Source organism: Eptatretus burgeri, chromosome 13 (assembly GCF_056783735.1).
Source record: "Eptatretus burgeri isolate ZD-2024b chromosome 13, Ebu_testis_v1, whole genome shotgun sequence".
Taxonomy (NCBI): domain Eukaryota; kingdom Metazoa; phylum Chordata; class Myxini; order Myxiniformes; family Myxinidae; genus Eptatretus; species Eptatretus burgeri.
In genome coordinates, this window is record NC_140973.1 from 57600438 (window position 1) to 57672526 (window position 72089).

At 40.4% G+C, this 72089-nt stretch overlaps 2 protein-coding genes across 2 annotated transcripts; one reads left to right on the forward strand and one right to left on the reverse strand.

The window, feature by feature from the left end:
* Nucleotides 1–687: 687 nt before the first annotated feature.
* On the reverse strand, nucleotides 688–32819 carry LOC147014560 (N-acetylgalactosaminyltransferase 7-like). The gene is made up of 12 exons (XM_085852607.1): nucleotides 32517–32819; nucleotides 30977–31419; nucleotides 24228–24394; nucleotides 23943–24073; nucleotides 20561–20640; nucleotides 19028–19210; nucleotides 18647–18764; nucleotides 11676–11798; nucleotides 10338–10556; nucleotides 9939–10037; nucleotides 7986–8108; nucleotides 688–3349 (listed from the first exon to the last, which is right to left on the reverse strand). Exons 1-12 carry the CDS (start codon nucleotides 32631–32633, stop codon nucleotides 3212–3214), a joined length of 1941 nt encoding a protein of 646 aa, XP_085708733.1. The 5' UTR covers nucleotides 32634–32819; the 3' UTR covers nucleotides 688–3211.
* Nucleotides 32820–48256: 15437 nt separating this feature from the next.
* LOC147014561 (uncharacterized) lies at nucleotides 48257–51326 on the forward strand. The gene is made up of 3 exons (XM_085852608.1): nucleotides 48257–48814; nucleotides 48912–49088; nucleotides 49186–51326. The coding sequence occupies exons 1-3, from the start codon at nucleotides 48722–48724 to the stop codon at nucleotides 50539–50541; spliced, it is 1626 nt and encodes a 541-aa protein (XP_085708734.1). The 5' UTR covers nucleotides 48257–48721; the 3' UTR covers nucleotides 50542–51326.
* Nucleotides 51327–72089: the final 20763 nt, after the last annotated feature.

Genomic DNA, 72089 nt, shown 5'->3' on the forward strand with positions numbered 1-72089 from the left:
AAGTAAGCAGAGTTCATAAGACACCTTTCCCAGTAGTCTTGAGAAAAAAAAAAAAGGAACATGGGGTGGGGGCTGCGAGCAGCAATTTGATCGCTTAAGATGATGTACAATATTTTGCCCAAGTCCTGCTAAACGAAAGGTTTTTGAAAGTGCTAAAAACACGTTATATTAGTTATTCGTCCCTGTTGTTTGTGTCCTTTGAAACGTCCCGAAGAACAGTAAGTGTCCTGTTTGGAATGATTTAAAATTTTGTTTGACTGCCAGGCAGGCAGATGGAAAAAAAACAATTATCTCACTCCTCTGCACATGTGCGGCCGGGTCAAATTCAGATCCAAAATACTGCTAAACTACAGGTTCGTTTTCCGATTCGTGTTCAAAATAAAACATTCAATAAAAGTTACGTTCCGTGATCATGAACTGATGTTTGTGGACAGTCAAAGAAAGTGAACCAATTGCTTAACCCCACTTTTCGTTTTGTCCGTGTCGGGTAAAAAGGCCACAACCGTGACCACTATTGAACAAGACCATTTGGCGGCAAAAACTACAACAACAGATGCAGTAGTGATTTGGGGCTCCAGATTGAACGTAAAGGTAAACTGGCTGCAGAAAAGGCCTATAATAATAATAAATCGCTCCTATAGGGAACGGGTGCTTGTCATTTTCAATGAAGAGACACTCACAGAGGGAAGCAGAACAATTTGGTTTAAATCACAAACATGTGCATGAAATAATATCAACATTTTTCTTCTCCACAAAGAGTACATTCGCATCGTTTACCTTTAAATCCTGAAAACTACAACTCCTATCGAGTACATACAAAGCAACCTGAGGCGTTTAACCACAAACCATGACAAGTCACAAACAAATCCCATAAAACATCTGGACGTCATGACAACTGGACTCTATGAGAGCCAACCATTGGGTTAAATGGAGTGATCGATTGTGAAATAATGGGTTTCAAAACAACAAGTTAAAGTTACCTTGATGATTCGGCTTCATTCAGTTCATCACATTATAACCTTCATCAACATCACACCACAATGCCGTTAAAGTGCTCACACACTTTTTCACCCCGTTTGTATTACATTGGCTCATGATGAATACAAAATGCAAATAAAGCCCTTTGCTCACAAACAACCATGATCAGTCTTAGTGCAAACCATCACACAAGTGAACCAAAAAACCTCAAGAATGATACGATTGACAAAATAATTTTGATTAAGCAGGACAAAAAAAATATAACTAAATTATCAAGTGTCACCTCATTCACATGACGGAATCACAAACATAGTTTCACAGGAAGACAGAAGAATGAGGGGGAGTGAGAGAGTTGACCTCGTGGACCATTGAAGAAAGTTAAAAATGTTGCATTTGTTCTTGTGTTCCTATTTTGTTCTCGGTTTACAAATCCATTTGCCAGCGGGATAGCGTGGAGTTACGCACACTCGACTCGAGCTATCTCGTCTGGGTACGAATCTCAAACCAGCTAGAAACTGCCATCCTATTGTTTCACAGGCAGGCCGAGGCATGAGTGTATGCACAGTCAGTCTGAATGACGTTAAACTTGGTATCTTCTCTGTCAACATTACCTGGCGGATATTAAAGATCTCTGTGTCCTCTATGAGGAGTAGACAAGTTATCACCGGCACTATGAAAAAAATTACAAGTTCCTACCCTGACTGTTAGAGGCAACGCCAAACCAAACCGTCGACAGACGACGCAGCATAATGCTTCGGGAAGACGAGGAAACTGATAATGATGGATCCATAACAAACAGTTCAAAACTATTCACACATGGACATGTTATGTGGGAGTTTAAACTTTGGAGATTACTCGGTTTAAGTTGATGATTTCACAAGTATTTCCTCATTTATTTCCCACCTTACACTGCTACCATGGTATTGTACAGTCACTTTTGCCTGCCATTAATTACAAACCCGTAGTGCCTAGTTAGATATGGTCGACTGCTGGTTAAGTGGTAATTTGATATGACAAAAATAATAATAAAAAACTAAAAAAAAAACATGATGCTTAATAAATTTATATCATGTGGGGAACTGAGGAAGCTCAAACAACACTGATGATCAGAATGAGTGTGTGCAATGAGTGCTGAGGTCAAAGAGGAAATAATGGAATGGTTGGTGTATAAATGTTTTTGTTATTGTCAGATGAAAGGAGGGGGAAAGAAAAGAGGAGGAGATGCAACAAAACTCTCATCCTAGCTTGTACAACAAAACAAGCGAAACTAGAAAGTATTTTTCAACTTTGAATCCAGGACGAACAGCCGCGTCATCGCGAGGCAAACCCATCGCTTGTCAAACGATCAAGAGATACCAAATTATCCAAGAACAAATAAACACAATTTCCAATTAAAAAATAAATCCTTCAGCTCCATTCTCTACATTCACAAACACAAACATCTGTTTTTACTCCCTCATCTTATCGGGGATTATCATAACCAGAGGAAGAAACGTCAAAGCAATTATTTATATCCAAAACCCTTGGCCAGAATAGGATGTGCTTACAAAATAAAAATAAAAATAAAAATCTTGACTGCAAAGAATTGTGGGTGCAGGTGTTTGTTCATGCATCTCGGTTGCCCATGATGTACGATTGTGTGGTAGAGATGGACCACCAGCATGGGAGAGATCGTCATGACAGCTGTGGATCAGTGTCAAGGGTTCCAAGAACATCAACGGGCAATCATGCGGCGAAGGCACATTAATTCCATGGGGATCGAGATTTCGCCCCCCCCCCCCAAAAAAAACCCAGTTCTCCTTTAGAAATATCAATGCCAACAATCCATAAGCATTTGATTATAAAAATGCAAAAAACAACTGCAATCAGAGGGCAAAGATTGTACGCACAATAAATATGCGATAAAACTCCCTTGGCTTATCTCAACCTCTTGGAGTCCATTTATCGAGTTCCTCAGCCATGAAGTGGTGTGCATACATCCTGTACTCTCTTTACACCTGGGAACGGTTAAGGAAGTAAATCAGAGTGGTTAAAAGGTCAGCGAGGTTAAGAAGGTTGACTATTGTGGCCCATAATCACAGTGCGCATGGGGTAGCAGCCCGACACCATGGTAATTCGATGACGATGGAGTTGTCAGATCCCGGAGTGCTTTGCTGTTCGGTTGACACCGGCAATACCGAGGTCTTCAGAGAGTCTGTTGGCAATACCGATGCTGCATAGAACCGCTCGCCTTTCATAGCGCGCCCACGTTATTCATCTCCCAGAGTTGCGTCTTCTTGCCGTCCACGCATGGTGCCATTTGCACCTTATGGAGAAGCTCGTCACGGTCGAGGCACGATAACGTAGGAGTGTGCATTAACACGTGATCTTCCTGTAATGGCAGTGAAGATGATTGCTTTACTTTCAAATCAAGAAATAAGAAGAGAGAAAAACAAGTGCCTTGGGATGTAAAGAGTTCATAAATCCTTTTATCAACAGCTATCTCTCTTTGATCAAAACTCGACTTTCCAACTTGGAAGGCAAACGTGACCAAGGAGACCTACGGTCACTCCTTGGAGCATGGTTTCAGCAAGTTGGGGCCCTTGGGGCCATACATGTAATTAAAAAGAACTTTATGATTTGTTGGAACCAATGATCCCTCTGGAACCACAGATCAGGAAAGAATTTTAACAAATGTCCAGCATCAGGGAAAATGAAAAGATGTAGGAAGTTGGCAAGATGGGGTTCATCAGATTTTACAAAACAAACAAACAAAAAAACATTAGCAACATTACCGTGGGAATGTGAAGTGATAATAGTTGAGCAGGCATTACATACATGAGCAAGAATTGCTTTGCAATACACGTCCCTAACGATGTGATACTTTCTAAGTCTGAAAAGGGCATAACTGTGAAAAATTGACAAAAAGCCCTAAAACTCGAACTTGTTCTGCAACCTATCCTAATAAAGTCATGCACCAAGTTTCAGTTGAATATGTTTAAGGGTATTGGGGGGAGGCTGAAAAACCACAGGTGGGACGGATGGAAAACCTATAATCCTCTCCGGTGAAACCAGTAGTGGACAAATAACTAGAATGGCACTCCGTAGAGCACATACCTCCACCAGGGTGAACAGTTTATGTTTTGTATCCTACTGAATCTGCATCCAGACCTGAACCAAAATCGAATAGGCTCGTTCTCATCACCTACCAAACTTATCCACCTAGCTTCGTCCGAATCCGTCCGTAACTGTTTGAAATATCATGCTACTTATCATTGGTGAAGAATAACTTTTTTAAATTTTTAATTTCTCATATCCAGATCTGGATCTTCACCAAAATCCAGTCAATTGGGCCTTGTCACACACTCAACCTCAGCTTTCCTGTCGTGATGTGGCGATTCATTACTTCATAACTGAAAAGATTGTTACTCGTTGTGATCATATAATTTATTTTGACTTCCTGCAGTACCTCCGGTATCGAACCGTGGTATCGCCACTGAAACTTGAAGAATCACCGTTGGGTTCTGTGTTGGACTTCGGGTTCTGGTTCTTGAGTTATGGTGGTCTCTCTGCCGACCTTCTCAAAGATAATTTTCCTGGTCGTTTTTTTGCTCTTAATTTGTTGTCTCCATAGTTCGGTTTTGTTTTTAAAACTTGTGCCAATTGGTGAGTATCCGTTGGTCTTTTTATATCGGGTTTCCTTGATGCCAACCCTGTCCTTTGTGTGCACTGTCGTGTTAGTCTATTTTCTGCTTATTGCCTTCAGAATTTTTCACAACAATCCCTCCAATCCTTCAATATCCTCAATTTCATGTCTTAAATAAAAAAGTTATTTATACATTTTCCCTTCTCACCTTATACCTCCCATAACCACGTTGCTCTACCCCTCTTCCTCTTACTTTTGCTGATTCACAATCTTCCTTCTATCTCAGCCAAACCACATCACGATATATTCTTCAACCTTTCCTTTACCTAACCTTTGTATAAATTACTAAAACAAAAAAAAACACTTTAAATGTTTCAACTTCCTCTTTCCCACGTGTGGTTCTCAGTATTGCATCATAATTCACTACTCTTCTTCTTTTTCTTCTTCTTCAAAAGGCTGTTTTCAATTCAACCTTTCACCTCCACTTTGCTCACAGCTTCCCCTCCATGCCCACCTCATGTTTATATGCGCGTTGTTCCGTCCACCAAACAGTGATGACTCCATTTACATCTCGCTCGCCAAAAACACGGACCAACTTCTATCCTCTCATCCCAACTCTCTCTTCCTCATATGTGATGTCTTCAACTGTCATCATGCTAGTTGGCTGGAACTTCTCTCACCTGCCATGGCACTTCAGCAAAAGACTTCTGTGACTCATTGGGAATGACGCAATCTGCCAACGTCCCGACCCAGATCTCAACCAACGGTACTCCATCTCTTTTGGACCAAAACCTGATTTTGACCAATTTCCCTGAAAATATCTTCTGTTCTTCCTTCGATCCAATCGGTTCTTCTGACCACATGCTTGTCAAAGTAAACATCTCTCTGGCTGTTATTAGAGAACCACCTCAGCGCCGTCAAGTCTGGAATTTCACTTCGGCCGACTGGCAGGGTCTCCAAGCAGCCATCAAACTTCTAGACTGGTCTCCCATCTCTACTTCCTCCAACATTAACTAGTCCTGAGAATCCTTTCAAAGAAACTTGCTCTCCCTCATGCACAGATTTATCCCATCTTATCTTCAGTTGGCCTACCCTACCTTCCCTTCCACCGATGGTACACTGAAGCTTATGGTGAGGTAGTTGTCTTGAAACAACTTGCCTTTGCCTCATGGAAGGCTAATCCAACCGAAGGCAATCTCAGTTCCTTCCACAAAGCTCGTAACTAGTGTGCGTCTACCCTCAGGTGAGCCAGCCTCTTTCAAATCTCAAGTCTGAACTCTCAAACCTCTCCCTCCTCCAAATCCTGGTGGCATCTAATCATGTCTGTGTCTGGTGTATGTTCCCCTCCATCCCCTCCCTTACCTCAAATGGCTGCACAGCTGACATGGCACGTGAAAAGGCTGAATGCTTAAAGTCCGAGTTTGCTTCTAAATCTTGTGTCCCAAACCCATCACTTTCTCTACCCACCTTACCCAGTCGCACCCAACTGTCCCTGGACTCTGTGTCCTTTTCTCCTGATAAGGTGGAGAGTTTGCTGTCAAACCTCAACTTAGATTCTGCAACCGGTCCACACAGCATCACCCCACGTATCCTAAAAACCTGCTCTGCGGCTCTTGCTCACTCTCTCAAGGTCATCTGCCATCTGCTTGGAAATGAGCAAACATCACTGCCCTGTATAAAAAGGTGCAAAAACAGATCCCTGCAACTACAGACCAATCAGCCTTCTCCCAACCATTAGCAAGGTTATGGAATCCATCATCGCTTCAGACATTAAATCCTTCCTCATCTTCAATGGCTTGATCTCTGATCTTCAATTTGGTTTCAGACCAGGTCACTCTACCCTGGATATGCTGCTTCTGCTCTCCCAACATTGGATGGAAGCCCTTAATGCTAGACATTAGATCAGAGTCATATCCCGTGACATATCACGTGCTTTTGACACGGTCTGGCACCCGGCCCTGCTTATCAAACTCTCTTCCAATGGTATCCAAGGCAATTTCCACTCATGGCTCGCAGACTTCCTCTGCTGTTGCAGCTGACGTGTGGCCATAAATGGAGTTCTCTCATCCCCCCTTCCTGTCCAGGCTGGAGTTCCTCAAGGTAACGTTCTGGACCCTGTTCTTTTTCTGGTTTTCATCAATGATCTCTCAGACTCTCTGGAAAATCCTCTTTATCTTTTTGCTGATGACTCCACCCTCGGCCTTATCCTTTGTCATCCCTCAGACCGGCATGCAGCAGCTTCTTCACTCCCAGCAGATCTAAAAACCTGGATCTGTAGATCCGTTTCACTACCAAACAGGCAGACAGAGTTAAAATAAATAAATAAATAAAATCGCACTACTCTCTGAGCATGTACGATGGAGACAAATTCAGAGCCAAAGTACGGCGAAACTACAGGTTAGTTTTCCGATCCACGTTCAAAATATAACATTCAATCGAAATGAAATTGTTCCTCAATCATAAACTGACGTTTGTAGACAGAAGGACAGACAGATGTGAACCTATCCCTTAACCCACTATTCACTTTGCATGAATCCATCCATCCATCCATCCATTGGGACCACACTCTGTGCAGAGCTTTGGTGCTGCCTAAGCAGTCTCTTTGGCTATTGGACACAATCCTGGACAGGACAGACAGAAACCACTCTGACACAGCATACTAGCATGGTGGCACTCATTTTACCGACCTCAGAAGGATGACCGGTATAGTCAACCCCACCTGGTATTAATTCAACAGTGAGTGGGATTTCAACTCAGGATCCTAGGATCCCAAGCCCACCATCCTAACCATTAAGCCACCACCAGGCATATTAATATACAAGTGGGGTCATAAAGCACAAAACCCCAAAAACGGATTGAGGGATAAATGTGAAATCAACTGTTGCTGTGTCTATGGTGCATAATGCAAGTAGCGATGGAGGCCGTAGGCCTAAGGTAATAACACAAGTTCCTTCACAAGGAACTTCAACACTGCAGGAGGCTATTACACCCATCAACCATGTGCAAAGGTTGCCAACCTATGGTTGTTTGTCCGTGCTCTATCCTTTTAAAATGCTGACCATCAAGCAAGGAAGCAGCACGTACCATCTTAAAAGTCTTTGTTATGACTTGGCCGGATTTTGAACCACCAACCTCCCAGACGCAGAGTGGACACACCAACTATTACACCACTGAGTCTGGTAAGTCCTCATTCTACCTTTAAACAGGAAACTCGACATTACTGTGAATCTGCACGCATGCATCAGTTCAACCTCATGACCACATGTTAAATCACATCTCCCTCAAAAAGATCGTTTCGATCTCCCTCATGAGATCGAAACGAAGACCACTCTTCTTGCGGCCCTAAACTCTTCACTTCACTGAACTTCAAGCAGTCCCTTACCTTATTGTATTTCCACTCTTCATATTCATGGAGATTGCAATGAGTGATCGCAACATCCAATTGCCTTGCCGTCAGGCACTGGTCGTATTGCATCATCTGCTGAGCTTCATTGATCCTAAAGAGCTGGTGGGTTGAGTGAAATGAGCAGAGAGGGGAGGAATATGAGGACAATTTTGATAAACAAGATCACCAATATTTCATCGGAGGAATTCTCCAGTAAACTAAACTGAAAACAATGACGATTAGAGGTCACACTGGTCAAGAAGGGGCTATTGTTACGGATTTGGAAACCTTGTGCACACAAACAGCCAGAGTCCCCGTAGTTCAGTTATTTCGATAAGTTTGTGTATAGTTAGAATCCATCCCCTATGTGTAATGGGAATTTCGTGTGTGTGCTGCGAGTTATTTTTTTAGTTTGGTTTTTTTTACATCAACAACAGTGACACCATCCCGCACTCAACCGGGACGCCATTGCCCACGTGTTTTTGGCTGAGGGTGTGGGCGGAGCCTCCGTCGCTTCGGATGGAGGCTCCGCTACAAGGAGGGGCATAGAGCATTTCCTCCAGCCAATGAGTGAAGGGCAAGCATCACACGTGCACCCCAGCCAATCAGGGGGGCTGACCACCTTAGGGGCGGCCTCACCTAGCCAGATGGAGTGTTCGGCCCGACCAATGAAGGGCGGCCACGAGTCACCCGACAACCCCTCGTCCAATCCGGAGGAGAGTCCCTCAGAGCAGGGCCCTCGACTCGCGGGGAAGGGGAAGGGGGAGGGTAAGAGGAGGTGGCGAGCGGTCGAGAAAAAGCAAGAAAGGTTCGCCTCGTCGAAAAGGAAAAAGAGAGGAAGCCTCGTCTTGCCTGCTGGTGTTCTCATCTGGTCCGTTCCCATGCTGGCTGGCGTCCGTGGCATCAATCTTGGTCCATGGTGCTTGGTGCTGCGTTGTTGGTGGCGGGTCCAAGTCCCGCCACCAGACAAGCTCGAGCAGGCCGCACAAGGCGAACAAGTGCAAATACAGGCCGCGGCCATCATTTCTGTGTGTGTGTGTGTGTGTGTGTGGCGCCAGTCTGTTAAGTAGAATTGTTAAGTGCTTCTCGCTCACTGTAAATTGCCTGCATATTCGGATAACTCTGCTCTGTGTATCCCTCCCGATTAATGTAAAATAAAACCCGTTAAATGTACCAGCTCGTTTTCTGTGCTTTCTCCCATTGGCCTAGCATGGTGTGTATTGAGAATTAGTGAGGCCGTTCATGCCGTAAATTGTTCATTTGGTCCGGCATGGCTTTGGTAGTTTCCGCTCGGTTGCGCCGGATCTGAGTCAGTGATAGCGACTCGGTTCGGACAAAGTCGGTGGAGGGTGTGGTTTTCCCCGGTAGTTGGATGACGTGGGTACTTAGGTATATTGAAATTAGGCAATTAACCCTACCCCACACCGTCAAAATATTGGCGACCACGGTCCGCGAAGGGACCCGTGACCTTTTGGACTTATCCGAGTGTCACGACCTAAATTCCGGTTGGTCGGTGGGAGATGACTCCACCGCTCCACCTTGTGGTCGTTTATCGCCACCAAACCCTGGCCCACAACACTATAACTGAACCAACACAACCATCAGTGCAGCCGTAGCAGATCTGCAGTGGATTGCACCACCAATGTGGTTGCAATGCCATCTGTTATTTCCCAACGATATAACATTCATTTACCCAATAAATCAAAAACAAAAGTTGTGAAATGAGTTCACATGCTGCTCCCTTAAAATTCACATATATTAATGAAGATTCTGCCTGGAGACCGAAGATCAAACAAACCGACTCGCCCAGCAAGATCTTTTATCCTTTGCATGTGACCAGTATGGTTCCACCTGCATGCAGTCTCTCTAGCCGTACAACAAGCATAACGTACTCAAAATGACAATCATACACGCTTTGTACTCATGCACAAGTACACAGCTCAGGCTCACCTGGTTTCCTCCCATCCGGTGACACGGGCCCAACTCCAAAATACCCCCCTCCTTGTGACCCATACTATCAATACAGTAGTTTGTGCCCAAACCACGGATCTGAGAAACAAAAGGCGATTGATCATCCATAACATATTTTGAGAAAAAAAAAAGACAAGCGACATATTTTGATGCCGAAAATATTTGAAACAACAAAAATAATAAAGAATCATCTCGGAGTGTGTGTGCCACACACAGTGTTCACAATCAAATATATTACGCACCTACTCGTACAAGAAAAGTGAGAGAAAGTGAAAGGCAATGCTGCCGATCCCACCTGTGTCAAATTCACCTGTCACATGCTCCCAGTCACCCTCTTTATTCACACTACTACCTCGCAATCCCACAAAGCTCAAGTACCTCTCCCCACTCAGCGTTCTTCGGAGGTAGCGGGTAGAAGTCTGGGATATCGTAGGCAATGTTTTCCATGAACCATTTGAAGTCCTTACAGTTGTGATCTTTGCGGAAATTCTGAAGTGCTGAGATGTCTCCATACGCGATGTTCTTGGACTCAGGGCGGCTTGCGTAGAAGTAATCCCGGTATTCGTCCCACCAGACCTCCACCACTCGGACGTAGTTCTAAATCCGATTCGACAACAAAACATCCTTTGGATACACCTCCTCACATTTAGGGGAAATTTTTGGAAAAAGTAAAAGCAAAAGTTTTTGTGAGACTGAATGTAGAATCAAAGGGTCCACAACCAAGGGGTATTCACCCCCATATCTGTTACCACCCCCAGATCCGTCTCCTGTGTCACATGGTCCAAGATTGCCCATTGCATCACACAATCTCTATTTTCATTATTCTTACCCATCCCAATCACCTGACATTTCTTTATGTTAAACTGCATCTGGCTGAATCGGTTAGCTACTCGAGCAGCCGCTCCACAAGCCCTCACACCTGAGTTAGCAACCTCCGATGTGGGACCTTATCGAATACCTTCTGAAAGTGTAGATATACTACATGTCCACTGCCATTCATCCACCCAATCAAAAACTGCTTTATAGACTTTTATGAATTTCATAAACATGATCTCCCTTTTTTAAATCCATGCCGACTACCTTTAATTAGTTTGAACATATTTAAATGGCTCCCCATCTAGACAATAATGACCATCTCAAACACCTTCCCCACAACTGAAGTCAAAATATCAGGTCGATAGTTCCCCAATTCTTCTCTGGCTACTTTCTTAAATAATGGTGTTACATTTGTTATTCTGAAATCTTCTGGTACCTGTCCTGAAGAGCTGTTAAAGGCATCTGCGAACATCACGCTTCGCTTCTCTGTTAACATCTCACTTATCTGCTCTGCCACCTCCCTCAATACTCTTGGATGCATAGTATCTGCCCCAGAATGTTATCTTCCCGAAGCTTTCCTAGCTGCTTCTATATTTCCTCCACTCCTATTGAGAACTCTTCTAAAAACCCTTCATCAACACCCAGATAGATTATTTCATCGAATGGTAAATCCCCTGACTGTTCTTGTGTAAATGTTGAAGCAAAATAACTATTACGTAAGCGTGCCATCTCACTTTCATCACAAATCAATCTCCCTTTGCTATTCCTCAATGGGCCTACACTTGTCGTAATGTATTCTTTACCCCTTATTCACTTAAAGAACGCCTGGCTATTATATTCAATATCCTGGTATTGGTCAAACACAACGGTCCAGTCCATCGCACAGCTTCGGGCACACACCTTGAGGGTCGGAGAGGAGCCCACTTGTGGGGGAGCAGGGTTTCCATCCCAGCCTTTCATACGATAAATGTGGCCAGCACGGGAACAAGGGACAAACAATACTTCACCTCCACATTGCCAGATCTGGGAAAGACACGTACACAGACGGAGGCATAGCAGGTAGGGGAGCACCCATTAAGAAGGTCTGTGAAGGTCTCAATTTAATGTGCACACATTTGTGTCGAAGCTAAGACAATTCTTCTTCATAACAGAGGATATGGAATTGTACCCGGATAGATTGTTCAACCTTCACCTCACGCTGAACTACATCGGCACTCGGTGCAGTACATACCTCTGCCAGGCTGAACAGTTTATATTTTGTATCCCAATGATGGGCTGGATCTGCATCTGGATATTACACAAAAACCTAATCTGCTTGTTCTTGTCACAATTTTTATTGTTTAACTAGAGTAATTTGACCGCGCGCAGTTGACGGGTATGCCTCCGCTCTCCCGCACAAACACTTGAGTATTGACATATTTGACCCTTGACCTTTATCATATCTGGCCCAAAATCTAATCGGTTAATTGCCCTGTCTAACTTTACCTTTGTACCAAGTTTGATGAAATTCTGTCCAATATTTGAGTTTGGGCATAAACAGTAAAATTTCAGAGTTTGACCTTGACGTTTGACCCTCGACAGACAGACGGACAACCCGGAAACATAATGCCTCCGGCACCCTTGGTGCGGAGGCATAAAAATTATCCTATCCGGATCTTCAAATCATTCATCCCATCTACAACCTGTCCACCAAGTTTTGTCCGAATCCGTCCACAATTTTTTGAAATATCATGCCAGATATCGTTTTTTGCCTCATCTCTCAACGATGAAGAATCACTTTAAAAATTCTCGTATCCACATCTGGATTTTCACCAAAATCTAATCGTAACACACCCAACCTGTGTTGTAACACACCCAACTTCGTCCGAATCCATCCACAACTTTTTGAGATATCCTGCTCACAGGCAGATAAACAAGACAGACAGAGACAGAGACAGAGACAGAGACAGAGAGACAGGAGTGGAAACATAACCTCTGTCCACCTCCGGTGGTGGAGGTAATAACGAGAACATGAGAGAACATCAATGTAATTATTTTCGTCGAGTTTCCTCGTGATTAAACCCCAAGCCACAATAATTATCTCAAACATTGGGAAACTCAATCGCCAAAAAAAAAAAGTAATTTTTACACCATTACATGCACCTCCGCAGGATTGTGCGTGACCATGTTAACTCGCTTCTGGTTTCATTTCCGACAGAATGGCAACTCTGTTAACTGAAATGCCTTCACAGCCCATTGCATCAAAGCCACGCACTATTCATTTGATATATGGTAACAGGTGTGTTTCTTAAATGTAAACTAAAAAGAAGGCAGAAAACATAAGCAACTGTTTACGAGAGACAAGATCTCCAAATGATATTGAATCAGCAATGTTATCTTTGAAAAGCAGGGTAACTTCACAATCATCGACATGGAAAATATCAGAGCATCATAGAATTTGGAAACCTCAAGGGCATTCAATGCAAAACACTTTTAATTCACCTGCATATCAAGTGAGACCTGAAAGTCTCTTGCCACCGAAATGCAGCTTACCAGGCCAAAATCGACCTGGTGATAAAAAAAATAAACCAATGTCACCTGCAGGGTGACCCGTATCTTGCCAAAAGGTGACCACGTGTGACGTCTTTAAGGTCACACTGAGGTGAACAGAGCTGCTATCCACCAGGAGCGACTCCTTGAGGAATATCTGCCTACGAGAGATTCCGATGAGAATCGTTCTACGGAGTAACCATGAAAAATATGCGTTTGCCTCATAACGTCACCAAATGACGTCATAATGTCTCAAGCTTGACATATCTAGAAAGCACTCCTCGAGGTGTTCAATTTAAGGTACTACACGATATGGTTTCTAAAACTTGAAAATTTGACCTTGGGGTCAAATATGTTTGACCTTAGGCGCTAACCATGAAGGTCAAGGCCAATCGCCACCAAAAATTAATCAGCTGAGCGCCAGACCATGAACTATATTCCCATGAAGTTTGAAGACGATCCGATCAAAATTACTCAAAAAATAAGGGTTTTGTCGACTTTCCCTGATTTGCGACAAAGTGACCTTGACCTTCAAAATTTTATGCGCTGAAAGGGACCTCTATAGGCCTCTGATATACGAAGTTACAAAAATTTCCGATGATAACTGTGCTCTGCAGAATTTTTATACGTGATTAGACAAACAAACAAACAAAAAAAACAAAAACATACAAGCTGACTAACATATCTTGCAAAAACTTCATTTTGGCAAGATAAAACAACCTACAGCATTCTCTGCGAGACAATACAAGGAAATCCAACAAAGGTGGAGGAAATTCAGCCCATCATGCCTGCGTGAGCACCGCACTAATTTATCAACACAAGATTCAAGGAAGAAAATGCTCCCAAAATTTTAATTAATTATTATTATTACATATTTTTAAATTTATATAGTTTTCATAGGTTTTTTTGGTAATTTTTTTTTCTTTTTCTCCTTCCCCCTCAAGGGAGGGGGCATAGGCTTGGTTAAAAACACACATCAACCACACAACACCCCTTGACAAGACCCCCACCAACAGCACTCTGAACACATGCACGTAATCACCCATCAATGCTCAAACTACCCAAAAGTCCTGTCAACATCCCTATACCCCTCCATCTCCATACCTTCCAGGTTCCTATCCAATTCCAATTTAAACTTATCTACTTTTTCTGCTGCAACTACCTTTCCAGGGAGGCCATTCTATGCATTCACTACTCTGAGTGAAAGTCCCCTGCATAACTACCGTCTTCACTCTCCTCTTCTTTACTTTCAAGCTATGGCCCCTGGTTCTATCACTGTCTATTCTGTTGAATAATTCATCTTCACTTATTTTGTCTTTACCTTTCATTATCTTGAAGATCTCTATCATATCTCCTCGTAACCGCCTCCTTTCTAGTGAATAAAGCCTCGTCTCCTTCAGCCGCTCATCGCTGAGTCCAGCTTGGCCCGGAATCAATGTCGAAGCCCGACGCTGAACCCTCTCGATGGCATCTATGTCCTTCCGCAACTGTGGTGACCAAAACTGCACCTAATATTCTAGATGTGGCCCTCACTAAATTCATATACAATGCCAACACCACCTCTTTTGATTTATAATTGATCCCCCTCCGAATACAGCCTAAAACCCGATTTGCTTTACCTGAAGCTGCCTGGCACTGTGCTGCCTGCTTACCTCCCATTTCAATTACCACCCCCAGATCCTTCTCCTGTGTGACATGCTCCAAAGTTACCCCTTACATCCTGTAATCTCTATTTTCATTGTTCTTTCCCATCCCCAACACCTTAAACTTGTTCAGGTTAAATTCCATCTGCCAATCTTTTGCCCAATCAATGCAAGTATCAATACTCTCTTGCATCTGTTCACCACCCCCTCTGCTATCCACCTAACCTCCAAGCTTTGTGCCATATGCAACTTTGGAAAGCTTACACTTTACCCCATTATCCAAATCATTGATGTAAATAAGGAAAAGTAATGGTCCGAGTACTGAACCCCGAGGTACTCCACAACCTACATCCTCCAAGCAAGACATCCTCCCACTCACAGCCGCTCTTTGCTTCCTACCACTAAGCCAGTTTGCAGTCCAATTACCGACCTGACCAACCACTCCACAAGTCCTCACTTTGGCTAACAACCTCCGATGTGGTACCTTATCAAATGCCTTCTTAAAGTCTAGATATACTATGTTCACTTCCTTTCCCTCATCCACCCAATCACAATGCTTCATAGAACTCGAAAAGATTTGTTAAACAGGAACTACCTTTGGTAAACCCATGCTGACTACCTGTAATTAGTTTATATTTGTTTAAATGGTTCCACATCTGGTCCTTAATTAATATCTCCAACACCTTCCTCACAAGTGAAGTCAAACTGACAGGTCTATAGTTTCCCAATTCTTCTCTGGATCCTTTCTTAAATCATGGTGTTAGATTTACTACTCTCCAATCCTCCGGTACCTGTCCTGACTCCAGTGAACTATTGAAAATATCTGTTAACATCTCACTTACCTGCTCAGCCACCTCAATACTCAATACTCTCAATACCCTCAATACTCTCGGTTGTATATTATCTGGACCCGGAGCCTTAACTTATCTTAGATTTCCTCGCTGTTCCTTTACTTCCTCCACTCCAACCTGGACCTTCTGTAAAAGCCCTTCCTCACCTCATCAATAGATACTCTCAGCTACTGGCAATTCTCCTGACTGTTCTTGTGTAAAAGGTGAAGAAAAATACCTGTTTAATAAGCCTGCCATCTCACTTTCATCACTCACCACTCTCCCTGGGCTGTTCCTCAATGGACCCACACTGGTCCTGACCTGTTCTTCTCCCCTGATATACTTTAAAAAAAGCCTTGCCATTATGTTTAATATTCTTAGCCGAACAATAATATTCAATACGAGCAGAAAAGTTCGTCAAAATGACAGGTGACCCTTGTACGTTTTCACATCATTCAGCATTGAAAACTTGGGCTGAAACCAAAATTACGGACAAAAACCTTCATTTATTATACAAAATAGTAAATTACTAATCCCATTATTTTGGCGGTGTATACGCCACAGACCGGTGCTGCGATCACTCCCGAGATAATAAAAATAATCAAGGGTACATACATGAAGCAAAAAGATGCGTACTGCTAATGTGTATATACAATACATTGTGGTCATTATAGCTGAGATAATATAATTAAAATTGCACTGGTTATGGGCAGACACCAGAGGCATGAGGCCTATGCACCTTCACAAAATGGTGGATGCATGATGGGGGTTTTTGTTTTTTTTGTTTGTTTTCAGATTATACTTGTGGGTGGAGTAGAGCTAGCTGTCCAACCAATGGGGCAATGACAGTCTGTCCACACGTATATACTGTACATATAGTCCAAAAACAAACTGGCTTTTATATTGACTGTCAGACCCAAACGGAAGACCAAGAAGGAACCTGAAAAAGTAAAGAGCAAATATGGAGTCTTCAAGAGAAGCAACAAGGTACAAGGAAGAACTTTATCAGTCTTTTCAGTCAACTGAAAATGCTCGAGAATAAAAAGTATGGCTTTTAAAACGATGCAAGTGCGATTCAAGATGATGAATATCGAGAAGTGCTATTGATAACATGACGATGTATTTTGGAAACGACGTGAAATGGGGCGGTGTAAAAACCGGGGTATTACTGTATTAGATTCCAATAAAATCAGCATCCACACTTGGACATTGGAACTTAAAATGTGTTCGTTTTTGTACCCAATTTCCGTGATTCACTTTCAACCTGAAACAAGTAAAAAAACAAACAAACAAACAAAAAAAAAAACACATAAAATGTCATATCCCCTGTTGTTCTAGTAATTTTGCTACACGGAGTTAAAGTGCTAGCTCATATTTATATACAACTAAAATGGCCACCCAGTCTATCAGTCGGCCATCTTTGATCAGATAGCAAAATAAAGTGATGGGCACATGTATGCCGTCATGTACTGTCCTTGTACTAAGTTTGAACAAAATCGGACCATGCACGCTTGAGAAACGGTTGGGGACACATTTAAGTAACAAAATGGCCACTGTCGGCCATGTTGGATCTGATGTCGAAAAAAAACTTGATGTGCAAATGTAAGCAGTCATTCGTTATCTGTGTGCCAAGTTTGAACAAGATTGGTGAATGCATGTCTGAGAAATGGTCGAGGACGTGTTCAACATCGGGGTTTTACAACTAAAATGGCCTCCAGTCAGCCATCACTGATCGCATCGAGAAACTTGCTGATTTTATTCAAACTTGGTACAAGCACAATACATGACGGCATACACGTGCACCTCACTTTATTTTGCAATCTGATCAAAGATGGCTGACTGATAGACTGGGTGGCCATTTTAGTTGTATATAAATATGGACTAGCCTTTTAATTCCATACAGCAAAGTTACGAAAACAATGGGGGCTGACATTTTATGTCTTTTTACTTATTACTTCTGGGAGGTGTCGTCTTCTCTCGTTTTCAAGCCTCACAAAATGCCACTATAAGCTATTAATGTACGGTAACACGGCGTTTGTTCAAGGAGAAAAAACAACAAAAAAAAAAAAACAAAAAAAAACACCCCCTTGGAGAGAGGGAATTTTATTAGTATTAACATGGTTTTGTAATAATATTACTATTAGGCCATTATCATTCGTAGTGTTATTTGTTTTGGCATTAGACGCAGCCTTGGAAAAACGCCATGATTAGCTATCTTAACACGGATATACACCTTCGCATGGACTTCACCCAAGGCAGAACAACCCCTTGTGGAGGGTGTCAAATGAAGTCGCTACAACTTCCATCATGTGACTCTTAGTCCTTCTGTCAAGTTTGGTTGAGATTGGTAATATAACGACCAAATGTATTGCAGTCAAAAAACCGTCAGACAGACAGACATACCAAATGGAATATTTTAGTATGACTATTGTTCTCTATGTTCGCATAATAATGTGTTTGTTGAAAATTTTATGACAAAATCTGCAATGGTAAAAAATGTTATGGCCTGGACATACACATTTAAGCTAAAATGGTAAATTGAAAGAAAGAAAGAAAAGGTAAATTAAAGAAACACTGAAGGGATTAAAATGATCCGGTTATCTCGCAGCAGTGACTGGGCTAATAAGGGCTATTTATGCTTACTTTGGCTTTGCCCTTTGACTTATTAATCCAATGAATTGGTTAGTCTTCTCCATATTCTCAAAATAAAGGTTTGTTGAAAATTTGATGACAAAAGCTCAAATGGTAAATAAGTTATGGCCTGGACAGACAGACAGACACGACTGCAAAACCCCATCTCCTGCTGCACGGGGGAAAGGCTAAAAGAAAATGAAATAAATAAAATAAACAAAACCTCTCGTATTTGTACCTTAAAAGATATTTCAAAGTTCTCCCCGCCCCAAATCTGGAGACCTGGATCGTAAAGACCCAGTTCGAAGAAGAACTCTCGCTCAATGGCAAACAGGCCGCCTGCCATTGCTGGTGATCTGTGAGGATCAAAGTGGAAACGACATTCATGTCAGAAAAAAAATGACAGCTTCCAAGCAAGTCCAGCCACATAGGGTCAATGGTTATCCTAAAAACACGCAAAGGCAAAAAGAGTTCGTTTGTCATAACAAGTGGATGAACTGGATAAAATGAGGAGTAGAAAGGAGGAAAGAAGAACTTGATGGGATGGCACAAAGTAGAAAGTTGTAACGGGGCTCCAAACACACTCCTGCCAGTTTATCCCCCAATCATGGCCACTGACCGGTATGGTTCTGTGCGTTCCTTGCGACGGTCACGTTCTTGTTTGGACAATGGCACACGCTTCCAGAGCATGCTCCAATCCCAGGCTCCGCGTGCAAAGCCATCCTCGTCCCCACCACCCTGTACTTGTAGCGTGTAGTCATTGCCATTGATGGAGTCAATTAGGGGCACTGTGCTTACCATCCTGCAGCATGTATGGAGACAAATTCAGCTGTGGACAATGTTACTTGCCTTTTATGTCATGTTGTGGCAACCAGGATTAAATAAGGGGGTGGGGTGGGGTGGTGGGGAGGTTGCAACCTTGGGTAGAATGTTTCATACATTACTTAGTATCTATCCTTGGGTAGAATTGCACCTGTGTGCTACATTTAAAGTAAGCAAGGAAAGAAGCTAAATAAATAAATAAATAGAAAAGTCAATCCCTCCTTTTCTTGCATTGCACATGACGAGAGATAAAGAAATTGCAATAGTCGTTTTAAAAGGTTTACACATTTATATGAACTTTCCATATCAGACTGCCTTGGAGGGAAAACAGGAATCGATGAGAAGGTTGGATGTGAGTGTTACAGCCATAGATGAGCGATTTAAAACTTGTACTTTTTACATTGAACAAACGCACACATTCGTGCACACACAAAATGAACTCTTCCAAGCAGCATGTACACATCCTTCCCCACAGGGTAAAACAGCTTGCACTATAAAAAGGCGTCTCGATGTGACATTTTGAAAAACGATGTACTTTGAAGCAACACAATACCGCTGGCTTTGATGCAACGCTACCACGAGGGCCATTACGTCTACCACCCTGAAACCAAGCCTTGCCAGACGACTCTGTCTGGTAGGGATTCATTTCAGGATGGCCATGAACAACATGACGTGACCAGTCAACATAGAGCCCCGACTTAAATCTTATTAAACCCCTCTGGCACACTTGAAGGAAGCGGCTGTAAACACAGCTACAAAGTTAAAGCAGGTGGGACAGCCGGCTTTATGGGTTAAAAAAAAACATACAATGTCAAAGCTCATGGAGGGACAAAATGGAGGGAGACTTGGAGAAATAAAGGATGTTGGGAAGAATGGAGGGCTAGGGGAGGACACAGGGGGTGAACCAGACTGATACAGCCACAAACTCTCAGGAAGGAAAGACACGGAAAATGACACGTTTCTTCCAAATGGAGATGTGCTCCACGATGCTGTGCCCCTTGCTCCAAATCAATAGTTATACTTGGATGCGATTTTGTGAAGAATCGTCGTTGATATTTCAAGTTCAATACCAACAGAGATTTAGCTTCTTCTTGTAGGACTTGTTAAACAAAAATGGGTTTAAACATATTGAAGCAATGCCAAATATAAGCACACGGAGTATGGCTCGGCCAAGGCACTCAATCAAACTTATCTGCAATAGCCAGAGTGATATAATCAATAAGGACGAACAAGCTGATTGGCCATGCATGTCATGTCACATAAGAGAAAGAAGGTGGGAATGAGTTGGACCCAGAAACATCAAACTGTGAAACTAAAAGGACTTGGTTACCTGTTATGGGCAATTGGTGCCACCAATGGTGGATACCAGTTCATACCAACCTCACAGTGGGCATCCAGGTACACCAATACCTAAAGGAAGGCACAAAGAAACACCAATTATAATGACGTTACACATCTGTAGATTTCCTGTTTTACCTTTCACGTCCCACGTCTTACCTGATTGGAAAAAAAAAAAAAATGGCAGATCATTATTAATGAGATTCCCCGTCACGGTGGTAAACCATTTTATGGGTCTTCTACATGTGATGCAAATTCACAAGTGATGAAGTAACTGGTGATTTTTAAACCAAATCACAATTTTTATAGTGATCCAATGCTCATGGTGGAGCTTGTACAGATCATCCTCGGTCCTGGTTATATGTTCGGTGTCCTGAACATCCAAACCAGAGACTTCACATGTTGACAGTGTAGCGGGTGATTCAAAAATAAAAATGCTCATCGTCATCATCATCATCATCATCTTTGTAAGGCCGTTTCCATGCTTGCACGTGTAGGCTGTGGTTCACCTAATGGCTGCTTTCCAGGCTGCACGATCCCTTGCTCGCCCTTGTTAGGCCTTTAACTCTAAGATCGTCTCTCAGCAACACGTCCCATGTTTTCCTTGGATGGCTTCTTGCTCTCCTTTCATATTTATACACCTCTTCACATAGCTACACACCCCCGAATCCTTCACACATGGCTGAACCATCTCAACCTACCCCTACACAAAACCTCACCAATGCTTTCTATACCTAACCTATCCCTTAATTCCACATTCGGTTTCCTATCCTTCAGCGTCACATCACGCATCCACCTCACCATTCTCATTTCGTTTCATTCAAACTTCCGTTCATCCTCCTTTTTGATCACCTATGTTTCGCTACCATACAACATCACGCTTCTAACGCAAGCTGCATCCAGTTTTCCCTTTAATCGGAGAGAGGTCCCTTTCGATGTCAATAGGAGTATCAACTCCCTAAACTTCCTCCAGCCACTGCTGTCTCCACCTGCACCAACCATATCACCAAGGTAACAGAATTTAGGAGAGAGATAGAGAGAGATAGAGAGAGATAGAGAGAGATAGAGAGAGATAGAGAGAGATAGAGACATTCCCCATAAACTAACCTTTCCGCTCGAACTGGAGTCACTTGTTTACCTGTGCAAACAGCATATTTGAAGTCAGGAACCACCTGCAATCTACCCCTGAAGACATTACACCTCTTGTGCACCCAGCAGTTGCAGGATTTGCACAACATTGAATTGCTACCTATACCTTTTCGACAGACAGCACAGGGCCAGCTCCCTCTTTTTTCCAAACTTTCTTCTCCTGCACCACTAATCAGTACTTTCATGTTCCCTGTTCTCACTTTCAGTCCTCTGGCCTCCATACGGCATATTTACCCATTACCTCTTCCACACTGTCAGCTATCAGCATACAAGGGTTTACACATTGTTCTCCTATGAGATCCTTATTTTGACTGATCATTTGCCTTTGTTATCCCAAATATCTCCCCTCTACTATCTACATTATTTATCACACTTGAAAGAATCCTGAACTAATTTTTTAGCCTTGTAAACTTCCCTTCTTGCCCTACGTTTAGCTACTAAGTATTCCTCCTTATCCCCTCCCTTTTTCCAAATCCTAAACAGTTTTATTTTTCTTGAATCGCCATATCCACCTCATTATTCCACCACCATGTAGCCTCAGGTCAGCTGGGCCCTTCGACCAACCACATGTCTTATCAGTAGCTCGTAGCAGCCCATCTTTTGAAGAGTTCCAACAACTCTCTACATCTTCTCCTACCATAGGGTTTCCAAGATTCATTTCCAGAAGCTCTCCATTGAAATGTTCCTTTACATTCTGATCTCTTGGTTTCCATACTCTTCTCCTTGGGACGTAAGGTTTCCTCCTTTCCCCACTCCAACCTAACTTTACATCACACACGAGCAGCCGATGCTGTAAGGTACCATCTTCTCCACCGATTGTTTTCACATCCTTAACCAATTTCCTATCTAATCTCCTAACTAGAAAGTAGTCTCTCTGGCTCTTTATACCTCCTGACTCATAAGTGATCAGTCTGCTCAGCCTCTTCTTAAACATTGTATTGCAGACGACCTGCATCTAAAGTGTCCCCAAACTCAAGTATTCTTTCACCTTCAGTGTTTCTAACTCCGAAACCTGACCCACCATGCACACCTTCATACCCTTCTGCCAATGATCCAACATGTTCATTCAAATCCCCTCCGATCACAAAAACTTCTCTCTCACTAATCCCTGAAACAACATGCACAAGTGTGTCCCAAAACTCATCCTTCTCCTCCTCACTTCATTCTATCTGTGGGGCATATGCTGATACTACTGTTAATATATGCTTATCAAACAACAGCTTTGGGACTATAACTCTTGCATTTACCCTCCTAACCTCTAACACCTTCTCCAGCCACCATAATTCAAACACCACCAGTTACACAGTCACAACCTAGCCAAAATAATTTATACCTATCATTTCTACCTGTGACCATTCTCGCAGCACCTCCCCTCCACCTTGTTTCTTGCACACAACATACATCCACTCTTCTGCGGCTCAAAGTTTCCGCTATCTCACCAGCTCTACCATGCAAAGTACCAACATTCAGACTCGCAACACCTATCTTGTCATGCCGAGTGGGTGCTTTATGCATGACAGGTTTGCTCCCATTTGTAACTTGTACAGCCATGTATTTCAAAGAAAAAGGAAAGTGAGGGAACCTAAGTATAAAAGCCACCCTCCATGGTATATGTCACAGCAACCCCAGACATCAGTGCGCTTACATGACAGGATGCCATAACACCAGCAGTCCAGTGGCCTCGTGGGTGACCTACTCCAGCCACTTCAGGGACACCCATCCATACGCGACACGTTACTACAGCAGACGGGGTAATATTCGCCTGCTGAAAGAGCAGCCTCCCAGTACGCTGCGACTGGGTTCAGGCTCCTGTACTATCAAGCATTAAGTGCTAACCTGTTAAGACATACACCCTGTACCCTCTGGACAATGCAGCAACGCTGCCCAGTGTCATCACAGCAACTAACCCAGATGGGGGAAGCACACAACTCAGGTCCCCATTTTGCCAAAAGGCATACGAGGCATGTTTTTGTGGCTGGATGCCCTTCTTGACGGAACAAAAAAGGACCGAGAAGGATGAAACACCCGCAGGACAAAGATGTCAGTGTACTTTGACACGGATCACAAGAATGTCAGGAGACAATGGACAAAATGGGATCATAGCAACACGAGTGATGCATTTTAAAATGGAAGGCTAAGCAGGAGAATCCAAGAATCACGTTTCTGAGAAGAAGTACAAACAGTAAGACATAGGGATGATTGACAACTCTGTCTGCAGCGAGTACCTGGCCCAGTTCGGATTTCTGCGCACCCGTACTCCGTGCTCGGATGAGACCTTGACGCTGCGAGTTACGAAAGAGCTTCACCAGCCCATTCCATTGCTTGATGTATTCCTCGAGGCGTTGCTTCAAATGCTCTGTTCGGTAAGGTGGATGAAGAGTCGGGACATTAATGAACCACATGACTGACTGATTGATTGACTGACTGACATGACGATGTTTTTATCTGCCTCATTACATCCATTACTCTTCCCAGCAATGGGAAGGGAGAGACTAACAAAACACACAGACCTTTGTTGCTGAAGTCATCAATGAGAACTATTTCAGCGAGGTAGCGTGAAGGAGTTCGCTTCACCACGCTGTGTATGGTACGCACGAGTGTCGACCAGCCCTCGTTGTGAAAGACGATTATAATGCTTGCTGTGGGAAGGTTCTCATCATAATGCCAGTATTTGCACCTGAAGGAGACGAGACAAATGTTACGGATACGTCAGTATGATGGACACATTTATAGATGTGTTCACGACAGGTTGCAATTATCCACATTACCTCGAGTTCATCGACCCGGGAAATAACGGCAACAATATGAAGAGTGTTTGATGGGAACCAACACTCAAGTATTTTCTTTCCTACTTGCTCAAGATTCATGGAGGAACTTGTGGATCTTTATAGACATTCACGTTCGTTGACATGAATTGTGAGGACATTAGTACACAATGGACAAATTAACAAAATACATGCAATTTCAACTGGGAACCCCTCAAATCAAGAGGGAGACCAAACAATAATTGTTTTTTTTCTTAACATTCCAGCCACAAGGTGACCACCCATGGGGACTATGTATCCTGTGAACACAAGATCTCGACACCTTCCCCAGAGAAATAGGAAAGTGTTGAAATCACATCATTTCCTCAAGCCTTACTGAAAAGGATCTTGCAACACAGATGTTTCAACAACAACAACAACAACAACAACAACAACAACAACAACATAATTGGAACTATACTCAGTGGAGTGCATACATCCATCAGGCTGAAATAGTTTACGTTTTGTATCCCACTTATAGGCCAGATCTGCATCCTGCCCTGAATCAAACTCCAATCAGCTCGTTCTCGTCACCTACTCAACTTATCCACCTAGTTTTGTCAAAACTCATCCACAACTTTTTGAGATATCATGCTATACGTGTATCGTATTTGGCGCCATCTTTCAACTGAAGATCACTTGAAAAATTTAGAAATTCTTGTATCTGGATCCAGATCTTCACCAAAATCTCATCAATTCATCCTTGTCACATCCAACCTGTCCACCAAGTTTCCATCAAATCCACCCATAACTTTTTGAGATATCCTGCTCACCGACAGACAAACAAGAAAAAGGCGTCATGCAGAGCACGATACTTGCAAAATCCACCCCCCTCTCCAATGGGTGCCATGGATACATCAAATTGTCCATTTCATTAAGATTAAAATTGACAATCTTAATTAAAGCTCTGGTCAATTGGATGAAAAATCGATGATTTTGAAAGTTTGACCTTGAGTAGACCTTTGACCTTAAACCTTGAGTAGACCTTTCAGTGATGGACTATGCAAATTCTGTTCCACTTTCGAGTTAATAGGATGTAAATTGACAATTTGTCAGTTGAAGATTGATGATTTTAGAAGTTTGCCCTTGAGTTGACCTTTTAATTTTTTGATCTCAAAAATAGTTGGTTTCCCAATTCAATGTACGGTACTGCAATTGATGTTTAATTTTCAAGTTGATCGGATGAAAAATGAGGACTTTAGAAATACGACTTGAAGATGACCTTTGAGCTTTGACCTCAAAATCAATAGGCTTCTTTGTTGAGACTACCTCTACAACTTGGTGAAGTTTCATGAAGTTTGGTTTTAATTTGTGACCTGGAGGTGACAAAATCACTCAGAGTGACAACTTGGCAAAACAGATCGGCACTCGGTAGAGCACATACCTCTGCCAGGCTGAACAGTTTACATTTTGTATGCCACCGATAGGTCGGATCTGAATCTAGACCTCAACCAAAATCAAATCAGCTTGGTCTTGTCACCGAAGCAACTCATCCACTGAGTTTTGTCCTAACTCGTCCACAACTTTTTGAGATATCATGCCGTACATAGTTTTTATTATATATAAAATATACTATACAAATACACAAAACCTGTTAATTACCACAACAGTAAATTGAATCAACTATCCTTCACTATTAAGCTTTTCTGTGATGAATACAAGTCTTAAGAAGATTGATCACGAACGCAGGCATGCACCGTCAGGAAGAATGTAGAGCTGAAATCAGTGATAGGAGTGCAGCGTACGTTCAAAAGACAATTCCCTAGACGTGATGCACCAACCTCATTTTCTAGACAGGTCTCAAGCTTTTGATGGTCTGGCATTCCACCTTGCTCCCCAAACTCTCTGCCTACGGCATCCAAGGCAAACTCCACACATGGCTTATCGACTTCCTCTACTCTCGTAGCCAATGGGTCGCTCTCAACAGGATCCTTTCATTTTCTCTCCCAATCAAGGCTGGAGTGCCCCAGGCAGTGTTCTGATCCAGTCCTGTTCCTGATCTTCATAAATGATTTCTGATGCTGGAAAATCCCCTATCTATAAATGCTGAGGACTCAAGTCCACCCTGTGCCTTGACATCCCTCACCCTTCAGACAGGCAGGCTGCAACCTTTTCCCCCTCTTCAGACCTTGAAAAAAAAAATCACAAGCTGGTCAAGTAATTGGAATATGTCCTTCAATCCTGATAAATCTCCCTGTGTCTGTCTGTCTGTCTGTCTGTCTGTCCCTCTCTCTCACTCTCTCTGAAAGGACCATCTGGCAAATCCTCCTATCTACTTTATTCACAATCCTCTGTGGAAGTTCAGTCACTGAAACTTTTAGGTCTCACCATCCGCTACGATCTTTCTTGGGCAAATCACATTTCTAAGCTGGCGTCCAAAGCCAGTTGTCGACTGGGCATCCTCTGTCGTACAAAGCCCTTCCTTGGCACACCTGCCTCCTATCCGCATACAAGGCTTTCATCCACAGCTTTATGGAGTACTTCTCTCCCCTTTGGGGTGGCTCCCCTGCCTCATCTTGCTCAGCTTGACACTGTGGAAACCAAAGCCTTCAAGAGCAATGGAATCGCCCATGCTGAAGTTGACTCAATGGGCCTATCACTTTCCCATCGCAGACAGATCGGTGGTCTCTATCTTCTACCGCCTCCTTTCTGGTCTTGCACCCTCTGCTCTTTCCATGTCCCCACCCCAGGTTTCTGCAGGGGGAACATGGTTCACCATCAACCCCCTTCTGGTGAAACCAACTAAATCCAGGATCACTCCTCACCTCCACTCATTTGTTCCTCTTTTTCCCCAGACTGTGGAAACAACTTCAACATTCTGTTCAATCTCATTCTTCCCTCCAGGTCTTCAAGACAGCTCTTCACCACCATCTCTGATTATCTCCAATCCAAAACCATGATTTTTTTCAACCATGTGAAAATAGTGGAAAGTTTCATCTTTCTGGGTTCGAAGATTGAAGTGAATGGAGAATGTGGAGGAGAAATTTATAGACAGTTATCATCGGGGAGAACAACGTCAGGATTGACAGCCAAATTAATTGGGGAGAACAAATTGGGGAGACAGCATTGGAGAGAACAACAATGTCAAAAATCCAAAAGATGTAACAAACCAAAGCAAGAGGACACTGGTGAATGTTCTGGTATTTCCAGTTGCAATGCATGGATTTCAGTCATGGAGAGTGAAAAAGAAAGAAAGAACGGAAGAAGATTGACAGTTTTAAAAGCCTCGTGTTGGTTTCGTGGTTCAGGTGGCGGCTTGGGATCCTAGGGTCCTGAGTTCAATCCCCATTGGCCGCTGAATTAAATACACCAGGAGGTTGACTCAGCCTGTCATCCTTTCGAGGTCGGCAAAACGAGCACCAGTGTACTGGTAAGGGGGACACTGCATCAGCGGCATAGCTGCGTTCCAACCAATGATGCAACACACAGAGAGACAGAGAGACAGAGAGACATTTAAAATGTGTTGTTGGAGACTAATGTTAAACATTTCCTGAACTGCAAGAAAAACAAACAAATCAGTGCATGAGGAGATTAGACCACCAAGTACATACGAAGCGCCAATGCTAAAACAGAAACTGTCATACTTTGGACACATTAAGAATGCACAAATCAACCATCATGGGTGATGTGAGGGAAGAGGAGGAACAGGCAGACCTTGTATGTGCTGGATGGATGGGGTAAAGGCTACAACCAATCTGACTGTACCAGAGCTTCGGCAAGCAGTGCAGGATAGAGATGTTTGGAGAAATACGATCATGAATGTGACTAGAACGAGATGACCAACCGCATCGCACGCTGAAGTTCCCGTGAATGTGCGGCACAACTCTGCTTGGTATCTTGGGAGTTGATCTCTCGCGGTCTGGCGCCATGTGTATATTAAAGTAGTTTAATTTCTCCGTCCGTCCCTCTGCCATGTTCTTTTCACTGGGATGCCATTTTGGCATTATGTCTAGCATTAGGCTAGGCCTCTACGGTCATGCACATTATCTAGGCGAACAACACTCGACCCGTCTGGTCGCTGTCCTGGCGGCAGTTGAGCATCGTAACCCATATATCTGACAATCTGATGTGCAGACATCTGACAATCAGTGAGGGGATGAATGCCAGACACTCAGTGGAGGAAGACGGCATTACATCTAGCACTAAGCTAGGCCTTTACAGCGGTGTATTATTCATGACTCATTGAGAATTGCATCTTGCAACTTAGGGGTAGGAAAAAAAAAAGTTGATGCAATTACTGATCCCTGGGAACATAAAACAAATTCATAATGTTGATTTTTGGTGAATAAGTGCACATATAAATAAAATGAACACTCACTTGTTAGAAGGAAACAAAAAGTTTCTGGAATAATAAAAAAAAATAATAAAAATTACATGAATTGAAAAAAAAAAAAAAAAAAAAAAAAGAGTAAATGATGCCTTGGAAAGCAAGGCCCTCAAAATCAATGGGACGTGCCAAGTGTCTCGGCATGTTAGTTTCACATCGCAGACAAGTTGGTGACCTCTCTGTATTATACTGCCTCCTTGTTGGTCTTGCACCCTCTGCCCTATCTTGGCTGTGTCCCTCCAAGGTTTCTGCAGGGTGCACATGGTCTACTAGTAGCCCTGTTCTTGTTAAACTGCCAAAATCCAGGCTCACTGCTCACCTCCACTCATTTGTTCCTCTTTTCTCTCACCTGTGGAATCAAACTTCTTCAGTCTGTTCAGTCCCATAATTCCATCCATGGGTTCAACACAGGTGTTTACCACTACCGCAGGTCACCCCCCTTCCATAATCACAATTCTACCACAAATAGCTCCATTTCCATCACTCCCTTTTTCTAGGTTATCATGACCCCCAACCCAACCCATTTCTGTTTGTTACTTGACGAAATCTACGATTTTGTCAAGTATGTTGGTCGGTTCAGTTTGTTTGTTTGTTTGTTTGTGTGTACGTCTCACTCCACAGGTCACATTTCGAGTCGGAATGTCATGGAACTTCACCAATGGACTTATTGGCCACCAGAATAGAACCCTACAACTTTTGGCACGTCAAGGTCAAAGGTCAAGGTCAGGAAAAATTCCTGAAAATCGCGAAAATCCGTATCTTTTAGCATGGGCCGATTTTCAAAAATTCATGTCTCCGCCAAATCTTTAACGGATTCCTTTCAAATTTGAAACACGGACGTAGGAGGGGAGTATCTTTGACTGGATTAAAAATTGGTCACATCCATTACGGATTACGGAGGTGACAGGTATTTTAATTTAATTTTTTTGTTTGTTTACCCTAAAAACTATGTTTAACCCCAAAAATACCTATTATCGCTCAATATTCTTGATGGTACGCGATCTTGTTGAATTTCGTCAAGTCCTGACCCTGTGGGCCATTTTTATTTGTTTGTTTGTCAGTTGGTTTGTTCCTTTTTTCTGTTTCATCCTCACTTTACCCTTCCTGCTGCATTTCATTCAGCTTGTTTACCCCATGTGATTTTCCCTCAACACTTGATCTCACCTGACTCTCACTTCTACTCTGTTGTTTCCCCGTTTCTATTGTACTAGCTTTTCGATGAGCCTTGATCATGTATACCAAAAAAAAAAAAAAAGGAAGAGAAGAAGAGCTCTTTTGGATAATTCACATTACGAATTGAACAAGTTTCATTTTTAAGAAAGGCACTTTTTGGAGGGAGATGGGTTGTGGGCAACTGGGAGAGGGGTACAGGCATTGGCAGAACTTGAAGATGGTTCAATTTGCTGAGCATTTACGAATAAAACCCACACGTTCTGTCAAAAACGAAATCCTTCAACAAAACACTGCTTTAGATTGCACTCCCCAGTCCCCACAACAATGGAAAACAATGTCCTTGGCAGTGCAAAAGGCCTTGTGTATTATCTTGCTCAACAAGACCAGTACGCTACATAAAAAGAGTTTTATCACTGTACGTTAAATAATTATTTTGACGACATAAAGAAAAGGCTCACCACTAAAATGGCAATAGGAGACACATGACAACAAGTTCATTTCTTATCCTCCTATTTGCGTTGCCTTTCACAGGTCTTCCTCGATACAGTAAGGGTGCAAGGTCCATCTTCCAATCAACCTGCTCTGCATGTGTAGCAGGTTCGGAGTTTTGAAGAACTTAAAACAACCTGTACAGGTGATACTATGCACAACATACATAAAGGAGGTAGAATTACAAAAAGTTTCCTTAAATCTAGAGCAGTGTGATATATATATATATATATATATATTAAACAAAGAAATACATACATACAACAAATCTGGTTACTCGGTGAAAAAAATGTTTTAGAAACAACTTTCTGACATGTACAAACCATTGTGTCGAGCCATTTGCTTGACAGAAGCTGGAGGATAAGTACACACCTGAGAGTGGAAGCTGCAACTAATCTCATTTGACAGACATAAATTTGGAGACAACAAAAGTAAGCACATGTGAGGCGCAGCTTTCGCAACTCACTGTTCATGACGGATATCACTAATGGAGCGGTCGAGAGACACCAAATCGCTCGCCACCATGTTGAAGCCGTATTCCTTGATGCTTGCATGGACGGCATCCTGGAGCTCAAGCCCAACATCAACCGCCCGATTGCCCTCTCCGGGACCTCCAGGTACCCCGGGCGGTTCTTTACCTTTCAGTTCAAAGTTTCCCAACACAGAGGGACGAAGCACCGGCAGAGGGTAGTGGTTCTTTTGCGGGCGAAAGGTAGCGTACTGTCGCTCGACGGCATCACGCTGCTTCTTCACATTGTCCTCCACTTCGATTGGAACGCCAACCTGTACTTTCTCTTCCAACTTCTTCTGTTGCTGCAAATTCACTTCCAGACCCTCCACATTCGGCCAAGGGAACATTGGTGGAAAAGGGTCTTCATCGAAAGATTCAACTGGCCCTGGCATGAACCTCTGTGGGAATGATGCAACAATGATGTTATTGCGATTGTATGTATGTATGTATGTATGTATGTATGTATGTATGTATGTATGTATGTATATTGGCATCTGCTAAGCAAATTCATCAGATACGAATGAGAAACTAAAGCACGAAGCAGCTGATGGACACAAACTATAGCAAGGAAGTTCTGAGGACTTTAGAATCCATAAATATAAACACTTCATAATTTCACTACACATTTAATTCCCACTAAATTGTCCACGCATGCAGCACCTTTCCATCCGCAGCATCCCTGTCCCATGTAATTTCAAGTGGATTTTCTCTTCATCCATTTGAGGCTCATAAGGCCAGCATTAGTTTGTGGACGTTAAAGATCCAACGGTGTCCTTCGCAAAGAGTAGGCGAGCTATCGCCGGCACTCTGACCAACTTACAAACTCCTGCCCTGGCCTTAATCGAACGTCAAGTCCAAAGAGGACGAAAAAAAACACCAACAAGAGGACGAGGAAGAGGAAGAGAAGCAAGCAAGAAGAAGGTCTGTGCTTCATGCGATGACAGATCCCTAAACCTTTTTATGAGAGTAAAAATAAAAGGATTTCATTGTATTAAACCAAGTTTACATCAAACCCAGTGCGTCCATCACGACATGAACCGTTTTATACTAACCGGGTTACTACCGCACGCACTTTATTATAAACAAACAAACGACGTTTCCGGATGACGAGCAATTTAAAGGGACAACCAACAGAGGGACATGATCCATCCCACCACAAACCGACCCCAACGGTACACGGTACGAGTTGTTGAGATAGCCGGATGTATTATTACAATACGACACTCTGATTACGGGACGGCTCCAAAGCGTCAGATCCGCACACGACGAACAGACGACGTCAGAACTCAAGGCGAACCGGAGACGCGTTCAGGGGGAAAAACGCTCAAAAAGTTCGCTTTCTACAGGAGACGCGAGCGCGACCCCGTGCGGAGGCCTACGCACGGGCCTCGCACACAATTCTAGGCAAGAGCGGTTCCTCAGGGGGAAATCGAAGAGGTTCGAGTTGAACGGCCCCGCTCGAACTCCACGAACAGACCTCCCCCCCTCTTCTTACCTTGTGACCGAAGGGATCTTGGTCTTTGCTTCCAAGGAAGGACCACAAGACGATGAAGATGGAAAAAGTTAGCGTGACTAAAAGTGCGCGCAATAACAACCCCAGTTTTAACCTCATTCCGGCTCTCGACGCGCCGTTTGTGTTCAATCAGGCTCTTTTTATTGATTATTACACTGTTGTGACGAAACGTGCAGCTTATGAAGTCCCGTGAGGACGTCGAAGGAGCCGGCGATCCGTCTCTGACGATTAGCCAAAGCAACCCCGAATCTCCGGCTCAAGTGAAGACCCGCCCTTTGTTCGAGAGGGGCGCGCGTCGACCCACCTTGACGATGATGATGATGACGTGGCACGTCTACCTGGCCAAACCTGATTTCAATTTTATACATTCGCTTGCAGAGGTACCCGCACCTTGTGCGGAAGGAATTTAGAGTTGAGACAAAGAGAGCCGGACAATACTGTCATTTAGAGTTCAGACAAATGGTATCATTCCAATTAATTTAGCAAGTTATACTGTAATTTAGAGTTCAGACAAATGGTATAATTCCAATTAATTTAGCAAGTAATACTGCAATTTAGAGTTCAGACAAATGGTATAATTCCAAATAATTTAGCAAGTTATACTGTAATTTAGAGTTCAGACAAATGGTATCATTCCAATTAATTTAGCAAGTTATACTGTAATTTAGAGTTCAGACAAATGGTATCATTCCAATTAATTTAGCAGACAATACTGTCATTTAGAGTTCAGACAAATGGTATAATTCCAATTAATTTAGCAAGTAATACTGCAATTTAGAGTTCAGACAAATGGTATAATTCCAATTAATTTAGCAAGTTATACTGTAATTTAGAGTTCAGACAAATGGTATCATTCCAATTAATTTAGCAAGTTATACTGTAATTTAGAGTTCAGACAAATGGTTAAATTCCAATTAATTTAGCAGGCAATACTGTAATTTAGAGTTCAGACAAATGCTATAATTCCAATTAATTTAGCAGACAATACTGTCATTTAGAGTTCAGACAAATGGTATAATTCCAATTAATTTAGCAAGTAATACTGTAATTTAGGGTTCAGACAAATGGTATCATTCCAATTAATTTAGCAAGTATTACTGTAATTTAGAGTTCAGACAAATGGTATAATTCCAATTAATTTAGCAGGCAATACTGTAATTTAGAGTTCAGACAAATGGTATCATTCCAATTAATTTAGCAGGCAATACTGTAATTTAGAGTTCAGACAAATGCTATAACTCCAATTAATTTAGCAGACAATACTGTCATTTAGAGTTCAGACAAATGGTTAAATTCCAATTAATTTAGCAGGCAATACTGTAATTTAGAGTTCAGACAAATGCTATAATTCCAATTAATTTAGCAGACAATACTGTCATTTAGAGTTCAGACAAATGGTATAATTCCAATTAATTTAGCAAGTAATACTGTAATTTAGAGTTCAGACAAATGGTATCATTCCAATTAATTTAGCAAGTATTACTGTAATTTAGAGTTCAGACAAATGGTATAATTCCAATTAATTTAGCAGGCAATACTGTAATTTAGAGTTCAGACAAATGCTATAATTCCAATTAATTTAGCAGACAATACTGTCATTTAGAGTTCAAACAAATGGTATAATTCCAATTAATTTAGCAGGCAATACTGTAATAACGACAAGGGCACTCGGTAGAGCGCGTACCTCCGCCACGCAATGCCTGATCCACCACATCGAGACCAAACATCGGTTCCAATAAATCTTTGAAATATCATGCGAAATATCGTTTTTGGACCCGTCTCACAACGGTTAAGAATCACTCCAAAAACTTCTCGGATCCGGATCCGGATCTTCACCAAAATCTAATCAATTCCTCCTTGTCAGACACCTAGCATGTCCACCAAATTTCTTCTGAATCCGTCCACAATTTTTTTGAGATATCCTGCACACAGACGGACAAACACGAAAGTTGTTGTGCAGAGCACTATACTTAACGAAATCCCAAAACAATATTTTACCTTAAAACAATTGGTAGTTGAATTCAGTGACCAAATATGCAAATTCTGTTCAAATTTCAAGTCAATCCAATGAAAATTGAGGATATTATATATTCCACCGAAGTTGTTAACATTAGGCCGATGTTGACCTTTAAAATAATTGATGGCTGAATTCAAGGACCAAATATGGAAATCCTCTTCAAATTTCAAGTCAATCGGATGAAAATTCGCAATTTTAGAAATGTGGCCTATGTTGACCTTTTGGTCTAAGTTGACCTATTTGACCTCAAAATAATGGGTGGTTGAATTCCATGACCTTATTTGCAAATCCTCTTCAAATTTCAAGTCAATTGGACAGAAATTGAGGATTTTCCTAATAGACCTAAGTTGTTGACCTTTGACCGATGTTGACCTTTTAATATTTTTCCTCAAAATCAAAAGGCTTCTTGCTTATGACACACTCCACCATTTGATGAAGTTTTGTGAAAATCGGTTTAAAATTGTGACCTAGTCTTGGTGATTGACATACAAACAGGCAAACAAAGAAGAAAAAGACGTTGTGCAGAGCATGATACTTGCAAAATCGACCCTCTCTCCAAAGGTTGCCATGAATGCATCATATTGTCCATTTCATTAAGATTTAAATTGACAATCTTAATCAAAGCTCAGGTCAATCGAATGAAAATTGATTATTTTTCAGGTTGAAATTTATGATTTTAGAAGTTTTTTCTTGAGTTAACCTTTGACCATTTGACCTCCAACATGGTTAGTTTCCAAATTCAGTGATGCACTAAGCAATTGTTCCTTAACCCTCAGTTCATCAGATGAAAATTGACGATTTTTCAGATGAAATTTGATGATTTTAGATGTTTCACCTTGAGTAGACCTTTGACCTTTTGACCTCAAATTGGTTGCTTTCCCAATTCAGTGATGGACTATGCAAATCCTGTTCAACTCCCAAGTTAATAGGATGTAAATTGATGATTTTAGAAGTTTGACCTTGAGTTCACCTTTGACCTTTTGATCTCAAAAATAGTTAGTTTCCCAATTTTTTGATGCAATGTGCAAATCCTGCTCAAATTTCAAGTCAATCGGATGATAAAGGATGATTTTAGAAATTTGACCTTTGACCTCAAAATCAATAGGCTTCTCAGTTTAGACGACTGGAACTGTGGTGAAGTTTCATGAAGATCGGTTTTAAATTGTAACCTGTAGGCGATTGACAGACAGACAAACAAACAGACAAGCCGGTAGGCGGCGATGGGTTGCCAAGCATGGAAACTATAAGATATAGAGCAAAATGGATGTCATATAGCGGATAGGGAATCACCTTAAGATTATGCATATCAAATCTCATCCAGTTCCATCTACTGATAACTACTCGGTATCCATTTGAATGAAAAGTACCGAAAATGCGGTTTGAAATTGGAAATCCCCAAAGTTCGAAGGGGTGCTGTGGGTGAACAAAGATCTAAATCGAAAATCCGGCTCGATCGTTTGTGCACAATGTATTCCAGACGATTAGTGTGAATTTTCATGACCATCCGACCATAACACTAGGAGGAGTAGCATTTGGCGTGGTCACCTCCAGCTCTCGCATATTATCGATTTTTGCACTAATTGACCTTTGTCCCCTGACCTAAGTGAAATCGGTCAATATGTCCTGAGGCAAAGTTGTAGTACTCATTGAGTACCATGAACCTGCAAAGTTTCATTCGTATCGATGCACTCACCTGGTCGCGAGGGGACCTTAAATTTTCGCCAATTTTCGTGCATACCCTAATTGTAGGGGGCACTGCGGGTAAAGTATTCCATATATCACAAAAACCGGAATATATTTGATAGAGCATCATGTGTAGATCATTCGTACACAAAAAAATGGCAAAAAATACCAAAATTCAGTAATTTGACCTTGAAATAAGACCGTTTGACCTTGAAGATGACCTCAGGTGGTGTTGAAAATGACACTATTGAACTCGCCGTCCTCAAAAACCCCCTATATGGATCCCGAGATCGTGTTTCTAGTCCTTCTCGAAGTCATTTTAGCCCCGGACTCGAGTTAATCCTTCAGACTCAAGTTACAAACCCCGAGATCGTGACGTTCCAGTCTTTCTCTATAGGAGTCCATGAGTAGACCACATACCTCCACAAGGCTGAAGTTATATTGTTGTGGAGTTCACATTTCAGATTTGTTGGACGCAGATTTGTTTTGGATTTCAGAATCAGATCCGAGTAATGCACACAACATCCAGGTCCTCAGACAGTTATTTCCATAAATACATGTTCAGAATAGATCCATCCCCTTGTCTGGTGGGATTCTAACTCTTTGACACGTTGGAGAAGGGTAGAGAACAAGTTCTCTTTTTTTTATGGGATAACCTTTTCCTCTTTATGACACGTTCATGACGTATGATTTTACGTCAGTTTTTATTTCTGCATGAGCGATATTCACCGTTCGAGCACGTGATAAGATAGCCGTTAGCCCAATGGATACTCGTTCTATCCCCTTTCCATCAAGACACATTGGCTTGGAAATACATTATTTATTTACACATTTTATTTTGGTTTTCATTTTCACTTTGGACCTACAGGATATTTGAGTCAATTTAATGCATCCATGGCAACCTTTGGAAGGGGGGGGGGGGTGGATCTTGCAAGTATCGTGCTTTGCACACCGTCTTTCTCTTGTTTGTTTGCTTGTGATGCTACTCCTCTGAGCTCCCAATGTTAATCGTGACAAAACCTTTTAGGATCACATGTTTATAACACAATGCACCTTAATGTGGTTTTAAATCGTCATTTTCTCACAATTCATAACTTGCAAACACAAGAGCCACCACCTGTCACCATGATCTCTGAGGGGAGATCCATATTGTCTTTTAAGAGTGAGACGTTTTGGCCAGTAATCATTGGTTGTGGTATTTGTGGATAAGCATTTGTAAATGCCTATAAATGAACAATTAAAATTGACGTTGCATGTTATAAGTTGTTGTAGCATGGATCAGTGAATTGTAATATAAACAGCTTGATGTAATGAGCTAATTTTGACTGTCGATGGCAGTACAGTATTGCACTATAAACTGCCTGGTGAGATTCATGAAGATGCTGTAACGTTCTGAGGCTAAACTTCCAGTGTAGAAGAGAATCACATTTGCTGGAAGGCATGGGATCATTCTGTGTTCCTATATGAACCCACGAGAGGGAAGGGTAGAGAGACGGGTGACATGTGACGAGACGTGTGTATCAATCGTCCCCGTGCTCGATTTAACTCTGATGAGTGAATGAGGTGTTAATGTCCAGAGTGGTTGTTAATACATGGAGCCAATTATAATCAGGTTGATTAAAACTCATTAAGATTGTGTATTGGGGAAAAAATTACATTGAGCTCTTCAATCATCCTGAACGGGCCAGCGTATGAGAGAAAACGATGTGACAGGATGCGACGATCTTCCAACAGTCCCAGAGGATGAGGTGAACATGTATGAGTTGAGCCGGCAGGACAGGGACACTGGGTGGAAACAACTCAACACGGGAATCAGAGTTTGACATTGTATGTGATGTTGAACAAACTCATTTGACTTTGTGTCTGTTTCTTTGAAATACAAATTTCAAAAACGTAACGCTGTTGATGTGGTCACTGTAACGTTACTCAGAAGTCACAGAGCCCAACTGACAAAGATCCATTTGATTGGTAACTGACATACTCTGCGATCGTTCATACTCGTGAAACGCAAACCTTGGATTGCATTCGTTAGAGAACGAGGTGGGTTCGGCACCATAAACAACATACGTACACCAAAGGGAAGGAAACCCCAAGGTGTATACCTCCAACACACGCACACACGCACACACACACACACACACACACACACACACACACACACACACACACACACACACACACACACACACACACACACACACACACACACGATGCTTTAGAAAGGGGTGGGGATGGGAGTTTGGAGGGAGGGGGTTTGGTGGAAGGAGGGGGAGGGGTGGGGTGGGAGTCCAGAAGGCAGTGAGGTGTGAGGAGGTGGGAGGAGGATGCAGTGGGAGTGGGAGGAGGGAGGCGAAGGGGTTGGGTGGGAGTCTGGAGGGAGGGGGTGAGGTGGGAGGAGGCAGGGAAAGGGGTCAGAAAAGGGACCCGGCAGTGCTTGGCAATGACCAGTACCTTTGCTAGTGCATGTACCATGTCGATACCAAGTGAATTGGATGAAATTTTAAAACGTTTTTTGCATACATAGTCGAGACTTGTGGAAGAGCAAGTACAGTGAATGAATCAGGATGTACTAAAACAAGCTCAAATGAGCTAAGATCCTCGTCCTCTTAATGATGACGTCATAAAAACGAATATGACGTCATTTTGATGCATCAGGTTTGCGATAAATTATCTGTGCTAATGCCCGGCTTGATTCCCGCAAACAAAATTCAAACAGCTTGCCTAGTTTCAGAGATAATGGTATAGGCGATTTCCATTAGCGGCGATAGTGACATGACGTCAACTTTTTTTCTCGGAAGAATTTCCAAAATCAGAGATGGTTACTGCCTGCGTGTGGGCTTTCTGCATATACATGGCAAGTTTCACGATAAAAAACATGCTAAAAACGTGCATGCCCTATAAAAACACAGGTTGCCTGAGTTGTGAGGCCATCAATTAAGATGCCACGTCAAATGAATGATCAGAGGAACCAAGCCATCGATGTCCAGAAAAAGTGGAATCAGTCAAGAAAGAGTTTCTCGACACTTTAATGTCCACCAGCCAACAGTGTTTAGGCTACAGAACCGACGCAGAGCCACATCCTCGTCCTGGTGCACAGCATGTGAAGTCAGCATGACAAGACCGACACATCGTCATCAATCACCTCCGCAACCGCTTCAGGACAGCATGAGAAATGGCAAGAGCCACCAATGGAACAAGGGGCCGACTCATCAGTGACAAATCTTGACCCATCAACATCGACTTACATCACAACGATGGGCAGCAGCTGGTGGTAACTTGATTGGGAGACGGTGGGCAAACGTCATCTTTTCCGATGAATCGAGGTTCAACGTCAGTTTTCTAGATGGACATCTTCACGTGTACCATTGGCAAGGACACCGTTTCACTCAGGGCTGCATTATTGAGAGAGACCATTTTGGAGGTGGCAGTGTTATTGTTTGGGGAGCAATCGTCAAATGAACCCTTCACGCAATGTTGCAGAGCTTATTTCAGCCTTACAATACCATTGAACATCAATACCACAAGCTCTAACCCACCGTCTGTGTTTATCCATGCCCCGTAGAGTGTAAGCATGTATCGCCACCCGAGGTGGTCCCACTCAATATTGACTTTACAGACCCCTGTATCATTTGACGTTGTTGTGACATTACGTGCACATTCCGATTTTACCATCTGTGCACATTCTGTTGTACTGCCCCTGGCAAATCTCATGTGATTGCATACCTTCATCTCTTTTCCACATGCTATGAAATATATCTCAATTTTAATTTGGTATGCATTTTCATTGCCTCTCAGTATACATATTATATACACACATATTTATATGTGATCACACACATATTACACGTGACATATACATATTATATCTCAATTATAATACCAAGCTTGCACACTAAAAACTCGGCTCGCCATCACACGATCCCTATGAAACTGCTGTGGCACTTAGCGGACATGCCGACAATGTTTGGGAAGTCTTGGCGTTCCATAGTACCACTTGCATTTTGCACAATGCGTATTTTTGTCATTCCCCGTGTACGGTCTGTCGTCTGCTACCAGCAATGTTGTACTGCTATCCCGTGCATGTGCACGGGTATCGCTAGTACACACATATTGTACACACACACACACACACACACACACACACACACACACACACACACACACACACACACACACACACACACACACACACACACACACACACGGAGGTGACTACTTTGAGACTGGGTCAGTCTCCATTCCAGCTCCTGAAATGGAGATAGCAGTCAACAACATCAACTTGCATGCACACACGTGCACACACTCATCGACAAGCCACAGTTATGACCTTCTCATTGGTGGTAAGAAGAGTGAAGGTTTGGATAGAACGTGCCCGTCTACGAAACTTTGGCCCTTTAATGGGCCCATACGGTTGGGAGATTTTGCAGTACAGACTGCAAGATATCAACTTTTTGGATTAGTTGATCAGGAAGTTCTCCAAGTGTTTTATTGAGCAGAGGCACACCCTTTCTCGCAGGTATGCTTACAAGTATTTTTGGCTTCTTTAAAAGTTGTTTTTAGTCATTTCATTCCACAATCCCTATCTGGCAGACATGAAATATGTCCAGGCTGCCTCAATATACTTCATTACTGAGCGTTTCTGCACATGCTCGCTGAGCAATCTGGGGGAGGATTACGTCATTTAGATAGTGCCATATTGCTGAACCCGAACTTTTTGCTTCGCACAGGGTAAAAAGTTCTGGTCCCAACTAACTGGAAGAGGGGCCTTGTTACTTCTTCCAGTCCCAACTGACTGAAAGAGGGCCTTGTTGTCCCTCTCTGGAAAGGGAAGGGTGATCGCCAGGACGGCAACAACTACCGAGGGGTGACGCTGCTCTCAGTGCTGGGAAAGGTCTTTACTCGGATAATTCTTGATAGGGTTCGCCACCATCTGCTTGAGCACCAGCGTCCAGAGCAGTCAGGCTTTACACCAAAAGAGGTCAACGATTGACCGTATCCTTGCTCTTCGGGTCCTCACGGAACGCAGACGAGAGTTTCGGCAGGGGCTGCTTGCAGCTTATGTTGATCTCTGTAAAGCATTCGATTCAGTGAATCGGGATGCCCTCTGGAGGATTCTTGGTCTTCGTGGGGTGCCACCAAAACTGATCAATCTGATGTCTGAACTACACTCTGGTACTGAGAGTGCTGTGAGATGTGGTGGGACCATCTCTGACATATTTCCAGTTGTTACTGGAGTTCGTCAAGGGTGTGTACTGGCCCCCACACCTTTCAGTGCTTGTATGGACTGTATTCTGGGGAGGATGTCGGAGAGATCAAACTGCAGTGCATCGTTTGGGAATGTCAAAATCTCTGACCTTGATTTTGCAGATGATGCAGTCATCTTTGCAGAGATTCTGGATATCCTTTTGGGGGCCCTCAAGGTGCTGATTGATGAGTCAGAGCCACTGTGATTATGGGTTTCCTGAGTCAAAACTGAGATCCAGGCTTTCAATGACATCTTGGATGCTGCTATTTTGTCTGTACCTGTTTGTGGTGAGGATGTTTAGGTCAAGAAGAGATTCACTTACCTTGGCAGTGATATTCATGTCTCTGCTGGCTGTGAGTCAGAGGTCAAAAGACGTCTGGGTCGGGCCTGGGGGAGTCATGGATTCACTGGATCATGGGGTGTGGCGCTATCAGTACCTGTGCAGGAGGACGAAAGTCTGAGTCTTCAGGTCCTTGGTGCTTCCAATCTTGTTCTACGGATGTGAGACTTGGACTCTTACCAGGGATCTGAGATGGAGACTTAACTCCTTCGGTACCAGATCTCTTCGGAGAAACCTTGGCTATTGCTGGTCGTTCTTTGTGTCCAACGAGCGGTTGCTGAGAGAGACTCAAATGAGATTTGTTACCTGTATAGTTCGTGAGCGTCAGCTGCGGCTGTATGGACATGTGGCTCATTTTGATGACGCTAATCCTGCTCACCAGATTCTCTCAGCGAGGGAGTCTTGTGAGTGGAGGAGGCCAATTGGCCGACCACATGCCTCGTAGTTGCAGCAGGTTGATCAGCATCTCAAGGAGATGGGGATGGGCCAGGCATCTGCCTGGGGGATGGCCAGATGGCGGCCCCTGGAGTACCAGCGGAAAGTGGATGCAATGACGCGCTGCTCCAGGGCATGCTCCCACACCTGATCTGACCTGACGGGATAAAAATAATACAAACCATAATACAAACAACTAGATATCTATGATCACAAAGCAATCGCCAAGGGGCGCTTGAGATCCAATGATGGCCATATGTTTTTTCAGACCGCCATATGACCTTGACCTTCAACATTTAGGGATATAGTGTAAATTAAGAAAATGCATCCCCATCTACATTTTATCCATAAAACTCAACATCATGAAGGTGGAAGGAAAATTATTCAAGTTATAATTAAAAAGGTGTTTTTCGTTAATTCGGTCCCAATCCGAAAAAAGTATATCAAAGAGACCAATCAAATATCAGGTGCACAACTTCAGTGCAGATCCACTATAATGATGCAAGACCATCATGGAAGGCCGAGCAGTCTATGAGATACCACATTGACAAAAATCACCGATGACAAAACAGTGTTGTGTTGTTTTTTTCAGACTGAGATTTGACTTTGATCTTGAGCTCAGAGCAGTATGAAGTAAATTAAACATAAATGCGGCTTACTCGAGGCTATCGAGAAAGGGCAATTTTGTTCCGATTGGATAAACCTAAGTCGAGCTATGTTGAAAATTTTAAAAATGTCAATAATTGGGTCATGACCTTACATGAGGTCATGATCTTAAAAATTAGGTCAATTATAAAACCTTTTTATTTCCCTTGTTGATGCAAAATTTCATTCAGAAAATCCTTAGATATTGGTAGAAAAATCGAAAAAAAAAACGTGTTGCGTTCCAGTACTCCGAGGAGTCTTTTAAACTCTGATGTACCATTGAAATTGGGGGCCCTAATTTTAGAAACAAACCCTACAACAGGTAATAGCCTCCTCCTATAGGATAGGGTTTTGTGGCTCGTCCACTCCCAGAATTAATAATTTTGATTCTGATGTGCCTTGCCTGCTTAGGCCGAGGGCCAGTGGGACCTACCTTGCACCCCCCCCCCCCTTGCGACAATTTTTCACCGATACCACAGTGTTCATATATATCCCAAGTATCACAAAAAAGATGTTCCCAGAAAAATAACTCATTTGCACTGTGCTTTATTAAGCTGTTTCCATTTTTGCATGTAATTAGGCTATCCAAACATTATTCTACATCCCTGACAACAAAGGAAATATGTTCACCTTATTCCTTGTCTGTGTCTGTTTGTGGTGAGGATGTTGAGGTCGTGGAGAGATTCACTTACCTTGGCAGTGATATTCATGTCTCTGCTGGCTGTGAGTCAGAGGTCAATAGACGTCTGGGTCGGGCCTGGGGAGTCATGGATTCACTGGATCATGGGGTGTGGCGCTGCCGGTACCTGTGCGGGAGGACGAAAGTCCGAGTCTTCAGGTCCTTGGTACTTCCAGTCTTGCTCTATGGGTGCGAGACTTGGACTCTGACCAAGGATCTGAGACGGAGACTTAATTCCTTTGGTACCAGGTCTCTTCGGAGAATCCTTGGCTATCGCTGGTCGGATTTTGTGTCCAACGAGCGGTTGCTGAGAGAGACTCGGATGAGATTTGTTACCTGCATAGTCCGTGAGCGTCAGTTGCGGCTGTATGGACATGTGGCTCGTTTTCCTGACTCTGATCCTGCTCACCAGATTCTCTCAGCGAGGGAGTCTCATGAGTGGAGGAGGCCAGTGGGTCGATCACGTGCCTCATGGTTGCAACAGGTTGACCATCATCTCAATGAGATGGGGATGGGCCTGGCATCTGCCTGGGGGATGGCCAGACGGAGGCCCCTGGAGTACCGGCGGAAAGTGGACGCAGCGACTGCTGTTCTGGCACATGCTCCCATACCTGACCTGACCTTATTCCTTGACCCTCCAAACATATGTGTAGATTCCTCATTTACAAATTTCCATGTACCAGAAGTTGAGATATTTACGAAAATGAGAATTTCCATAATGGCGGATCCTAATTAGCATATCATTGCATTGAAAATTATTTCCACTACTTTTACTCAAACAGAAAATAGTTATGTTTCCCTTAAACACCAACGGACATCATAAGTCACAGTTATGTATTATATCAGGCCCAGGTAATTAATTACATTGATTAATCTGATTCCGCATGATTTTCGAACGATTCATTGTGCTTTGTATTTTATGCTAATTCGCCTACTTTAAAAAATTCAAAAATTTTAATATATTTTTTTCCAACCTGGCCTGTATCTGGAAACACTTAAGTAATGTTCTTTTGACAAAAAACTGACATGTGTGGTAATTACAAGGAAAGAAAATGGAAATTATTGCATTTTTGTGGGAATTATTGTCTTAAAGTCAAATTTAATTAACATGCAAATGAGCTAATTAGCAAAAACAAAATATATTTTAATACGTAAATGTATAATAAGCTTTAATTTGACACCAACTTTGTGATTTTATGTTTGTATTTGACGGATATATTGATTATTTTGCCGATCTTTGTGAGATTCGTCTATTTTTGATTGGTTGCCATGGAAACAGCTTAATAAAGCATAGTGTAAATGAGTTATTTTTCTGGGAAAATCTTTTTTATGATACTTGGGATATATATGAACACTGGTATCAGTAAAAAATTGTCGCGGGGGGGGGGTGGGTGGGGGGGTGCAAGGTAGGTCCCACTGGCCCCCGGACTAGCTCTGCTACAGAGCGTCGGTGCTGTCGGACCAGTTTCTTGGTAAGGGTTGTAGTTATACTTGGTGACTTGCCGTTACCTTCCCAGAAGTCGTTAGGGCAGCAATTTGTAATTTAGCCACGATGTCGGCGATATGCTGGCGATAGCTCTCCGACTCGAGAAGGGAATTGGTTAACATCCATCAAGTCTTGGCGGCAGACAGGACACCCGGTTCAACGTCCCCACGAAGGACGGGACACATTGATGGATCATCCTGCCTGTGAAACACCGGGATGACGGTTTATGGCCGCCCGGGCCGAGATAATAAAACGAAACAATAACATGAACAATAATTCAATAAATATGAACAACATTTATAAAGGACCAAACACAGCTACAATTGTTCAATGATAAAACGAACTTTAAAATCGAACAAATATATTTCAAAATATCTCTTCTGATTTCAATATGGATCTATTTACAACCGGTAGGTGGCGACGTCGGAACACGAGCGACTGATCTCAAGGTTCGGTGATGTTCTACGAACTTGTTGAATGACAAAAACAAGAGAACTGAAAGAGCAAAACTGTCTGTGTGTGTGTCTGTCAGTCAGTCAAAACATATGCAATGTGACATGCACCATCCCCTCCCCAATCCCCATGAGACACAGTCCGACACCAAAGTGTCACCTACAACACAGAGGACTCAGCCCAGTGACTGTCAAACAGACAAAGATTATATATATATATATATATATATATATATATATATATATATATATATATATATATATATATATATATATATATATATATATATATATGGTCAACATCACTGAAACATCAAACAGAGACACCAATCTGGAGTTCAAGTTTATTTGCCCTCATCAGGATGGCACACCAATAAATAAATATCTAACCAATGAAAACCACATTCGTCGTTTATACATCACATGCACCTCCTAACTGTTATGGTGAGCATCGCCATGGATTATGTCTCACACGGTAAAACCGCATAATCTGCACAGAGCAACCATACGTCTGCCATCCAGACGATTGTTCCTGCTAATGCAAAACATTCAACCAGAAGGCACATGATGTGATCGGCAGGCAAATCGAAACATGTGGAGTGACGAGCACTCCACCGATTCCCAATGGACCACCGAGCCTTTTCTCCTCTTCATCCAGCCCGCTCCCCAAGCTCTTCTGCAATCCCCCGCATTCTTTCAACAACTTTCCTTACCTTCCCCCTCCTTTCTTATACCACCCCCTACCCCTCCCATCCCCTTCACACAAAGTCTCCTCCCCTCCCTCATCCTTAAGAGTGTAGACCTCCAACATCCGGAGACTTCGCTCAAACCTGACAGATCTTTCCATACAGATTGCCACTGACAAACCAGATATAATCTGCTTAACAGAAACTTTCCTCCTTCAAGACATCTCTGACCCCCTAGTCAGCCGAGCATGTCTCCCTGGTTACTCCCTCCTCCGGTATGACAGACCTGAGCCTCGTCCTGGCGACGGAGTTGTTCTCTTCATCAAAGACTCTATTCCTCACTCTCCATGTACTGCCCTCACTCCCACACACTTCCAGGAATACCGCTGGCTATGGCTTCACCTCCACTCCCACCTCATGTTTATTTGTGTGTTCTACCATCCACCAAACAGTGATGACTCCATTTACACCTCACTCTCCAAAAACATGGACCAACTTATATCCTCTCATCCCAACTCTCTCTTCCTCTTATGTGGTGACTTCAATTGTCATCATGCCAGTTGACAGGGTGTGGGTACCTCTCCCACCTGCCATGGAACTTCAGCAAAGGACTTCTGCGACTCATTGGGACTAACTCAATCAGTCAACATCCCGACCGGATCTCAGCTCACAGTACTTCATCTCTTTTGGATCTAATTTGATTTTGACCAATTTCCCCGAAAATATCTGCTGTTCTTCCTTGGCTCCAATCGGTTCATCTAAGCACATGTTTGTCAAAGTAGACATCTCTCTGGCTGAAATTAGAGAACCAGCTCAGCGCCGTCGAGTCTGGCATTTCACACAGGCAGACTGGCAGGGTCTCCAAGCAGCCATCAAACTTCTAGACTGGTCTCCCATCTCTACTTCCTCCAACATTAACTAGTCCTGAGAATCCTTTCAAAGAAACTTTCTCTCCCTCATGCACAGATTTATCCCATCTCGTCTTCAGTTGTCCGACCCTTCCTCCCGCCCATGGTACACTGAAGCTTGTGCCGAGGCAGTTGCCCTGAAACAACTTGCCTTTGCCTCATGGAAAGCAAACCCAACTGAAGGTAATCTCAGTTCCTTCCATAAAGTTCGCAACAAGTGTGTATCTACCCTGAGGAGAGACAGGAAACAACATCTTTCTCATCTCAAGCCTGAACTCTCAAACCTGTCTCCCTCCTCCAAATCCTGGTGGTGTCTAATCAAATCTGTTTCTGATGTTTGTTCCCCCTCCATCCCCTCCCTTACCTCAAATGGCCGCACAGCTGACACCGCAAGTGAAAAGGGTGAATGCCTCAACTCCGTGTTTGCTTCTAAATATTGTGTCCCAAACCCATTGCATTCTGTACCCACCTTACCCAGTCACAACCAGCTGTTCCTGGACTCTGTGTCCTTTTCTCCTGAAAAGTGGAGAGCTTGCTGTCAAACCTCGTCACAGATTCTGCAACCGGTCCAGATGGCATCAGCCCACGTGTCCTCAAAACCTGCTCTTCTGCTCTTGCTCACCCTCTCTTTGTTCTATTCACCCTCTCATTTGCTCAAGGTCACCTGAGTAGGGTAAGAATACTGATTCTGGCTCACTTTTCCCCATGTAAATGAATGGGGGATTTTCAGCGATTTATATTTTTTTTCCCTAAAAATAAATCCCCTTTTTATCCCAAGGTATATTTATTTGTCTCCCCTTTTAACTTGGAGGTTGAACCTCATTGAATTGAACACCTGGGGGTTGAACAGCTCACTCATTGAACCTATAAAGATTTGTTCATTCTCAAATTCCTTCAATAGTTTAATTTTCTTTGCACAATAATCCCCATCTAAAATATTGACAAACAAAACATTTGAATCTTTATATTTTTTAAGATACCCCATTTGTGCCATTACGAAATGATAAACTTCTCTTAATGCTCTTGTTTGACCACCTCCTGAGCCACAGGTTATTTTTTGTTAAGCCCCGCCCACTTTTCTTTAAGCCCCGCCCACTTTTGTTAAGCCCCGCCCACTTTCCACAAGGTATTTTTTCTAAGCCACGCCCACTTTTCCTAAGCCCCGCCCACTTTTGCTAAGCTCCGCCCACTTTTCATAAGGTATTTTTTTCTAAGCCACGCCCACTTTTCCTAAGCCCCGCCCACTTTTGCTAAGCTCCACCCACTTTTCATGAGGTATTTTTTCTAAGCCACGCCCACTTTTCCTAAGCCCCGCCCACTTTTGCTAAGCTCCGCCCACTTTTCATAAGGTATTTTTCTAAGCCACGCCCACTTTTCCTAAGCTCCGCCTACTTTTGCTAAGCCCCGCCCACTCTTACATCATTTCCAGTTCATCTCTGACTCACAAAGAAATCACTAGAAAATTACAGGATGTTATGGTTTTGAAAAATTTCCCAATGAAGGCTTGCCTAGGCTTGCCCAGGGAATTTCCAAAGGAAACCACACCCACCAGTCTTTCTCTATAAAAGCTTCAAACCCAGGCTCCATTTTAAACATTTGTTTTTGCTGGCAATGGTGTTCTGTGTGCTTGTCTCGAACTGTCTGTCTTCTATGGAACTAAACCTTCAAGTTGATGAACTGGATTCAAACCTCTTATCTATTGAGGTAAGATTTTTTATTTTCCTATTTTCAAACTTTGATTGAAGCATACTCATTTAATAATTAAATAACTTAATTAATACATTATTATTTTCTCTCACAGGAAATTGTGTCTGAAATACGAAATGAAAATACTGCTTTTGCTACAACTTGGGGGGAAATTGTTGGCTTGGTTGAAGACCTTGAGTGGGATGACTTTGGTGTTCCTTGGAACTCTCTGTCTTGTATGGAACTAAACCTTCAAGTTGATGAACTGGATTCAAACCTCTTATCTATTGAGGTAAGATTTTTTATTTTCCTATTTTCAAACTTTGATTGAAGCATACTCATTTAATAATTAAATAACTTAATTAATACATTATTATTTTCTCTCACAGGAAATTGTGTCTGAAATACGAAATGAAAATACTGCTTTTGCTACAACTTGGGGCGAAATTGTTGGCTTGGTTGAAGACCTTATGAGCGACCAAGACCCACAGAACGAGTTCGTCCTTGATGACCCAACCAAAGAGTTATACCTTGGAGACCAGCAAAATCCTGAAAAAGAGTTTTACAGCAATAGTACTCATTGTGAGTTATCAAGACAATACCCACTGAACAAGTTATACCTTGATGAGCCAGAATACAAGTTTTACCTTGGAGACTCACAAATTTTGAAAAAATCAAGAAATGAGTTCTGCCTTGATGGTTTAAATAACTACCTTGGAGACTCAGGAAAAGGGTTCTGCCAAGATGGTTCTAAATATGGGGCCTACCTTGGAGACTCACAAATTTTGAAAAAATCAGTAAATGAGTTCTGCCTTGATGGTTTAAATAACTACCTTGGAGACTCAGGAAAAGGGTTCTGCCAAGATGGTTCTAAATATGGGGCCTACCTTGGAGACTCACAAATTTTGAAAAAATCAGTAAATGAGTTCTGCCTTGATGGTTTAAATAACTACCTTGGAGACTCAGGAAAAGGGTTCTGCCAAGATGGTTCTAAATATGGGGCCTACCTTGGAGACTCACAAATTTTGAAAAAATCAGTAAATGAGTTCTGCCTTGATGGTTTAAATAACTACCTTGGAGACTCAGGAAAAGGGTTCTGCCAAGATGGTTCTAAATATGGGGCCTACCTTGGAGACTCACAAATTTTGAAAAAATCAGTAAATGAGTTCTGCCTTGATGGTTTAAATAACTACCTTGGAGACTCAGGAAAAGGGTTCTGCCAAGATGGTTCTAAATATGGGTCCTACCTTGGAGACTCACAAATTTTGAAAAAATCAGTAAATGAGTTATCCTTAAGAGACTTTGTAAGTTGGTTTTACTTTGAATACTTGAAATGTGGGTTCTGGATTGATAACTCACAATGTGATACATATCTTGGAAACTCAACGGGAATGTGGTTATACCTTGAAGACTTGGAAAGTTGGGTTTATGTTGGACACTTGAAACTTTTTTGGGGGCTTTTATTTATTTATTTATTTATTTATTATTATTATTATTTTATTTATTTATATTTTGGAGACTTTTGGAGTTGCTATCACTCTTTGGGATCTAAACCTATCGATGTAGTTCTTTGTCGGATGGTGCTTGATGGGAGCAAGATCAAGAAAGTTCTGGGAAGAAAGTGCAGGCTTACTCCCCCTTTTTACGTCATCAAACCTGAAAGCCTTAAAAGACAGAATTGGAAGAAGAAAAAAAAAAAACGTAAAAATATATATATATATATATATATATATATATATATATAGGTGGAAATCTCATTTTGAAAAAGACATTGTGTTGGGCGAGGATTGAGTTGGGGTTGAGATTTTGAATGTGAGGGTTGGGGTTGAGATTTTGAATGTGAGGGTTGGGACACACACACATACACACCAACAAACAAAGTTAAGCCTTGACTTCAGTTGAGGATTCTGTGTTTGGGGTTCACAGATCTAAGAACGTCCCCCTTGACACACATTATATACTGTTATACACCTCGGACTTGGCCCTCGAGTGTCCACAACGGTGTATAGTAGGAGGGAGTGAAGCGCCAACCTATTGCTCCCATTGCACACACACACACACACACAAACAAAAGTTAAGCCTTGACTATTCAGTTGAGGATTCTGTGTTTGGGGTTCACAGATCTAAGAACGTCCCCCTTGACACACATTATATACTGTTATACACCTCGGACTTGTCCCTCTAGTGTCCACAAAGGTGTATTATCTGCTTAGTTTTGTCTTTTGTAATTCCTGTGAATAAAATGAACCTAAAATCTCTTCCCCTTCCAAATCATATATTTTATAAGTCCAAGGAACTGTATCTATTACATCAACAATTTTAAAAAGTTCTTTCGTCCATCGTTCAGTAAAACCCTTTTCAAAATGAGATTTCCACCTATATATTCTTACGATATCACCAACTTTGAACTTAGGTTTTCTGACATTAATCTCTTTTTCATATTTTAATTTTGTAAATGTTTCTGATGGCTTCATATTCGTTGACGTGTGAATCGTGTCATTATACTTATCCACAATATCCTGAATAAAAGATGACCATTGTTGTGAACCGAGTTGTGTGAATTTTTTATATAGTCTCTCTTTTAAGGTACGATTAAAACGTTCAACAACAACTGCCTTCCCTTCATTAAAGGTACTGTATAATGTAATACTGTTATTTTTTAGAAAATTCATAAATGTCTTGTTATAAAACTCTCTACCCTCATCAGTCCACAATTTCTTAGGTTTTCTCTTACTTTTATTAAATATCTGTTGAAAAGCTAACATAAGAGTATTACCTGTTTTGTTTTTTAAAGGGACAACCCACGCATATCTACTCCTCAAATAAATAACGGTTAAAGCATACTTGTACCCCTTATCATTATTGAGTTCAATCAAATCAGCAGACCAGATATAATCAACTTCCTTGGAATAAACTTTCCTTCTCTGAAACTTTGTGAATATTGGTTTATGTAATTCATCAGCTAATTGCTCTTCAGTCTTAATGGCATCATTAGAGCCTATAAGTTTTTGAATTTCCAAGTCCAAGTTTCAATTTAGCACTAATCATCTTCTTCACGATGAACCTATCAACTTTTTCTCTCAAGGTTGGATTTTGTATCAGAGACAAATTATACAACATTTCTCTATCGGCTTCATGCTTTTCTTCCAACGTTGTGGTATTCCCATAATCAATATCGTGTCTCATGCACACTTCATCAACTCTATTGATTGGTTTACTCCAGGATTTAGGATTGTCTGCCTCATCTAATCTTTTATCTAAGTTTGTGCCTGGACCACAGAAAGAATAACCTGGAAGATGTAATTCCCCTGGTATTCCAGTAGTTGTAAATTTACTTCCTGATAAAAACTTTTGTATATCTCCTCCGAGTTTGTGTTTGGAGATAAATTGATTTTTTTGAACCACACACCGAACATATACCTTTTTGTATAACCCTGTTATTTTTACTTTTAATATATGAAATATTTTTAGTATTAGTTTTCTTTTTACATTTCAGACAATAACTCATTTATTTATGAGAAAAATTCCTGCAGAGTGCAAAAACCTTTTTAGTTTCCAACATGCACATTTGAATCTTAATTTTTAAAACATAAAGAATCCTTAGAAATGCCTTCACTCTCTCCTCCATTTATTTAAGAAAAAACTTGAATTAAAATCCATATCTTGTCGATGCTAATAGTCTTGTCGAAAGTATTGCAAATAGACTTGTCAATTCTTTGTTTTCCTCCTCGGTGGGTTGAGTTATTTTCTGTAATACCACCAATCTTTTTTGAATCTCACTGGTTTCCATATTTTGATATTTATTCATTCTCTCTCTTTCCTCCCTCTCTCTCTTCTCCTTTTCCTCCTTCTCTTTCTTCTCCTTCTCTCTCTTCTCCTTTTCCTCCTTCTCTCTCTTCTCTCTTTCCTCCCTCTCTCTATTCTCTCTTTCCTCCTTCTCTCTCTCCTCCTTCTCCTTTTCCTCCTCTTCCCTCTCTTCTTCAACTCCTTCCTCATCCCTTACTATACTTGAATCGTTTACACCCCATAGAATATTATACATATATTCATCAGGATTTCTTGTTATTCCTGTATCTAAAATAATTTTTTACAACAGGAAACCAATAAAATTTCTTTTGAATTTCTAAAAGAGCCTTACCTTTTCTTAACCTTATAATTTTTTCATTATTTAACATTCTAATTAAATCTAAAGTTGTCGGTTTATCAACATCAGCATAATGCCAATCTTTTATTGAAAATACCTCATTCTTATGTTGTAGAACATATTTATTAAAATACCGAATACCCTTTTCTTGAAGGTATGCTTGAACACAGAAATGATAATTTTCTTGAAGCCTTCTTGCTGTCATTTATGTATTAGAAATATATGTCAGAATAATATTATGGCACGAAACACCTCCCCATCTTCCCATAGTTAAATCATTTTGTATTTCCTTACTTATTATATATAATCCTGTTTTTTCTGTTTTCATGAGATAAACAAGGGCAAAACCATTATTATATTTACCCTTATTAAATTCTTTTATTTGTTGTTTACTAATCGTGGCTCCACAAAACTCATTCTCGATACCAAGTGGATAATATTCTTCCTTACGAGACTGATTTAATTGTTCCAGGTCTTCGAGGTTAATTTTAAATGACCAATTATACCCTAAATCATTCATATCATACCCCCATTGTTCTATTCTCATACAAACGATACGCCCTTCTTTATAAAAATTTATTTTAATTCGAACTGTGAATTCTGTATGACCTGGAGATAATATCAACACTTCTGTATCTTTAAAATACACAGCCGTTTTATTTAAGTATATATATTGTGATAAATCGCTTAATCTCACCAAGTCATTCGCGTCAGTCGGGCTTGGATAATTTTTTAATTTATAAGCATTTTTCATGTTAATATTTTTGTTTATATTATATTTATGTCGTTCAGCCTGTGCCTTTGTGTAATAATTTGATAAATCAATATCCAGTTCTTGAGATACACCAAAGATAGAACCATCTTTACCAACATAAGTCATTTATATTAGATTAAAAATAATATCATAAAATTTTTTATTTTTGTTGAGTTGAAATAACACATATAGACATAATTGACCACAACACTTGGAATTTAATTATTGGACTTGAAATGTTTGATAAACACCATTCTGTAAGAATTTTATGACTTCAACAGGTGGTGGAAGACCAAAACTATCAAAATAATATTTGTCTTGACTATTAAAAATACAAACCCAATGAGAACCGTTCCCATCATTATCTTCTAAGTTCATAATAATATTCTTTGTATGTTTCGACACATTTGTTAATTCATCTCTCATACAAATAACCACATTATGAATTTTTAATTTCTTACAATATTTGGCAAGTTGTAAATTTGATGTTGTATTCTTTCCAAATTCTTTCAACCACTCATCAATGCTCATTTATTTATTAGAAAGATATAATCCATTACCTCTTTTCGTTAATTTTACACCTGCTTGTGCTATAGAAGAAAGCATATCTCCAACTAACAATCTCGCTTTATCAGGCAGACCTTCAAGTTTTTCAGCAAAATCTACAATTACACCACTTCCACTAATTTGTTTCTCCAACTCTTTGTTATGTCTTTCCAATTCTTTTTGAGCCTGGAGTTGAGCCTTCCTTTCGTTGGCAGTTTTGACCGCTGTTGAAATACCACCCGTCAATGCTCCAACCGCACTTAAACCAGCAAATAAAGGAATTAGAAATGGGAGAAATCCTCCACTCGTCTCTCTTATTGAATATTTTTTCAACATTGGTTTTGTCATTTTAATTTTAAGTGAGCCAGTGTCATTCAAGATTTTAACCTGTTCTCTTGTGAGCAAAACATCAATTCTTACTGCTCCTTTTCTCTGAATTGTATTAACGTTAATCGTACAAGGCTTTTGATTTTTAACACAAGATGATAGTTTATGAAGATTGATTTGATTAACATATACCCCAGTTGGTACTTTGCCACTCATTTATTTAACAAAAAAATTATGTGAGACTAATCATCACACCATTATCTGTATTAATCTGCAATTCTGTTTCTTCCAAAAGCAAACAATATGTATCAACTTCTTCACTCTCTCCTCTTTCAATGTATAGGGAAGTATCCACTCGATTAGACTTTATAGTTTCTTTTTGAGCGCTCAGGTCAAACGTATAGATTGTATACAAACTTTTAAATGCTGTCATATCCAAAATAGGTTCTTTATTTCCATTACTTTCACACACCTTTTGGTAAGACTTGTATGCTTCAGCAAAATCATTTTTTTCCCAATTAATTTCCAATCTATCTCGTGGATAAAATGTTCCATCTAGAGAAACGCGAAGTTGTTTCACCTTAGCATTATCACTCAATGCATTATTCTTATCAGTCGCAGTATCACCATCTGGCTTTTTAAAAATCATCCACAGATATCGTGGCTTTCCTTCCAGAACACCCAAATTCCACGTGTAAGTAGTTTGATTGAGTTTAACGTGTTGACATCTTCTTTTGAGGTATGATACACTGAGTGGTTTTTTTGAGTTAAGTCTTCGATTCAACATCTCTTCTGTTTTAAGATTAGGAGTATATTCACTGATATACCAACTCATCTCCTCAATTACAAATTTATTCTGATCACCAAAAGCATTACCAACACCAAAAAGCAATCTATTTTCATTATCATTCCTTTGTAGTTGAAATCTAATTTTAAGACCATACAGAACTTTATCATAATCACAAAATCCAAATATACCTTTAAGAGGAACTGCCACAGTAAAACTATTTTCTGCTTTTGTATCATCATTATACATTCCTTTCCTTTGAATATATCCAGGGTCTGTGTTTGTTCCCGTTGACATATCAGGAATAAAACCTTCGACAGACCCCTTTCCCATTCTATCACTGAATGTATAGAGTGTAAATTTCATCATTTCAGATACAGCAGAGACATAATCAACCGCTTCAACTTCTTGTGTTCCAATATACAATCGCACACTATCAAACATTTTCCAGAAGAAATCATTTACAAGTGTAGCGTTTGTGTTATTCCCAGCCTTAGTGAATTTAAATTTACACAACAAGAAACTTTCGGAGAGATTCAAATAGGTTTGTTGATTATTTATTTCAAAACTTTTTGTACCATTTGTATTCCAGTCTGTTCCAGTTATTGCATTTACCTTGAAGTAATCTTCTTTTTTAGTGGAGTTTGAGATAATAATAGTATCATCCAAATCATAGATACTATCAATTGCTTCCATACTTGTATTTATTTAGGAAAAAAGATGTTAAAACTTTTGAAACCCTGATCCAAGTATTTGAATTATTTTCTGTCGTTCTTGGGGGGACAACTGAGTTTTACCTTTCTTAATTTCTTTTATTGCTTGTAATTTATGAGATTCTTTCTGAGCATCTTTTATACTCTTTACAGCACCTGCTACATTTCCCACAGCAGAAGCAGTTGAACCAATTAGGTCTTTATGTTTAAGAATAGTTGAACCAATACCCATGAGAGTATCAATTATCCCATCTCCTCTAAATTGATGTCCGACACCCCTTTGTCTCTTAGGTTTATAGTATCCTCTACCAAGATACATACCTTCACCCTTGTAGTACGGGGAAAGGAACATCCCATCCCCTGTAATTATTTAATATTTTCCCAACTCGTGTTTCCTCACAATAACCATCGTATTTATTTATTGAAAAACTTCACGTAGGTGAATTCTGATGGATATAACTTCTCCATTAAAAGAGATCACACGATTATCTTGGTCGGTTATCCTAAAATTTACTCTGTGTATGGTTTTTCCTGACACAGGTAGATAAACCAAATTTTTAGGCTCCATATTGAATTTATAACCAATTGGGGTTGAGTATGCGCTGAATGAAAATATTGTATTTGTTTTTAATCCATCATTATAAGCACCATCAATCAAATCACAGTGAATTAACACCGAATTTATTCCTGAGGATATTTGAATGACATTATCACTGTAAAACGTCCCATTAGTTTCAATCTTTTTTGAGGAGAAACCTAATAACTCTCTAAATGAATTATCAATTGTGAAATCAACCTTGTAGTTATTTTTAACTTTAATCGTTGATTTTGAAGTATGTTTTTGAATGTTTATCACAATATTTTTGGTTCATCACCCTGTTCTTTCATAAGACGAGCAATTTCGGAAGATATTTGAGAAATCTCGTATGCTCCGGGTGAGACTGTTATCGTTTTGTATCCACTTCCCGGATTATAACTAAACTTGTCATTTTTCTCGGTTATATTAAATAAGGTATTATAAGTCTCCATTGACAATAAAGATGCCTCATATTCTTTTGTTGTGTCAAGTTGTAGTGGGTATGGGAATGAAGATGTGTGGTCGCTTGTTGTGAAATTAAAACTCAGGATTGTGCTTCTCATCTTATTTAATATGAGATAAAATGTCTTTATATTGAGATTTATTAATTATTTTCATGTTCATCAACTGGTCTAAAATGGCTGATGCTTCATTAAAACAATTGTTATTTCCAGCCTTCTTACTGCCGAACAACAATAACAGTCTATTAACTAATTGCGATGGGTCATTTGGAAGAAAACTAATACCTGAACCAAGGATACTTAAAGCCTGAATAATGTGTTTCTCCTTCTCATTCTTCCTACTTTTACCAGAAAGAATAACCTTATAATTTAGAGTGTTCAGCAAATCAATATATACTCTATCATCATTATTTTCCATATCCAATGGTTTATCAATATACTTTGATTCATCCCTCACAGTTGAACCTTGCCTTCCATCTTTTGTGAGAAGAAACATTAATCTCGGAGTTAGTTTAACAGGGGTTGAGCAGAACTTAAGAACCTTAATTCATCATTAAATATCAATACCTTTTCTTGAACAAGATGAAATATTGCTGGTTGTTCTGTTGGAATGAGTCCTGCTTTGGTTTTTGAATCTGCTGAATATTCATTGTTTTGAACAGCATTCACAATATAATCAGGGGGTTGATTAATCTCTTCCAGTTGTTGAAATAAACCTTCATCATGTTCTAATTCTCCAATATGCTCTAATTCTTCCTCCGTCATTTGACTGAAATCTTTTAACATTTGAAGCTTTCTAGGAGTATATTCTACTGTGGGAACTGTGGAAACATCTTTCATTTTTCTTGGGAAGTTTTTAAAAGTGGTTTAAAAAATTTCTCTTGTTTTTTTCAAATGCTTCTTCGCCCGTTAGTTTCTGTCTGCGTTTCTTCTTTATGTCTTCCTGTTGTTTTACAACTTTTGAAACCAACTCTTGATGTTCCTTAAATCTTCTTGCTCTTTCTTTTGTATCCATTTATTTATTGTAAAATATCATTTAATGAATTGTAAAGATCAACAGGGAAATTTTCCTTTTCTTCATCATTCAAGTAGATGTGTTCAAATAAATCCTTTTCTTTAAATATTTCATCAAATTCTTTATTAACATTAATGCGAGTTGTAATTTCTTCTTCACTAATCCTTGCATCTCTGCTTTTCATACGTTTGTGTTGAGTTTCTTCATCAACATCAAAACCGAATGATAAAATCTTCACTCCGCTCAGATATTTAATAATTTGTCTCGTTCCTTCTGGATTAGTTTCTAATATCCCAACACCACCAGATTTTAGTTTCTTTAACTCACTCTTACAATGTGAATATTTTGTTGTACCAAGAGAAACCTCCTCAAATATTTGTCCTTCATTCCTCAATCGCATATGTTCCTCCACTGAAATATAGTGATAATCTTCACCTTTTACTTCTCCAGGTCTTATTGCTCTAGTTGTTGTTGATACAATGCGTATCACGGGGTGTTTTTTAAGTAAATTTACAATATTCTCATTTGTACTACACAAGAACCTTGATTTATGAAAGTTTTTTCCAGAAGCAGATTTACCCACAAGATTTATAATAATAGTTGTCATTTATATATGTAATTGTTTATAAAACAAAAAATATATCCCTTAATATCTCATCTTGTTTCACAACAATATATTTATATTTTTCAGTCGTGTGCTTCATATAATCCTCAAATTTCTTTTTACTACATAATGTAGAACAATTATCTCTCCAAAAATTATTGATATCTATTGAATTTAACTTGAATAAAATAAAAGTATTAGCATTGTTTCTGATGGAACGACGAGGAAGTTGAAAGTACGATTGACTAAGATAAATACAATTACAAGAAGAATGTCTCCCTCTTGTGTAGTAGCTGTCCATTACCGTTTGGTTTCTCTCATTAACACAATCATCAAAGATAACGAGGTTCTTTTTGATTTATCCAAATCTTGGGGAGACGGTATATCATCCGTATTATCACTAAGAATACAAGTTATAAGATTTGATTTCTTTTTACATCTCTGTGTATCACAAAATAGTTGAATTATATCTTCAATGTTATAATCATTTAGGTTTTTTTGACGTTTAAATAAACCTATTATATCTTCTTTTTGAAGACCAGCATTAAAACCTTGTGAGAGTAGTTGATACTCTGGTTGAAAACTCGACTTTGTGAAAATTATTAAATTATCATAATCTAAAAAGTTGGGAGTGAGGAGCATTTTTAAAAGTAAGCAGGTTTTTCCACATCCACTTGAACCAACTATGAGACATCTTAATGAATTTGGGAGATTTTTATGGTTGTTAAATTTTATCTTATTTTCCCAAATAGGTAAAAAATCATTCATTTATATATTTGAAAAACAGGTTATTTAATTTATTATTGGCTTTTTTAGAAACTCTATATTTTATCCTAAGTTCAGGTTTAATTTCAAGATAATCCATTATTTTATTTATACAATATCTTGTGTTGATATTTCCCTGAAAATTACATCCATGAATAATATACAACAACAATCCTTTGAACATTTCTCTTATACGTTCAGTTTCTTCCCTTGTAAGGAAAGGTGTGTTATCATCCTCATACTTTACATTCATTTCTCTAATCAATCTTGTAAAGTAATTCATTTTTGGTGTAAATCTAAAAGAATTATTTTCCTTTTTATATTTTTTATTATCATTAATTAGAAGATAATCACAGAATATACATTGTTTATAGGCTTTTGACTCTGTGTTTAATCCCTGTCTTTCACACGCAGGACAATTCTCAAATTTGTCATATGGAGAATCAGGAAAGTCTAGCATATTTATAAAGTAAAACTTTACTTAAACTGAAATTCATCTATACTTTCAGTTGTATATTACCATCGATATCGATATACTTTTTTCATTATCAGATTCAACGACAACATTTTTTATATTAAAGGTAATTTTAAAATTATCGTTAACTACTATTGAACGAAATGTCATTTCACCTGATATATTAACATCCTTTATTTCATCAAGATTTACATCTTTAGGGTTGTTGAAAAAAATACAAATTTCTCCTTGCATATTACAGATGGTCTTATCTTTTCTTTCTAAAGCTTCATCCATAAGGTTTTTGTTCTTTGATACTTTTTCTTGTTTCATTGCTTTTTCTAGTTTTGAATATATTACTAGAAGGAGAGGAGAAACTTTTGTGAGAGATACTTTAATTGATGTTCTACCAGGTATACTAAAAGCCCTTCCACTGAAGGAAATTGAAGAACTCATATTATTTACCATAATAGTTTTTATCCAATAGTTGTTATATTTATCTTTGTTCAATTTTACATCCTTGACATATTTCTCAGTATCTTTAACAGATGAAGAGATTGATTGAAACTTGTCTTTTGTGTCTTGAAACATTGTATTTATTAAGTGAAAAAGTTGGAGGATAAAATGTTTTTAAGCACAGATTCACCTATAAATTAAACGAAATTTTCATCAAGAAAATTTTAGTTTAAGCAAAGTTTTATTCTATAAATATGGTGAATACAACGTACTGCGATGTTTGTAATCACGAATATAAACATTATAGAAAACACCTCCAAACCAACAAACACACATTTAATCTATTTCATCAAATATCTCCTCTTGAGTTGGAAAGAAAACATTGTGATATCTGTTCAAAGGATGTTTTGAAGAGTAGTTATAATCAACATCTTCAATCACAAAAACACAAGAAAAATGAGTTTAAAGTAAAGGGAGACTATTATATTAAAAACACTGATGAGGCATTTAAAGGGCATATAAAAATAAGGATTTTTCAATTTGGAGAACCCAGTCCATCATCAATAGCTGAATCAATTGAAATAGTGAAACCCGATGTTGAAAAATTTATTAAAAAGACATTAAAAGAAATAAAAACTTTAAAGTTTTATATGGGAGTGAAAATGAATATGAAAAGACAAGATGAAGAACAAACTCCTTATATGAGAACAGATCTTCATTTTATAACATCATTTCAAGATTTTTTGAATAGTGGGGTTTATGAAGAACTATCAAGACAAGAGGAGGATGTTGATAATACAGTGGTAGGAAGTGGATTCAATATTAAAAAATCATCTTTTTAGATATACACATTCTAAAATCAAACCCTCTTAAAGCTTCTTCTTATATTGAATTACCAAAAGAAATAAAACTAAAGAAGGCAGTTGTTAATATTAAGAACAATGATAATAAATGTTTTCTCTGGTCTGTTCTTGCTCACTTACATCCACCAAAATGTAATTCAGAAAGAGTAAAACAATATATGAAATATGAGAATACCTTGGACATTAAAGATTTTAAATTCCCAATGCCATTAACAGATATTCCTAAATTTGAGAAAAAGAATAATCTTTCTATTAATGTATATGGATTAACGGATACAAACAAAGTTCAAATATTAAAAATTTCAAACAACTATAAAAATGAAGAAACACACATTGACCTTTTATATTTTAGTGTTGGAAAGAATTCACATTACACATACATCAATAATTTATCAAGATTAATCTCTTCTCAGGTATTCAGAACAGCAAACAAAATATATCCTTGTAAGCGATGTCTTAATTCATTTCATACAAAAGAACGATTAGAACAACATTCAAAATATTGTAGTAATCATAAATCAGCTGTAATTACAATGCCTAAACCTGGTGAAAAGATTTATTTTGAAGATTATAATAAATCTATCATGCACCCATTTGTGATATACGCTGATTTTGAATGTATCCTTAAAAAGATAAATACTGCTTCTCCTAATCCAAAAGAACCATATACAAATAAATATCAAAAACATATTCCTTGTGGTTTCTGTTATTATATCAAATCATCTGTTGGAGAAAAGTATAACAAACTTGAACATTATCGTGGAAAAAATGCTTCACAAGAGTTTGTAAAACGATTAGAAAAGGATTGTATAAGACTCACTAAATTAATGAAAGAAACAAATGAACCGATGAAATTAACCAAAGAAGAAAAATTAGAATTTAGAATGAACAATATCTGCCATATTTGTGAGGGGGAAATTAAGGAGTCTAAAGTTAGAGACCATTGTCATCTTACTGGTAAATATAGAGGTCCCGCTCATTCCTGTTGTAATCTTAATTATAAATTACCTTCTTTTATTCCAGTCTTTCTTCACAACAGCGCCAACTATGATACACATCTATTTATAAATGAACTTTCAAAAACACCAGGGAATATTTCTGCTATAACAAACACAAGTCAAAAGTATATTTCATTTTCAAAAATGATATTCACAAAACCTTTAACTCGTATTAGGTTTTTAGATTCTTACAAGTTTATGGGAACACCACTAGCCTACCTCGCATCAAATCTAAGCTCCATGGACTCTTTTCCAAATCTTAATTCATTCTTTCCAAAAGAGGAAATTCTCACTAAAGAGGAAATTCAGATTAAAGAGAGAATTCAAAGTAAAGAGGAAACTGTAATTAATGAAGAAATTCTAACTGAAGATGAAATTCTAATTATAAAGAAAATTCGAACTAAAGAGGAAATTCTGATTAAAGATGAAATTCTGATTAAAGAAGGAATTCTTACGAGAGAGGAAATTCAAACAAGGAATGAAATTCAAAGTAAAGAGAAAATTCTTACAAGTAAGGGAATTTATCCTTATGATTATATGGATTCATTTATGAGATTTAAAGAAACACAACTTCCTTCAAAAGAAAGTTTCTATAATAACCTTTATGAAGAAGAGATAAGTGATAAGGAATATAAACACGCACAAGAAATATGGAAAATATTTAAGATAAAGAACCTTGGAGAATATCACGATTTATATCTAAAAACAGATGTTTTATTGTTAGCTGATGTGTTTGAAGCTTTTAGATCACTCTGTCATAATAAAAATTGTTATGGATTAGATCCTGCCCACTATTTCACAGCTCCTGGTTTAGCTTGGAGTGCAATGTTGAAAATGACAAAACAAGATATAGATTTAATCAGTGATGTGGATATGCTTTTGATGATTGAGAAGTCCAAGAGAGGTGGAATATCACAAGTATGTTCAAAAAGATATGCTAAAGCAAATAATAAATATCTTCCAAATTATGATAGTGAAAAAGATAGTAATTATTTGATGTATTTTGATGCTAATAATTTGTATGGATGGGCAATGTCTCAATCTCTGCCTTATGGTAAATTAGAGTGGGTGGAAGAAAAGGATTATGAAAAGGCTTTGATGAATATTGTTATTTCTTCTCAAGAGGAATTGAATGACGAAGAAGAAGGTTATTATTTTGAAGTTGATTTGAGGTACCCGAGTGATCTTCATAATAAGCATAAAGATCTTCCTTTTGCATGTGAGAAAGAAACTCCAAAGAAAGAATGGTTAAGTGATTATCATAAAAGTTTTAATATTAAAGGCAAATCAACAGAAAAGTTATTAACAACATTCTATGATAAAGAGGGATATGTTTTACATCAGAGAAGCTTAAAACAGTTTTTGAGAGAAGGATTGAGAGTAGCTAAAATTCATAGAGTTTTAAAATTTAAACAAAGTCCTTGGGTGAAAAAGTATATTCAATTTAATACAGATATGAGAGCAAATACAAAAGTAAAATTTGAAGGGGACTTTTATAAATTAATGAATAATGCTGTATTTGGAAAGACTATGGAAAATGTTAGAAACAGACAAAACATTAGATTCGCAACATCTTGGAAAGAAGCTTCGAGATTGATAAATAAACCAAGTTTTGAGAGAGAAGAGGTTTTTTCAGAGAACTTTTCTGCAATTCATATGAAAAAGGAAAGTATTGTAATGGATAAACCAATTTATATTGGAACAGCAGTTCTTGATTTATCAAAGATATTGATGTATGATTATTTGTATAATGACTTAAAGAAAGAGTATGGTGAAAATGTTTCATTGTTGTATATGGATACTGATAGTTTTATCCTAGATATAAAAACTGATGATGTTTATGAAGATATGAAGAAAAATATTGGAGTATATGATACAAGTAATTTCAGCAAGAAGAGTGAGTTATTTTCCAAAAAGAATGAAAAGGTTATTGGTAAGTTTAAGGATGAGTTGGGTGGAAAAGTAATGAGTGAGTTTATTGGATTGAGAGCAAAGGCATATGCTTATAAGTATGGTGAACAGATTGATAAGAGGTTAAAGGGAATAAAGAAATATGTAATAAAGAAATCAATAACTTTTAGAAATTATTATAATTGTTTGATGAATAAGAAAGAAGAATATAGGAAAATGAATACAATAAGAAGTTATAAACATAACATATATAGTGAAGAAGTAAATAAAAAGGCATTAGGAGCCTTTGATGATAAGAGATTTATTTTAGATAATGGAATAGATTGTGTTCCATATGGATATTGTATGATAGAGTGTATAAAATAGATTATGTTTTAACGATGGGAAGATGGGTTAGGGTTTTTAAGGGCCACCTTCGCGTTTTTTTCACAATATATAAATGGTTAAACCAAGTATTAATCAAACTAAAGAGTGGAGAAAATCTCAGTCTTGGTATATAAATGGAAAACATAATGAATGTGAAAAATATCAAATAAGTCTTATTGAAAAAATAACTAAAACAAAGGTAAATAAAACAAATAAGCGAATTAATTTAAAAACTAGTAAGTTAGAGGATGTAAAGAAAAAAATGAATATCCTTGAATGGACTGAAAACTTTGATGGTTATCAATTGAACAATGAAAAAACAATTTACTATAATCTCAAAATGATATGTGGCTCAGGAGGTGGCCAGATGAGAGCATTAAGAGAAGTTTATCATTTCGTAATGGCACAAAAGGGGTATCTTAAAAAATATAAAGATTCAAATGTTTTGTTTGTCAATATTTTAGATGGGGATTATTGTGCAAAGAAAATTAAACTATTGAAGGAATTTGAGAATGAACAAATCTTTATAGGTTCAATGAGTGAGCTGTTCAACCCTCAGGTGTTCAATTCAATGAGGTTCAACCTCCAAGTTAAAAGGGGAGACAAATAAATATACCTTGGGATAAAAAGGGGATTTATTTTTAGGGAAAAAAAATATAAATCGCTGAAAATCCCCCATTCATTTACATGGGGAAAAGTGAGCCAGAATCAGTATTCTTACCCTACTCACCTGCTATTTGCTTGAAAATCAGCAAACATTACTGCCCTGCATAAAAAGGTGCAAAAACAAATCCCTGCAGCTACAGACCAATCAGCCTTCTCCCAATCATCAGCAAGGTTATGGAATCCATCATCGCTTCAGACATTAAATCCTTGCTCTTCTCCAATGGCTTGATTTCCGACCATCAATTTGGAATCAAACCAGGTCACTCTACCCTGGATATGCTGCTTCTGCTCTCCCAACAATGGATGAAGGTCCTCGATGCCAGATATGAAATCAGAGCAATCTTCCTCGACCTATCGTGTGCTTTTGATACGGTCTGGCACCCCATATGCCTGGTGTTGGCTTTATGGTTAGGGTGGAGGGTTTAGGATCCTTGGATCCTGAGCTCAAATTCCACTCGTCTGTTGAATTAATACCAGGTGGGGTTGACTCTGCCTGTCTTCCTTCCGAGGTCGGCAAAATGAGTGCCAGCTTGCTGGTATCCTGTGTCGGAGTGGCAACCCATCCAGGATTGTGCCCAATAGCCAAGGAGACTGCTAAGGCAGCAACAATGCTCTGCACAGAGCATGGTCCCATTGGATGGATGGATGGATGGGTAGCACTCTGCCCTGCTGACCATACCTTCTTCCTATGGTATCCAAGGCCTTCTCCATTCATGGCTCGCAGGCTTCCTCTCCTGTCGCAGCCAACGTGTTGCCCTAAATGGAGTTCTCTCATCCCCTCTTCCTGTCCAGGATGGAGTTGCTCAAGGCAGCGTTCTGGGCCCTGTTCTTTTTCTGGTTTTCATCAATGATCTCTCCGACTCTCTGGAAAATCCTCATTATCTTTTTGTTGATGACTCCAACCTCTGCTGTACCATTTGTCATCCCTGAGATTGGCAAGCAAAAGCTTCTTTGCTCTCTGCAGGTCTGGATAAAATCACAAGCTGGTGTAAAACGTGGAGCATGTCTTTCAATCCTGACAAATCCCACACTCTCATAATGTCTCTCTGAAAGGACCATCTGGAACCCCCCACCCCCCTCCATCCACGTTCTCAACAATCCTGTTCATGTAGTCCTTTCATTCAAGCTTCTGGTCTCACTATATCCCATGATCTTTGCTGGGAAAGCCACATTTCCAACCTGGACTCCATAGCTAGTCGCCGACTGGGCATCCTCTGTCATGCAATGTCCTTCCTCGGCCCACTTTCTTGGCTTCATGCTGCGGAAACCAAGGCATTTAGGATCATTGGTATCTCCCACGGTAAGGCTGAGTCTTTGGGCCTCTCACTCTCTCAACGCAGGCAGGTCGGTGGTCTTTCTGTGTTCTACCATCTCCTCTCCTGTCTCGCCCTCCCCCCTGCTCTATCAGCGATATGACCCTCCCCATATTTCTGCAGGGCACTCAAGGTCCGTCAGCAACCCCCTTCTGGTCAAACTACCAAAAACACAAATCACTGCTCACCTTTACTCTTTCATTCCTGTTTTTCCCCACCTTTGGAATATATTCCCACACTCTCTTCAATCCCACTCTTCCATCCAGGTCTTCAAAACAGCTATCAACCACCACCTCTTTTCGCCCTGACACGCTCGGTGACAAACACCGCCCGAATGCATCTGGAGACAAATATTGCACGGACACGTTCGGAAACAAACACCTCCCGGACATGTCCAGAGAGAAACACTGCCCAGACACGTCCAGAGCCAAAATCCCGTCTGGACATATATACCGGCTCTATACATTCGGAGACAAACACCACCTGGAGACATCTGGAGTCAAGCTGTCCAGAGACAAACTCCCATCCGGACATGTCCGGAGACAAACTCCTGTCTGAACACGACTGGAGATAAATTTCCGTCCGGAAACGTCTGGAGACAAACACTGCCCAGACGTGTTTGGAGACAAACACCATCCAGATGCGTTTGGAGACAAACACCGCCCAGACGTGTTCGGAGACAAATATTGCCCAGACACATCTGAAGTCAAGCTGTCTAGAGACAAACTCCCATCCGGACATGTCGAGAGACAAACTCCCATCCGGACACGTCTGGAGATAAAGTCCCGCCTGGAGATAAACTCCCATACGGACACGTCCGGAGACAAACACCACCCAAATGTGTCTGGAGGCAAACACCACCTGGACACGTCCGGAGACAAACACCACCCAGATACGTCCAGAGACAAACACTGCCCGGATGCATCCAGAGCCAAGCTGTTCAGAGACAAACTCCCATCTGGACACGTCTGTTGATAAACTCCTGTCTGGACATAAACACCGCCCGGACAAGTCCAGAGACAAACAACGCCCAGACACGTCCAGAGCCAAGCCATCCAGAGACAAACACCACTCGGATGCATCTGGAGACAAACTTCCATCTGGACATGAACACCGCCCAGACATGTCCGGAGACAAACACCATCCAGACATAACCACCGTCAGGATATGTCCAGAGAGGGGGTGGGGGGATGAGAGAGAAGAGAAGAGAAGAGAAGAGAAGAGAGGGGAAGGGTGGGAGAATGGTGCTGCACTGCATTGGGAGGGGGTTGAGCAATGATGGGAAAAAAAGAGAGAGGGATGGGGGTGGGGAGTTTGCTGAGATAATATATAATGCTTTATGAACAACACACACACACACACACACACACACACACACACACACACACACACACACACACACACACACACACACACACACACACACACACACACACACACACACACACACACACACACACACACACACACACACACACACACACACACACACACACACATTAGTGCTTCGCCGATATCGGCAATTTTTTGGGAATCGGCAGGTTGGAGTCATGAAGTCAGTGTGATTTCCCTTGCTGAAGGAGAGGGTGCTGCATTTGGGTCCGGTTATTACTTGGCGAAAATTTTTTTGCCAAGTATGTTGGTCTGTTGCGTTTGTCTGTCTGTTGGGTCGCTGAAATAGGTGACCCTTATTGTCAGTAATTCTGTCTGTTTGTTTGGATGTTTGTTTGGATGGTTGTTTGTTTGTCATCAGCATAATTGGTAGTAAACGTGGGCAGATTTTGACCAAACTCGGGTGGTAGGTACATCTTATGAACTAGTGCTTTGGAAATTGTGATGGTTGCTAGGGACGCTTTGGTTCCCCAGCAACAACTGAAAAACCTTCAAAATCTGTACCGTTCACGTGAAATCAATTCCGAAAGCCATTATCCCACGTGGGGTTATGAAATTTGGCACGAATGATCTACAGGTGATGCTCTATCAAATATATTCCGGTTTTTGTGATATATGGAATACTTTACCTGCAGCGCCCCCTACAATTAGGGTATGCGCGAAAATTGGCGAAAATTGAAGACCCCCTAGCGGCCAGGTGAGTGCATCGATACAAATGAAACTTTGCAGGTTCATGGTACTCAATGAGTACTACAACTTTGCCTCAGGATATATTGACTGATTTCGCTTAGGTCAGGGGTCAAAGGTCAATTAGTGCAAAAATCGATAATATGCGAGAGCCGGAGGTGCCTTCGCACCAAATGCTACTCCTCCTAGGGTTATGGTCGGATGGTCATGAAAATTCACACTAATCGTCTGGAATACATTGTGCACAAATGATCGAGCTGGATTTTCGACTTAGATCTTTGTTCGCCCGCAGCACCCCCTCGAACTTTGGGGATTTCCAATTTCAAACCGCATTTTCGGTACTTTTCATTCAAATGGATACCGAGTAGTTATCAGTAGATGGAACTGGATGAGATTTGATATGCATAATCTTAAGGTGATTCCCTATCTACTACATGACATCCATTTTGCTCTATATCTTATAGTTTCCATGCTCGGCGACCCATCGCCGCCTACCGGCTTGTCTGTTTGTTTGTCTGTTTGTCACACGATTTTTGGCCACAGTTTTCAAGCAATCGTTTTGAAATTATGTGTGTGCTTCGTTGAACAGCCAAGGACAGCAACGCTAAATTTTGGTGAAGATCCGAATCCAGATCCGGATCTGAGAATTTTTCAAATGTTTCTTCACCATTGAAAGATAGGGCCAAAAACTATATCAAGCACAATATCTCAAAAGCTTCGGGATGGATTCACGTGAAACTTGGTGGACAGATTGGGAGTGCCACTAAGAAGAATTGATTCAATTTTGTTGAAGATCCGAATCCAGATCTGGATACAAGAATTCTATAATTTTTTTTAATGATTCTTCACCATTGAGAAGACGGGGCTAAAAACGATATTGGATGATATCTCAAAAGGTTGTGGACGGATTCGGATGAAACTTGGTGGACAGGTTGGGTGTGTGACGAGGACTACTGTAATTGTTTCGATTTTAGTGAAGATCTGAATCTGGATCCGGATTCGAGAATTTTTCATGTGATTCTTCACCATTGAGAGATGGGGCCAAAAACTATGTATAGCATGTTCTCTCTAAAAGTTGTGGACGACTTGTGACAAAACGAGGTGGAAGAGTTGGTTTGGTGACAAAAATAAGCCGACTCAATTTTCATTAAGGTCCGGAATCAGATCCGACCTATCAGTGACATACAAGATGTGAACAATTCAGCCTGGCAGAGGAATGTTCTCTATGAGGTCTGCAAAGGTATTTGTCTGCAATTTTGCAATTGGACAAATTTGATTGGTCGAGATGATTTAAAATGTCTTACTATTATGTCGAAGTACTGCTAAATGGAGGGCTTTTTCAAAGTACTAAGGCGACTTGTGTTCTCCATTGTTCAAGGCAATTTATTTGAAATAAAATATAGATTTTTAAAGGTCGTGGAAAAAAATTTTCTTGGAAGTTTACTGCCATTGATGCAGTGTCTTTTACACCAACTTATTCAACATATTACATTAGTTCGTCGTGCCTATTGTTTGTGTCTTTCAAGACATCCTTAAAAACAGTAAGTTTCCTCTTTGGAATGATTTTCAATTTTGTTTGACTGCTGGACAGGCAGATATAATAAATGATCTCATTCCTCCCTCTGTGCTTGCGCAATGTGGACGAGATTCCGTACAATTTGCCCAATTCAGAGCCAAAGTACTTTACTGGTAACCCGGCTGTTAGATTCGCGCACGTGGGGTAACAAGTTGTTCCTTGATCATAAACTGATGTCTGTAGACAGACAGACAGACAAAGTGAACCAATTGCTTTACCCTGCTTTTGGCTTTGTGAGCTCGGGGTAAAAATATCTGCCATCAACTATCATGCCTAGTCAGTGAAAAATTATATAATCAGCAAGAACCTCTCAACATTTTTAGTTTGGATGGAGGCTGATGAAAGGTGACAGGTGCCTTTGAACTGTTAATTCTGGGCTTGATTCTCAACTCGATTATAAACTGTGGGATTGGTGCTTCACATGAAGGGCATTGCATCACAAAGTGTTTGGTCCCTCAAACGTTATGCTGGGTATCCTATCTGCTGACATTAGTTGGTGGACGTTATAGACCCCATGGTGTTTTTTTGATGAAATGTACGTCGGTGAGTTATCGCTGGAACCATGAATACATTACAAATTCCTGCCATAACTACTGTGAAGGCAAGACGACCAGTATAATCCTTGCCATGGGATTACCTGTCTTCAGTCATACCATGAGAGAGAAAGAGAGGACGTCAAAAATCCCGCAATGCCTTTCACAGAGTATGTGATTGTCTACGACACCGTCAACAAATGACAAATTTATGCCATGACGACCCATGGGGAAGCCATGACAAACCACCCAGTGCATTTTCTTGCCCACGAAGCTGCTGCGATAGTACCAGGCACCCCCAGAAAGCATACAATGCCTTCACAAAGTCTACACCCCCTTTCAAATTTTTCACCTTTCGTTGCCTTGTAGCCTGGAATTAAACTGCATTAAATCAGACTTTTTCCACCTTTATGTCCACATCGTAATCCACAACTTCTAAGTGAAAAACAAATTCTACAAATTTCAGAAAATCAATTAAAAATACGAAACGAGAATATCTTGGTTGGATAAGTGTCCACCCCCCCCCCCCCGAGTTAATACTTCATGGAAGCACCTTTGACAGCAATTACAGCTGTGAGTCTGGGATAGGTCTCTACAAACTTTGCACACATTGTTTGGGCAATATTTGCCAATTCTTCTGTACAAAACTGTTCAAGCTCAATCATGTTGCGTGGGGAGCGTTGATGGACAGCAATCTTCAAGTCATGCCACAGATTTTTGATTAGATTTAGGTTGGGGCTCTGACTGGGCGACTCAAGGACATTTATCTTTTTGTTCCTTAGCCACTCCAGTGTAGCTTTGGCTGTGTGCTTCAAGTTGTTGTCATGCTGAAGGGTGAACTTCCATCCCAATTTCAGCTTTCTTGCAGAGGGCAGCAGGTTTTCCTCAAGGATTTTTCTGTATTTTGCTCCATACATTTTCACTTCTATCCTGACATGTGCCCCAGGCCCTGCTGATTAGAAACATCCACATAACATGATGCTGCCACCACCGTGCTTCACAGTATGGATGGAGTTCTTTGGGTGATGTGCTGTGTTGGGTTTGTGTCAAACATAATGGTTTAGGCCAAAAAGTTCCATCTTGATTTCGTCAGACCACAAAACGTTTTGCCACATGACCAGAATCTCTGGAGTGGTTTTTTTCATACGTCAAATGGGACTCAAGGTGGGCTTTTTTGAGTAATGGGTTCCTTCTTGCCACCCTTCCGTACAGGCCAGACTTGTGGAGCACTTGAGATATTGTTGTCACAATCACACAGTGACCAGTCTTTTCGATAACGGCATGCAGCTCTTTCAAAGTTGCCGTTGGCCTCTTGGTGGCCTCTCTGATCAGTCTCCTCCTTGCTTGGTCATCCAGTTTTGAGGTAAGGCTTGATTGAGGCAGGG

Coding starts and splice junctions, on each gene's coding strand:
- LOC147014560 (XM_085852607.1), bottom strand. CDS start 32,633: ATGAGGTTAAAACTGGGGTTGTTATTGCGCGCACTTTTAGTCACGCTA. Junction 31,420..32,516: donor AAGATCCCTTCGGTCACAAG/GTAAGAAGAGGG, acceptor TCATTCCCACAG/AGGTTCATGCCAGGGCCAGT. Junction 20,641..23,942: donor AGAAATCCGAACTGGGCCAG/GTACTCGCTGCA, acceptor GCCTTCCTTTAG/GTATTGGTGTACCTGGATGC.
- LOC147014561 (XM_085852608.1), top strand. CDS start 48,722: ATGGTGTTCTGTGTGCTTGTCTCGAACTGTCTGTCTTCTATGGAACTA. Junction 48,815..48,911: donor CAAACCTCTTATCTATTGAG/GTAAGATTTTTT, acceptor TTTCTCTCACAG/GAAATTGTGTCTGAAATACG. Junction 49,089..49,185: donor CAAACCTCTTATCTATTGAG/GTAAGATTTTTT, acceptor TTTCTCTCACAG/GAAATTGTGTCTGAAATACG.